Source organism: Danio aesculapii, chromosome 16 (assembly GCF_903798145.1).
Source record: "Danio aesculapii chromosome 16, fDanAes4.1, whole genome shotgun sequence".
In the NCBI taxonomy this organism is placed as follows: domain Eukaryota; kingdom Metazoa; phylum Chordata; class Actinopteri; order Cypriniformes; family Danionidae; genus Danio; species Danio aesculapii.
In genome coordinates, this window is record NC_079450.1 from 21,894,446 (window position 1) to 21,966,475 (window position 72,030).

The window sequence follows — 72,030 nt, forward strand, 5'->3', positions numbered from 1 at the left end:
CGGGACAGCTTAACCTATGCTGCTTGTCGACAAGAGCATTTGTCAACATTTAATAGCATCGTTCGCTGACACGCCTGCAATCTGTTTAGCCAAAAGCGGGGGAACGGCACTAGACGATGAGCCTAAACAAATATCACGTACATCTTAATATCTGTAGGATAGCTTCATCAGTCATAGTCAGCGATTTATATATGAACAAACAACCAAGATAACCTCAGTGTAAAAAAACGGTAACTGCTAGAAAGCTAAAGGATTTTGGAAGAACTCTCTTAAAAAATGGAAGCTTGGTTTCATCTCAGTAATAAAAATAAACGTTTAGTTTGTTTGTTAGTTTGTTTGTTAGTAACTTCATATCTTACAGTTGTGTGTTTTTTTATTAAAATTCATTCTTTCATTTTCTTTTTGGCTTAGTCCCTTTATTTATCAGGGGTCACCACAGTGGAATGAATCCCCAACTTATCCAGCACATGTTTTACGCAGCGGATGCCCTTCCAGCCACAACCCTACACTGGGAAACACCAATATACCCTTGCTTTCACACACTTACATTATGGCCAATTTAGTTTATTCATTTCACCTATAGCGCATGTCTTTGAATTGTGGGGGAAACCAAAGCACCCGGAGGAAACCTACACAAACATGGGGAGAACATGCAAATTTAAACCTTAAACTAAACTAAGCAACAACACAAATTTGATTTCATGAACACTGCTACTTTAAAAAAAGAATGAATTTACTTTGTGTAATTGCAAGTATTTTATAACAGAGACTAAAGAGTTTTTATATAACTTTGTTTTCAAGTCTCACTGTTGTGGTTATGTACCTCACTAAGTGTCTGTATATGCAATTTTTCAAAATTGCAACTATAAATGCAAACTTATATGTAGGCCCACATGGAATCTGCGCGTGCAGAATTCCGCATATTTTTAGCCCATCATTGATTCTGTTTATTTACTTGAGTAAATGTGTGTAATTTAATATTTATTCAGTTTTTAAATTAATTTCAGTAATATTATTGACTAATATGCAAAGAACATGCAGACTCCACACAGAAATGTCAACTGACCCAGCCGAGGCTCGAACCAGCGACCTTCTTACTGTGAGGCAACAGCACTACCACCGTGTTGCCCATATATTATATTATATTATATTATATTATATTTTATTTTATTTTATTTTATTTTATTTTATTTTATTATATTATATTATGTTATATTATATTATATTATATTATATTTTATTTTATTTTATTTTATTTTATTTTATTTTATTTTATTTTATTTTATTATTCATTCATTTTCTTTTCAGCTTAGGCCCTTCAGTAATCCAGGGTCGCCACAGCGGAATGAACCGCCAACTTATCCAGCACGTTTTTATGCAGCGGATGTCCTTCCAGCCACAACCCATCTCTGGGAAACATCCACACACACTCATTCACGCACATACACTACTGACAATTTAGCCTGCCCAATTCACCTGTACTGCATGTCTTTGAAAACCCACGCGAACGCAGGAAGAACATGCAAACTCCACACAGAAACGCCAACTGACCCAGCCGAGGCTCGAACCAGCAACCTTCTTACTGTGAGGCAACAGCACTACCTACTGCGTCACTGTGTCACCCTATTGTATTATATTATATTATATTATATTATATTATATTACATTATATTATATTATATTATATTATATTATATTATTTTATATTATATTATATTATATTATATTATATTATATTATATTATATTATATTATATTATAAGTTCATTCATCAGAATATTAAATCAACGATTCTACCTTTCTACAAAATTCAACTTTATTTTTTACAGTTGTGACTTTATAGCTCATAATTGCGTAACGCAAAAGCTGCAGATCAACCTATTTTTAAAATAGTTTTATATTATTTTTAATCCTCTTGTTTTAATGGCAAATCTCAATCTAATCTCTAAATCTCATGAAGTGTCTCTATTTTATTTCACAGTTTACCATGTAAACAGCGATTTTTGATTACCTTAATCCTTATTTACCTTAATTTTAGTTGCATTACTGACGTGCAGTACAGACATGTAAACACCTTAATCAAACGATTAGCTTCATGTAGGATCATTCAGTATCACGACTCACACTTGCTAATTAAAACTAAAAATTATCCAGCATTAAACTTTTACCCATTTTTATTGTTTACCAACGAGGTGGAAACAGACTTGTATTATTAACCACAGTCTGGTAAGGTGTGCTTTGAATAAATGAGCTCTCTTATAGCCGTGACCCTGTTGGATTCAAGCAACTTAGTAAATGTTTGCCCCAGTTGTTGCTTACCCCGCATTTTTCACTGTCCTATATCTCGTGGGCAATTAGGCAGATAAAAATCTCATAGTCTTACTTGGACAGAAACTTGAGAAGTGAATGAATGTCCTTGCAGGCTAGGATTGAAAAGGGGTCAGCCAGGCCAACCATGCCTATAGCATTCACAACACAGACAACTAGGCTAATCTGACTGCGCAAGCTTCAGGCAAGTGTTAATATTTATGACATTTTTACTGATATTTTTTTGCAGAGAGAGAGAAGTTACACTGAAGATAGTTTGTGTCCCCTTAAATCCCCTTCAAAGCAGACTTGGTTAAAGGCTATTATCTAGCACTGTCATTAAGACTAATTACCTGCCACGAGGGCAAGTAAGCACAGGATAAGTGAGATTAGACCTTGTTTGCACATCTGATGAGTCCTGACCATCCTCTTATTTCAAGACAACTGGACATAAAGACAATGTTGATGTGATGGAATTGTGCATGTGGTCAAAACAGCATGATTGCTTGATCACAACTTTGATCACAAAGGGTTGTCCTGTGCATATGTCCTCAGTGGAGAGGAAAATCTGTAAAATGACGATCAATAAAAGCCATTACGTGGAGGCCCATGTGACAAATCCATGGCGTGAGGCGGCATTAAATTGATTTCTCCACAACCAAGATGAACGACAGAGATACAGGATTGAAATGTTTTACAATCCGTGTCAACATTTTAAACATTTGTATGTATGAAATCACAAGTGAGAAAGCTAAACAAAGATCGTGTCCATCAGAGGGACTTTAAAACAAAATAAAACAGACGCCAGCTGAATCGTGACCGCGCACACGATTTCTCTCCCTTTGTTTATGTGAGCTTTGCTGTTGCTTGCATTTATCCATATTTGCGATTGTATTTTGTATCCGTAGAATGTCTTCATATAAAATTAGTTGTGCAAATTTGGACTGTTTACAGAGAAATTGCGACAGTCGCTGGAATAATTTGCATTTTTGAATGCCACAGCCTTTTCATTTGCCGGTGTTTTTCTCTTCATTCAGAATAAGCAAGAATGCATTACTGTGATTCATTCTTGAAGGCATTCGTGTTAATGGAGGAGAGTGTTGATGAGGCAGAACCTGCTCTATCAGTCTGCACTATACTCTCATTTTCATAATCCATCATCAGAAAAAGGAAAATTAAAGAAAGCAACCTTGCTGTTTTGGAGATATTCAGGCATCCAGTGGTGCGGATGATGCATTACACAAAGCGGTAACACTTTATAACAATTACACACTATGAATCATTTATTAAGCATTAGCAAAGAGTTAATTCATTATCTGTTAAGCATTAACTCTACATTAACAGATGTTTGTAAGCAGTTTATAACTGCAGATACAAATGCTTTATTCTTGACTTATAAGCACATATATAATGTGCTTAATAATTGAATTTTCATATGTTATTTATTATTATTTCATTACTAAATTAAGTATTGCGTCATTTACAAACCAGTTATTAGAGAGAAGTTGCTGGTTTTTAAAGATCAGTCAGCACATGATTAATGAACTATTCAAATGAATGTTTATTTATCTTATTATTCAGGTATATACTAATAGATAATTTGTATGTTTATAAATGCTTCATTAACTTATCTTCAGCCAGTTTTGTGACCTAATCTAAAGTGAGGACTATTTATGCTTTTTAAATCAAAAAGGCTCAGTTAAATTCTAAACAGTAAAAGACAAATGACTTTATTAGTTTCTATTCATTTTAAGATACATAAATGAAATTGTATCAATTGAAAAATAAATCTTTGTAATCTTAACTAAAATAAAATTACTGTGCAGTTTAAACATTGCTAAATAACAATGAAATGTTGTATCAAAATATTATTATAGTGTTGTTGTTTTGTCTAATTTTATGTTGTATTTTGACACTCCTGTTATTCTGCAATGTTTAAACTTTACAATCATTTTACTTTTTAGGTAAGATTTCAAAGATCTATTGTTCTACAGATCTATTTGATACTGAGCCTTTAATTCTCGTTTATAAGGCATTAATAAAGCATAAATAGTCCTCAGACTTTAGATTAGGTCACAAAACTGGAGGAAGTTGAGTTAATAAAGCATTTAATAACATACAAATTAACTATTAGTATATATTATCATATAATAATTGTATATAAATGTTAATAAATTATTAATCATTTACTTACTCATTCTGTATGATCTTTAAAAAAACAACTACCCTTAAACACAAATGATTTGTAAAAATGCAATACTTAATTGTCATAAATAATAATCTGTAACAAAGTATATGAAAGTACAATTATTAAGCTCATTTTAAATGTACTTATAAGTCAAGAATAGAGCATTTGGATCTGCAGTTATAAACTGCTTACTAACATTTGTTAATGCTTAACAAATAAAGAACTCACCATTTGCTAATGCTTAATAGATGATTCATAGTGTGTAATTATGAAGTGTTACCCACAAAACTGTATATTTGATTCGATTTAGGCTGTTACTGCTTTATATGGACTGAAAAATCAGTGTTCTCTTGATGTTTTGGCAGATAAGAGATCATTGTATTAAACATTCATCATGTTAGTTTCAGAACTAAAATTGTTTTAGTAAGTCCAAAAAAACCCTTTCATATTAAAGTTAATCAGACAAAAGGGCAGGTTGTGGAATGTGCTTGAATATTACACTGTTAATACTTTCCTGTAGAATCTACAGTAACTTCCTGGAAGCAGTTCGCTAGTAACTTACTGCAAATCAGTCATAGCAAAAATACTATATTTACATTTACAGCACCTTTTATCTTGCTGTTTATGTATTTACAATATTTTTTGTAAATCCGTACTGTAAATGTACAGTCATTTTCACAATGCCACTTTAAAATACAGTAACATGCTGCATAAATGTCCTACAGTAAAATACAGTTCAAATTACAGTTAAATACTGTCTAATTTACAAAAATCATTAACAGTGTATGTATAGAGTGCACTATTTGGTCAATTTGGTCTTTCTCTTTATATTTCTCTTTAAGGATTTATTTGCAAACAAGGCACAATTCAACACTGATTTTTCAAAATGATTAAAATATTGTAACAACTATATTGCATCCAACAGCAGTGGTGTAAAGTAACAAATTATAAATACTCAAATTACTGTAATTGAGTAGTTTTTCTCAGAAATTGTAGTTTACTAAGTAGTTTTAAAAAAGTGTACTTTTACTTTCCATTGAGTATTTTTTTAGTGCTGGTTCAGTACTTTTACTCCACTACTTTCCTTCAACTTGCAGTCACTACTTTATTTTTTCTTGTCTAAGGGGATTAGAAAAACCAGTCCTGTGATTCCTGTCCAATTAAATCGCACATAGAAGGTAAATCACATCATATTGAGCTACCTCAAGACAAGGGCAATTTGTAATTGTAGCAAACTGTTTGGAAACATTAAAAGTGTCCAAGAAGATGTCCAAAAACTTTACACCCCTTGACCCCAAAACTGTTTAAATGCATGTCAATGATAAGAAGATGACGGATGTTTACTCTATGATGATCGAAATGGCCTTAAACACCCAGGAGGCACAAGATGTCAGATTGACGTTGTACCCCAATCTAGTGGGACATTGCACTTTGTTTGGAAATGAAAATCGTGTTGACATCAGAACCCAACGTCAGGCTGACATCAATGTCCAACCTAAAATCAGCTAAATATATTGATTTGATTTTGTGTGGACGTTACCACTATGGCCTCTATCAGATGTTGGATTTTAATTGCCATTTTGTAGCGAATATACAGGTATGTCAGTATTTGACGTCAATATGCTTTGGTTTAAGATATTGGCTCGATGTTAGATTTTGGACACTTTCTAACACAACCTAAAATCAACCAAATATCAACCTCATCAAAATAACGTCATCCTTAGACACTGGCTAGACATTGAAATTTGGTCACCTGACTTCACAACCTAAATCTAACCTAATATTTGCGTCTTATGACATTGTGTGCCTGCTGGGCAATAACTAAATGCACTACAGAATGTTGCGTTTACACACACATCCACATATTACATCTAAATGCATCAGCTTTTTACAGCATACTACTCACTACTCTTGAGTACTTTTGAAAGGTCTACTTTTTACTCATACTTTGAATAATATTTACAACAGATGCTTTTAATCTACTTGCACCACATTTTTAGGCAAGCAATGGTACTTTTACTAAGTATGCTTTTTCAGTAGTTCTTTCACCACTGTCCAACAGTAATCTGAAGTGTTACTTGTTTTATTGTGGCTTCTATTGCTTTGTCTTTTATTACAGATCAGCTGATGCTTTATGTACTGTGTATTTATCCAGTTTTAACCTTAATCACAGCAGCGTCCATCTATGAAGGATTTGGGCTGTACATAAAGTACTGAGCAAAAGTCTAAGGCCGCTTGTATTTACCAAAAAAGGTTTAAAGTTAGTTATTTCTATATTTTTCTGCAGCATGTTGGTTTGAAATACGTTTACATTTCCAATCATTATTTTTGTCAATTTATTTTGTAATTATACAGTGAGATTATTGTATGCACAAGGAGTCTGAGAAGAGCCAGTGCTCCACACAGAGATCTGATCTGATCATCATCCAGTGTTGTCTGGAATGGCATGAAGACTTGAACAAAATGAGACAAAATTAATCCAAAAGAACTTTGGCAATGTGTCTTAAGATGCTTAAAAAAATCAACCTGCAAAATGACAGTGTACTGTTCAAAGTTTTAGGTACTTAATGCACAATAGCTGGTGCCATTGTCCTGTGCCTGCCACCGTATCATCCAAGCGGATGCTGCACACTGGTGGTGGTGTGGAGAGACCCCCTCTCATGATTGTGAAGCGCTTTGGTGTAAAATAAAGACGCTTTTAAAAAGAATGCTTAAGTACATTTTATTTATCAATCACTTTAGTAACCAGTTAAATTCTAGTGCTATTTTGGGATTTCCGCCTGGATTTTGCCTACCCAAATTTAAAAGCTTCCCAAATCCACATGCAGAGGTGTAAATGCTAAAATTTGGTATCATTTAAAGAAAACCCTTAGAATTTTCATAAAACACTATTGAAAGTGTTTAAAATACATGTATATATTGTCTGTGTTATAATAAACACCTAAAAAAGAGGCACTTTTTGTATTTTTTTTCTTATTAACTTAAATTTGAAAGTGTACCTTTTAGGTTCTGTGTGGTCTAGCTTGCTGTAATTAATTTTGGTGGTTCCTGCACATGTCTGTAATCATAGGAAAAAAAGAAAAATGTCTGTACCATAATCTATGCAAAAGTTATTGTATTCCAACTGATGAGAGGTCAGGGACCGGTCATTGTTTTCATATTTCACTATATTTTTGTTTGATCAAACATAATTCACTGTGTTTGGACCACGTCAGGCATATAAAAGGATTACTTATGCACATCACCTCAAAAACAGAGGAGAAATGGCCCTGAAGCGCACAGCATAAGGTAAGAGATGACAGCTGTCTGTGCTATCTGGGGCTGCTTATTGATCATAAATATTGTTTTCACTTCTGCGCCATGGAAACACTGCGATTCATTCAACAACTGTTTGATATGAGAATATAATTCAGTAAAAAGAATGCTAGAACCGTATGAGCACCGGCAAGAGCTTTCATTTGAGCTATAACTTGTACATGTGTCATATATGAACCATATAAAAAATATGAAAATGAACCAATGTTCAATACCCAGCTCGGGTATCCAAAAAACTGTGTATTTAAGTGTAAATAACTTGTACAGTAGAATAAAAACCAAAGTGATGCATATGTGCATAAAATATAGATTCTACACTTTCAAACAAAACCACTTAAGGGCGTCTGGTGCAATGCTGGCCCTTTAAATCTTAAAGTGAAAGTCGATGATGCAGAGGTTAACTAAATCTAATCAACATTTGACCACACTTTGCATTTAAAACACTCGGTACCCTTGTCCATAGTTGTTCAGGTAGCTTTGCAGGTAGATTTTTTTGAAGCATCTTATAGAGGTTGCCAAAGTTGTAAAGATTGTAAAGATCCAAAATGTTAGTCAATCATACTAATTTGCCATTTATTTTTGTGTCTACAATCAGATATACCAATTCAAATAGTGTGTTCTGTTAACATGGCTCAAAATAGGACAGAACAAACTTCTAAATCATGATGTTTTAGAAGTAAAAATACTTATATCAAAACCTCAGAGAACAGTACAAGTGTAAAAAATAAAATAAAATCATCAACCCCTTAAGCAAAATAAAACCGCTTTTATTAGGCTACAGATGTGACTAAAGCCTTCACCTCATGCGAGTCTCTTAAAAAATGTTTAAAGCACAGTTTATTTATTGATGTCTAAAACTTACTCACGGCTAACATTTAATATTTGATCTTAGTTTGTTTAATCTCTACCTGTGGCGCTTTAGATCAGGAGTTTGCAAAGAGGCTCGTCTCAAACACCTGCTTTGGTTGGATCTGTCTTTTCACTTTTTACCTCCATCTCTCTCTCTCTCTTCCTTCAGCCATCTGCCAGAGAGGAAAAGAGGGCCCCATTTCCCTGGCAATGCCTGTCAGGAGCCTCAAGGCCCTGCACCAGTCTCTGCTAGCGCATCTTTCTTGGCAAGCCTTCCCCCTTTCCATATGTCTGATTTGCAGGGCTGAGAAACTGCCACGGGAGGAAAGGTAAGAAAGAGCACATCGGGGGGTGAGGAGAGACAAGCTGTTCCTCCGGTTTGCTTCAGATCACGAATAGATAGGGAGAAGTTAGGTCACGGTGCAAAAGTCTTTACTGGTGGGAATATGCTCAGATGTTCTCAGCAAGGACACTGTGGGAAGACATCACTTAATTACTGAGATAAATATGAATAATTAAATGATAATTAGTGTTTATAGACAAGGATGTGGGATGTTTCTGTATGGGAAATATGCTACTGAAATCAAAAGGTCAAGCTTTGGATCTTTATTAAGATTTTCAGCTATTTAAATATTGGCCAAAGTTGAAATTGCATTTTAAAGCATTAAGATAGCAAAAGTGATGATACTACAGCTATAAGTATTAAAAACATCACCGTTTTTCTCAGAAAACATATTTCTAAATGTGCTGTTGACTTGAAATGTTCACCAGATGTTGGTAACAACCAAAGGAATCCATATATGCAAAGAAAACAATATTAATTAGTTTACAAATTGTTATGTGTCATAAAATGAAATGACATAGGAAAAAGTATTGAACACATGAAGAAAAGCAGGGAAAGCCCAGCCAGATCAATAGAAAATACAAAGTAAAGCTCAGATTTGATAGACGAGACCCACAGAACCATCAAGATATTTACTCTGTTGAAGTCTGTGAAAAATATCACACCTGAGCAATTCATGTGACCCTATATCAGAGGCGTCTTTAAGCTGCCATCATCAAAAAAGACTTTTATATAAAATATTAAATACATTTCTGTAATTCAGTACTTTCTCCTTGAGTCATTTCATTATTATTACACATAACATGTTTTTGTTTTGTTCTGTTGTATTTTTATGTTTGTGTTGTTTGGTTTTTTACCAAAATCTGGTTCAATTCCAGCTCCTTTTGAATGTTCCCCGAAAAAATGTGTTGAATACTTTTTCCCCCACTGTATATATATATATATATATATATATATATATATATATATATACTCCGCAGCCTACTGAGAAATCTAATTCTGTCCGAATGTGAATGTCTGAGATTGTCGAAATTTTATTTTATTTCTTTAAATACTCTTTCTTGTTTGTTTTGGTTAACATGAAGTGCCATACAATCACTTGCTAGTGTGTCAGTATTCAAGTTTCTGTGTACCCATAATGTAATGCACACTGCAAAACAATTTCGTTATTTTACTTTTTTCCTGCAGTTAAATAACAGCCATTAAATTACAGAAACTTACTGTAAAATAATGGCCGTTAAATTACAGACATTTCCTTAAATTTAAATTTCTGGTAAATTTCTGTAATTTAACGTTTGTTATTTAACAGTAAATTTCTGTATTTCATGTTTGTTATTTAACAGTAAATTTCTGTAATTTAAAGTTTGTTTTTTACAGAACATTTCTGTATTTCATGTTTGTTATTTAACAGTAAATTTCTGTAATTTAACGTCTGTTATTTTATTATTTATTTTTTTCCCAGCTACCAAAAAAAAAAACATTAAAAATATTTTTTTTTATGGTGTAGATCTGTTTGGTACAAAGAAATGAAAAAAAATAAATTAATTAACAATAAGATCCAAATCATTTAAACTGTAAAGTCTATAGAAAAATCAGCGTCACCTAAGATACCCTCATTTCTGCACTCAATTAAGTGTAAATTATACAATTTAAAACATTTTTATTTCAGTTGGTTTGCTATGAGAACCCAGTTATAAAAAAATCATGTTAAATTGAAAAACACTGAATAAGTTAGGATGTTTTCAATGTACTTAATATAGTTTACATCATAAAAAAACGTGTTTTTTGCAACACCAACATGTAAAACACAGACACTCCTACTTCAGTAAAATACACAGGGATCTTAGTCCTTTTAGAATCCATACATGAAATTGTAACTGCCGACACGAATTGTTAGCCAGCAGCTAGCTCTCTGCAACTCTTACATGGTCGCCCACTGAAGCTAAGCAGGGCTGCACCTGATCGGTACCTGGATAGGAGACCACAAAGTTAGGTTGCTGCCGAATGTGGTGTTTGTGAGATGAGCAGAGGGCGCTCAACCTGCGGTCTGTGTGGGTCCTAACGCCCTAGTATATTGAAAGGGACTCTATACTGCTTAGTGAGTGTTGTCTTACGAATGAGACATTAAACTGAGGTCCTGTCTCTGTGGTTGTTAAAAATCACAGGATGTCCTTCGAAAAAAGAGTAGGGGTTTTACCCCGGAGTCCTGGCCAAATTTGCCCACTGGCCTCTGTCAATCATGGCCTCCTAACCATCCCAATGTCATAATTATCATAATCACTCTGTCTCTGGATGAGGAGATTCCCCCAAAAAATGTGTAAAGCGACTTGAGTGTCCAGAAAAGCGCTATATAAATGTAAGGAATTCTTATTATTATAACTCAATTGTCAATTTGTAATTAGACATATTGCTATTTGTAAGAGTAGAACTGTACCAATAGGACTAAAGAAAAAGCGTTATAATCTACTCAATACAGTTTGCAGTACAGGAAACTGAGTCATCTTTCAAGTTTACATGCTATCTTTCTATTTTCTTTCTAATCTGCAGTGAAATACTCAAAAAAATGTTGCAGGATCAATCAAGTGTTTATGCAAATATGTGCCACTATGATGTCACAAGCCACTTTGTATCTAAATAAACCACATTTTCAGCTTAATCAACAAATGTTTTATTTTTTTTTTTCATTTGTATTGTTTTATAATGAGGAAATTTTAAGCTTCGAAGCTTAGGATATTTAAATAGTACAAAGACTTTTACATCTCAAAAGATCAAGCCAAATTTAATTTCTCATGTCATGACCCCTTTAATTTAATGTTTATATCAGGGAAATTATCTGACAGGTACTGGTACCAATTTTGGGGCTTGTAACCTTACGTTGTAAAACATAACAAGTGTTTTTCTTTACATTCTGTAACTTTCATGGTGCCAGATACATACACGACACATTGAAAACTCTCTTGAATTCCTCAGTGTTATCATCAGTAAGTCTGAACTCCTTATCACCCTCTGCCAGTCTTCAGTAAATATTTACAGTCAGGCTCACCGAACTCGAGGAATACCAACACAAATCCGAGTCCCTTTAAACAGCATGGGAGGAGTGTGAAGCAAGCCGTCAGGTCTACTTTAACACGACGCTGATTAATACTACAAATATTCCCTCTAGCAGATTCTGCAGCCCCTTGTAATGAGTTTATTTAGGCTTGAGTGAACTGAAAGCCAATCACAGCAGCATGCGGAGCTTTCAGATTGGTTGTCTGCGTTCAGCGCTTTCATCTAGAACAAATGAATAGAATTGGCTTTTAGTGTGGAAAAGCGTAGTGGAAAATGCACCCTGCTAATTGCAATTTAGAGAGCTCTTGAGAGATATAAATCGTAAAAGTTAAAGATAGAGTGTCTTTTTTTTTACTCTAATGCCACATAAGCATTCAGGACACAAACAACATGAGCCAAATCTTCAGCTTACAACAATATCAAATTTTTTTATTTATAATAGCAGCAACACTTGCATTAAAAATACAGTACTGTAGGTAAAATCAATAGAAAGCTTAATGTTTTCTAATAGCACGAATAGCAGGGAAGCCTATTAACCTGACAAAAAAATAACCATTCCTGGTTAACTACGGTTTTAAAAGGTTTAAAAATGGTTTAATTAGCTAAGGAATTAAAATAAATAGTTTTGCTGGAACAAGTATATATTGGACAAACTAACTGAATACATGTCATTTTAAACATGTTTAAAATGAAAGTGAAGCACTCAGTCAAGTTTACTTTATTTTGTACATTGGTTTCCACTTGAAATATAATGAAAATATATTAAACTGTAACCATTAAGAAGAAAACATGTTTTACTATAGCTTTTAGTGCAAGGGCGCTGCCATCTTGGAATGTTGTTGTGTCTGAGATCACGAAGTTGGTTCCGATCCCTGACCTGAACAGATACAGTGGAAGTAAAGTACTGAACACGGAGACTGGACAGCTTAATTTAGCCCAATGCATAAAATTGTGGGCATGGAGCTGGTGTAAATACAAGCATCAAAGTTGTGTCTAATATATATTCAGTGATTCATGTATAGGAAAAGTATTCATAGCGTTTCACTTTTTCCACATGTTTTTATGTTACAGCCTTATTCCAAAATGCATTAAATTAATTTATTTCCTCAAAAATCTACACACAATACCCCATAATGACAATGTGAAAAAAGATTTTTGAAATTGTTGCAAATTTATTAAAAATAAAAAACCTGAAAAATCACATGTCCATAATTATTCACAGCCTTTTCTCAATACTTTGTTGATGCACCTTTGGCAGCAATTACAGCCTCAAGTCTTTTTGAATATGATGCCACAAGCTTGGCACATCTGTCTTTGGGAATTTTTGCGATGATGTATAGCCATTTTCAGATCTCTCCAGAGATGTTCAATAGGATTTAGGTCTGGGCTCTGGCTCGGCCACTTAAGGACATTCACAGAGTTGTTGTCCACTCCATTGATATTTTGGCGGTGTGCTTTGGGTCATTGTCCTGCTGGAAGATGAACCGTCGCCCTAGTCTGAGGTCAAGAGCACTTTGAAGCAGGTTTTCATTTAGGATGTCTCTGTACATTGCTGCATTCATCTTTCCCTTTATCCTGACTAGTCTTTCAGTACCTGCTGCTGAAAAACATCCCACAGCATGATGCTGCCACCACCGTGCTTCACTGTAGGAATGGTATTAGCCTGGTGATGAGCGGTGCCTGGTTTTCTATTTTAGTCTCATTAGACCAGAGAATTTTGTTTCTTATGGTCTGAGAGTCCTTCAGATGCCTTTTGGCAAATTCCAATACTAAGGAATGGCTTCCGTCTGGCCACTCTACCATAGAGGCCTGATTGGTGGATTGCTGCACAGATGGTTGTCCTTCTGTAAGGTTCTCCTCTCTCCACAGAAGAACGCTGAAGCTCAGACAGAGTGACCGTCGGATTATTGATCACCTCTCTGACTAAGGATCTTCTCCCCCGATCACTCAGCTTAGATGGCCGGCCAGCTCTAGGAAGAGTCCTGGTGGTTCCAAACATCTTCCACTTACAAATGATGGAGGCCACTGTGCTCATTGAAACTTTCAGAGCAGTCTTTGACCTTTCCCAGAACGTAAAAACCTGCCATGTGAAGAAACGCAACGGTCTTAGGTTTGTTTGAACCCGAACATAGGTGAGGGCTGTAGTAGTGAAAAGTGAAAGTACTGACCCCCATTAAGTCACCTTGTTGAAACCCAGACAGGCAGTCAGGCAGAGAGTGGACCAAAGCGCATCAAATGATTGTTCATTTAAAGGAAAAAAAGAATATATTAGACACACATCTGATGCTTGTATTTGCACCAGCTCAATGCCCACAACTTCAACTTAAATTAGGCTTTGCAGTCTCCGTGTTCAGTCCTTTACTTCCACTGTATCTGTTTAATGCAACCAACCCGTGACATAAGACACAGCGATATTCCAGCGCCTTAGGTCTAAAACCTAAAGTAAAACATGTCCTTTTCTTCAAAATTAATCGAGTCTGTTACATATATTTTCATTAAAGTGGAAATCAATTTACAAAATAATATAAACTTGACTGAGTGCTTTACTTCCACTTTAAAGGTCCTGTGAAGTGTTTTGAAATGTGCAATTTTGTTCGATGGTATAATTTGAACTGAAACATGAAGAAATGGCGGGATAGAGTGGCTCCACCCACATTTTAAAAACAGCCAATAGCATTTTGTGTTTATCTGCCAGTGAGAAAGATTGAGGTCAAGTGCATGTAGCAACAGTGTCTTAAAGGAGACAGGACATGTCAGATAGGGAGCATTTGATTGGTTAGAAGACTTGATGAGAAAAGTATGAGGAGACATCAAGAAAAATGTTTAGGCGGAACTGATAAACTGCAAAAAGGGCAACACTGTGGCTCAGTGGTCAGCACTGTCGCCTCACAGCAAGAAGGTCGCTGGTACGAGTCCCAGCTGGGTCAGTTGGGGTTTCTGTCTGGAGTTTGCATGTTCTCCCCGTGTTGACATGGGTTTCCTCCGGGTGCCGTGGTTTCCCCCACAGTCCAAAGACATGCGCTACAGGTAAATTGAGTGTGTGTGGATGTTTCCCAGTACTGGGTTGCAGCTGGAAGGGCATCCGCTGTGTAAAACATATGCTGGAAAAGTTGGCGGTTCATTCCGCTGTGGCAACCCCTAATGAATGAGACTGAGCTGAAGGAAAATGAATGAATGAATTAATTAATTAATGGCAAACTGAGAGCTTTGAAGTTTTGTCACTGTTTTGGAGCAAAGTTTATAGATATCATTAAGACTAACATCTACAAAACTTTATTTTGATTTCACAGGGATTTTAAATATCAGTCAAGCTCAAATGGTGACACTAGAAGAGATTTAATCATCATTTGGGAATTAGCTGATTCATTATTTGGCATATTTAACCATGAAACCAAGGATTTTTGAGTCCTCTTCTTGATTTATTCTCCACAGTGAAGATGTTCAGCTCTTGCACAGCCCATCTCTCCTGTCAATCCACAGTTGCTTTTAAACTTCACGAGGCTGAACCCTCACTCTTCTTGTTTTCTCAGACAGTTTCATTTAGATTTTGTCAAGATACATTCAGCACATAATGTGCTTTGTTTTCCAGAGACTCCCCTCACCTCCCTTTTCTGATAATATCAGGTAATGGGAGAATTTAGTGTTCTCGAGAGGGTCGTTGATGAGAGCACATTTTACTCTGTATGAAACCACTATTGTTACTGTTTTTCACAGTCATTAACCTGATTTACAGTACTTTCTGACTATCATAACAGTCCACTTCACATGCTACAAAATTGAATCACTTGAAAGGCTGGAACGCTGTGAATTCACAGGAAACAAGCTCGCATCCATTAAATTAACTTGCCCTCATTTAGTTTTGGAGCCCACTGAGTGAGGACTGCAGGAAAGCACATTTGTGATTTCCTCATTCCTGTTTGTTATCATTTAAAATGTCTCATACCCACTGCAGCAGAGTACATCATAATGAAGATTTGAGAGTTTAGGGATACTCTGTCCTGATGTTGAGAGTGCACATTCCCTAGGGACTGAGTTCAGATAAGGTGTAATGTGTATTAAAATTGTTCAATCATGGCTCCATTTGTTCTAGGTATTTAAAGGGGCCATGATATTAAAAAAAATCTTGTCTTGATATTTTGATATACAGTATATAATATAAGTTTGGACCATAGCCTAGGTTTATTTATATAGCTCATTTCATACACAATGGTAATTTAAAGTGCTTTACATAACCAGGAATAAAAGAGACAAGAATAAGTAAAATAAAAACTAATATTAAAAACAGATTCAAATGTGTTAAAACAGGTTATAAAAGAAGAGAAAGACATAATAGTGTGATCTGTTGGACGTACCACGGTGCTCATTCAGTAAAGGCACAGCTAAACAGATGTGTTTTCAGTCTCGATTTGAATGTGCCTAATGTTGGAGCTGATTCCAGCTGTAGGGAGCGTAGTAGCTGAAGGCAGATTTACCCGGCTTTGACTGAACTCTTGGAATTTCTAATTTATTTGATCCTAAAGATCTGAGTGATCTGTTTAGTGAGCATATCTGTAATGTATTGAGGTCCTAGACCATTTAGTGATTTTTACACAAGTAGTAATACTTTAAAATCTATTCTGAATGTAACTGGGAGCCAGTGTAAAGACCTGAGGACAGGTGTGATGTGCTCTGATTTTCTGATTCTGGTCAGAATTCTGGCCGCAGCTTTCTGGATGAGCTGCAACTGTCTGACTGTCTTTTTGGGAAGACCAGTGAGAAGGCAGTTACAGTAATCCACCCTGCTGCTGATAAAACCATGAACAAGCTTCTCTTTAAATTTTTACTGGAAACAAAGGATCTAATTCTTGCAAGGTTTTTGAGATGATAGTATGCTGATTTAGTTACTGCTTTGACATGACTGCTGAAAGTCATATCTGACTCCAGAATAACATAATATTTTTTTATTGTTCATAAACATAAATAAAACATTTAATCAAGCTGCAAAAACAGTTTATTTACACACAAAGTGGCATGTGACATCACAAAGGCACATCTATTTGCATATAAACCTCCGACATATAAACATATATAGGGCCTCATTTTCTGAATGGGCCTATGTTGCTAAAAAATATATAGTTATTGTTATTGTTGTAGTCATCATACATGATTTATCAGGATTTTGCATGTTTTCTTGATGGCACAGTACTTATTGTTTTTTGGTGCTACTGTTGTTAGCTGAATTGTAATTATTTTGTTTTGTCAGTTAGAGAAGTTGCTGTTTTATGAATATTTAATGAAGGTTTTATGAATTGTGTTTGTTGAGGGTCTGACACTCAATTTGCTGTGGTTTACAGTCTCTATGGTGCATTTGTCTACAAGCATGGGCTCTTGCATTGATTATGTCACTGTCAGAATCATAGACATTTGTGCTTACATATGTATACATGTTTTGACAGATAGTGAGATAATAATAGGCCATGCAATTATTCATGTCAGCGCAATGCAGTGTTGCAGAATCTGTATGGCCAGCAATTGTTTTTCTCAACCAAGAGCTAAACCTGTAGTCTAGCATATGTGACAGTCATATCAGTACATTATGAATTCACTAAAATGTCCCACATTCCTTGTTATAACACGCATTGCCATTTATAAAATTATAAATGTATTATATTTATTTATTAATAAATATTCATCATTGCAAATATTGTACTTCAGAATTCTGAAATGTTTAGCTGGTTCACGCATTTGTCTTGTTCTGGATAGTTTAAATATACTTAAATAAATAATAAATAGTTACTTTCTATCATGAGCTAATATTTGTCTTCTGTTATGTAAAAATCACTTTTATAAGGGGTTTAACTCAGCTGTGTGGAAACGGTGTGTGGATATTACCAGCTTATAATGGTAAACATTTATTACTTTTATATTTTATAATCACACTTCATAAAAACATTTTGCAGAAAAAACCTTGATTGACATTTTTCCTTTATATATCAGATGGGGAAAAGCAACTTTAGTAATGATCTCTCCCTTATTAGCTTAGGACATCAGACTTGTTCTTAAATCTGCAACTATGCTTGTAGCTCCGCCCTCTTTCGAAATAAGCACAATCTCATTTAAATTTAAAGTTATGGTCACCAAATTGGATTAAATTAGGATTAAAGTTTTAATGTGGCAGTTTCTAAGAGTTTAAAACATTAGTTATAAACTACATCTTATAAAAAGGGGCATAATAGGTCCCCTTTAAACTCGAACGAAATTAGTTATGACATTTATAGTGTTTTAATTAGCATTATTGAATTATTGATTAGCATTATTGAATAAAATATTTTTACTGTGATCATTTTTGGCCATATCCCACAGTATAACTGCCAAACTTGTCTTTACCATTCATCACAATTCATTTTAGAAACAATAAAGTATTGAACAGGTCACCATTTTTCTCAGAAAACATATTTCTAAAGGTGCAGTTGACTTGAAAATTTAACCGGATGTTGGTAACAACCAAAGAAATCTATATATGTAAAGAAAACAAATCAAATTAGTGTATGTGTAATAAAAATGAAATGATGCAGGGAAAAAGTATTGATCACATGAAGAAAGGAGGGTGTAAAAAGGAAGTGAAAGCCCAAACAGCAGCTGAAATTTCTCAGTAGTTATTCAACAACCCTCTGCCCTTCGTCACTGTAAATTAATATAAGCTGCTTCAGTCCAACATCTACATTTCAGCAAGACAATGGTCCAAAACACAGCCAAGGAAACTCTCAAATGCTTTCAGAGAAAGAAAATCAAGCTGTAGAATGGCGCAGCCAATCACCTGACTTTAATCCAATATAAAATACAAATTAAAGATCAGATTTGTTAGATGAGACCCACAGAACCATCAAGGTATTTACACTCTGTTGAATTCTGTGAAAAAAAAAACTCACACCTGAGCAATGCATGTGACATCATTCTTTATAAAGAGGCATCTTTAAGCTGCAATCACCAAAAAATGTTTCAGTTGTTCAATAATTTGTCCTTGTGTCATTTTATTTTTCAGATATTTTAATGCTTGTATTGTTTGAGTTTTTACCAAAATCTGGTTCAATTCCATGTCAACAGCTCTTTTAGAAATAATGTTCAATACTTATTTTCCCCGCTGTAAAGGAAATCACTTTCTGGTTTTTGTAAATCATTTTCATGTAAGCAAGCCCTAATTCACAAAGAAACTACCCATGTTTTATGAAGTGCTTTGTTTCCTGACTGTTACTGAAAGCCTCCTAGATGAATGAACAGAAATCTATAAATCTTCTGTACACAGAAATGAACTCTGCCTCACGTTTTAATGTGTTTTTGATGACTAGCTGAAACAAAACCCCATTAAAAAAACATCTCAACAAAATTGGACCTTCAAGAATCATAAGGACAAGCCTTTGAGGTCACTTAAACAATATTACACGAGCATGTCTGCTGTGATTTCAGATATTAAATACCAGAACTCTAGGAATGGCACTCTGCCAATCAAATTAGAGCAACCAGCAACAGCAATAAAATAAAAAAAAATCACAAAAAGCAATTTGAAGTGGGAAAACAGAAAAAAAGGTCACTTTTAAATATTCATTTGATTATTAACACAAGAAAAGGTGACAGCAAGACATAATTCATTTTCCTATTTTGTCTGGCTGTTTAATGGTTTGAGATGTTTGAGATTTGACTCTCTTATTTCCCATGATAAATTAGCCTGATCTGATGGTAGGGTTGTTTATGTGGGATAGCCAAAAAAAGGCACTGAAGAGCTCAAACCAAAAAATGATATAAGTGCAGTCTGTGTTGTGAAAAGGTACTTTGGTGGGTCTGTTTATTCCAATTTCTCCGCATTTGGTTTTTTACGAGAGCACAATTTTGAGCAGTTTCGAGTGTCTTTTTTGCAATCTGTGCCATCTCATCAAAATGAATGGGATCTAGTGTATGTGTGTGCCATGTAAACACAGATGAAACAGCCTGCAACGTGCCGTGAGCCTTAAAATCAGATATCAGTTCCTGTCAGTTTACCTCAGAGCACTTCTTCCATGAACTTACCTCAGAAATGGGTGATTACATGAGGCCATGCATAAATAAAAGTGACCCGAGAGCAAAAGATGCCTGAGGTTCTGTTTAGTATGGTAATTCTCTAAATCCTCCTGCAATCCCCTTTCCAAATCTATTGGTTTCATTTAAGTTCACCCTAAAAATGTAATGCAATGTATTTTAATGTCGCTCTCAAAATTGGCAAATATATCTTCGGTGGGCCGGTGTCCTACTTTCTAAGTGCTTTAATTAATCTTGAGTTAAAGGCGAGACAGTTTCCGCATTTGGTGCTTTGGGGTGGGCAGAGACGGGGTTCGAATTTAGTTTCTTTGAATCTGATGATGATAGTATACCTCTCCACGGGGCTCTCTGGAGGTTTGGAATATTTGATTACAAAATGGATATGTTCTTTCTGTCATCCCATTAATCTAATTGTCTCTATTTTTTGGCTGAGAGATATTGGACTCGCTTTCTGGTTTGTCCTCAGTAATCTGAAATGCCTTTGTAATAATCAATGACTAAACGCTGAGTAATGACTAAATGGAGAATTCTGGCTTAGATCATGACTGATGATTTTACATATTAGGGAGATGACCATTCGAAATGGTAAAAGTTGGCAACAGTATGTTTTTAAGGTTTTAGTCGGCTATTATATATGCTAAATAACAAAATGGGCACATTTATTCAACACTATTTTCAACTAAAAAGTTTTTATGCATTTCTGAAATATTATCGAATATCTAATGATCATTTTAAAGTTCAACTTCCAGCAAATCATAATTATTCAGATTTAAACTAGTGTAAACTAAACCACTAAATTCACAAATATATGGTATTTTTGAGGGCGATTTTGGATGATGTCATCTGTACAGGACATCAAATGTAATTTTTTATTTATGTTTTTTTAATAAAGTGGTTGCAGCTTAAAAACGCAACTTATTTGTGCCGCTTGTGGACTATTGAACTTGTCTTCTTTCAATTTAAATGGGCTATTTGTCTTCAGGGTGATAAATTATGCATTATACACACTACACACTAGTTAGAATATGAAAGTTTGATCACTAAGCATTCATTGATTCACTAAGCATTCAGGTATTATTGTGAAATATTATTCCATATTGTCAGTGATTGGAATAACGGTGCTATAAATAAACGGCGTAACTAATGACGATACTTTTTTCAGTAACGAGTAATCAAATTAACTACGGTTTCCAGTTACAACTCCATCAACTCCATTACAGTTACTGACAATAAAATGCATGTTCTCTGGTGTGTGTGTGTGTGCGTATGTTTGTGTGTCTGTGTGTGTGTGTGTGTGCGTGTGTGTGTGTGTGTGTGTGTGTGTGTGTGTGTGTGTGTGTGTGTGTGTGTGTGCGTGTGTGTGTGTGTGTGTGTGTGTGTGTGCGTGTGTGTGTGTGTGTGTGTGTGTGTTCAGGGCTGGGGCGGGACACATAACCAACCAGTGATGATTGGTGCATCTGTAAACATGTTCTAACTGAGAACATTATGATTTGCTTAGGTCAGGGGTGCCCAAACATTTTCCTATAAAGTGCCAAAAAGCAAACTTGATTGAGGGATGTGGGCCGAATATAGCAAACCATGTATATTAATTTGCCATGGATAATTTTAATTTATTTTGTAATAAATCAAATTAACTAGAAAACGTTGCTTTAAATCATATTGACTAACGCATGATCGTTTTTAAAATGTTATCTCATTTATAACACACATTCAATGCTGAATACACTAGTCAAGCTTACTTTGATAAGCAGATGTGTAGTTTGCTGACACAAACAGTATTTACATTTTAAAAGTTTGTTTCATTTACAGTATTTAACTGAATAATTTAATTTCAGTTGACTTTTTTGAAGCTCAGAAATAAAACAAAGAAACTGAAGGTTACGTTAAATTTAAAATGGCAATCTCTGTCAAAGACATTCACCCCAATCACCTCCCCATCATTCTCCCTCCCTTTTTAGATGGGATGGCGGGCCAAATCAAAGGTTACCATGGGCCAACTTTGGCCCGTGGGCCCTACTTTGGGCATCTCTGGCTTAGAGTACATTTCCATCGTTTGCCAAACAGAGGCAGAGTAGTGTGGGTGTTCGCACACAAGCACACACACAGTCAGTCGCAAACACCAATGACCAGGAGTCAGATCGATGGCTAATCTAACAATTACAAAGGTAGCTTTTGCAAACTGTAAATATAAGCACTACTTTTCCCTCATTGAGATGAAAGGCAAGAATGTTTATGTATCATGCAACTAATGCTCAGGAAAAAAAAGAGTCTCTCTGTGTCTGTGACATGTAATTCTAATCTACTGAAGCACCTCACGTCATCACATGCCTACCACAAAATTAGTAGCTACGGATGTGATAACATGAGCCAAAGGATGAGACGAAGTCACGACGTCAAGCACTTATTACTCAGACAGAATTAAACAAAATAATATCTAGATATATAGTTAAGAACATGCTGCTGTTGTCTCTCACATTGTCCCACAACAACATTAAAACAGTGTAGATTAGTATACAAAGTTTTATATTTATTTTATAGTCATTTGACAAATTAGATTTTTTTAAGTAAGCAATAGTTACTTTCCCTGGTGATTAGTTACTTTATTGTTACTCAGTTACTAACTCAGCTATTATTTGTGAGAAGTAACTAACTGTAACTAATTACTCTTTGAAAGGAACGCACCCAACACTGAATATTATTATTATTAGCAAATAAATCGGTATATTTCATGAGCATTTTAACCTTCAATGTGTTAAAATTTGTTTCGAAATAATAATCATCATACATTTTATCATAATTTACACAATACGCCTTTAAAATATCATTCAGTCTCTCCAAAATATAAATAATTTTCACTTTAAATGTTTAACAGCTGGGTAGGCTCAAAAGGCTGTTATCATCCATTCACATGGTAAATCAGCTACAGAACACATACGGCTGTGTCCAGAAGTTAACGATGATTATTTATATAATTTATTAAATTTCCTATTAATTGTATTTTATTAACACCTACCCCTAACCCAACCCTAAACCCAACTGTCACAGTAATGTAAAAACAGATTTGGATCTAGAGGCTTCTCTGTTATATAGCCGATTAACCATGTGGATGGATGATAACAGCCTTCTGAGCCTATCAGTAGGCGAAGAAGGCCCCTACTGGCACATATCTATCAGCTGATAACCACTGATAACACTCATTCAATCGAGTGATAACATTCGAAGCGGGTGATATTTTGCCAGTGTCCTTGCCGCTATTTACTCAGTCGTAAGCTAGAAGTTTTTCATAACTTAAATAACATAAAAATATTATCACTTATTTGTTTTATTAATTTGAATAAATACAGCTTATAATAAGAGTTGTTTAATTTTTTCATATATAAATCTCTCTATTATGCTGAAAGTCACAATATTTTGACTTTCTCGCAAAAGTCATGTTTGTAAATTGAATTTGATGCAGACACCAAAATGGGACGTCTCGTCTTTGACCCGATGCCACTTTAGATGTCATGTTTGATTCATTGACTGCATTAAATGGCTAGACAGTGCATTTATATATTTAACTCGTTTCAGGTCTGACCACCCCCTTCTTTGATCCACAAGAAGCTCTTGGATGAAACCTCTAAATGTCAACCTTGGAATAAAACGTAGTTAAATCTGATCGATAATAATTCGTACTGGTTTTGTGTCATCATTTACCTTTCATTTATCATTTATATAGCATGTCATTCATTAAATAGTATGCAAACTGTGTAACATGGACACTGTGTTGTAAAGTTTGCCAGAATAATCGTACAGCAGAGGATGGAGTAGGTGCTGAATGCATCATTAGTGCAATGGAGGAAAGTGACCTCATATTTTGGTATTGATCATATCCGCTAGCCGCTACACAAAGTCAGACTGCCTTTTGATTACTAGCAAAAATGAAATCAGTGAGGGAAATGCTGCATCTAACCTGTTCCTTTTTAAAAAAAAAACAAATGTCCATTCTATAATCTTCTACTACTGAAAGCAATAATTGGAAAGAATAACATCTCGGCACATGTCCTCTGTCATGAAGCCATTACTCCGTCTTAATGAGGCCATCCGTGTCATTTAAGTCAAGCAAGACGGAGCACCTCTCGGCGCAGAGCTAAAATACACCCCCTCGCGCAATCATTAGACAACTAAATGCCCGTAATGTTTACACTGATCTTCAGGCTGTGTGGACAACCAAAGCACTTTATCCTCTCCGCATTGATTCTGCCATGGATCTTAAATCTCCTCCAACTGTTAAATGGCTGAAACCGGCATTACACGAGTCCCCCAAGTCTTTAAGCGGTAACACATTTTCTTCACCTTTTGGGCTATCCATTGTATATGAGCAGATAATACTGCCACTTTCTTGTGATCTGCAGTCGTTAGGTCTCATTCGTAAATAATTGCTTACAAAAATATGAACAAGAGTCTAGATTGTTCTTAATGGGATATTTTCATATAAGATTAACTTTGAAATGTCATAAAAATGTTTGCATTATTGCTCTAGGATACATTTTAGTGTACATAAAAATGTATATTCATATAATTCATATATATATATATATATATATATATATATATATATATATATATATATATATATATACTGTATATCTGGATATCTGTATACAGTTATAAACCGTATGTACCTCTTTGATTTTTTTGTTTTTTAAATATTTCCCAAAGGATGTTTAACAGAGCAATGAAAATTTTACAGTATGTCTGATAATATTTTTTCTTCTGGAGAAAGTCTTATTTGATTTATTTGTTTTATTTCGGCTAGAATAAAAGCAGTTTTTATTTAAAAAAAAAAAACATTTTATGGTCAAAATAATTAGCCTCTTTAAGCTATTTTTTCAATAGTCTACAGAACAAACCATCATTATACAATAACTTGCATAATTACCCCAACCTGCCTAATTAACCTGATTAACCTAGTTAAGCTGTTAAATGTCACTTTAAGCTGTATAGAAGTGTCTTGAAAAATATGTAGTAAAATATTATTTACCGTCATCATGGCAAAGACAAAATATTAGAAATGTGCTATTAAAAACTATTATGTTTAGAAATGTGTTGAAAAAAATATTCTCTCTGTTAAACAGAAATTGGGGAAAAAAATAAACAGGCGGTCTAATAATTCAGGGGGGCTAATAATTCTGACTTCAACTGTATAAATGAGCAATAATACATGAGTAGCAGTGCAATATGGCTGTATATAGTGTCCCACCAGGGATGATATACAGCCATATCGCACTGCTACAAGTGCAATATTGCATTTATATAACAGTTCGGCGGCATAGCCATGTATATAAAAAAGAAAATCAAACATGGAGAGTCTCATAACCCCTTTTGTATGAGGAACTATTTTCTTTCACTATTCACTTACATCTGACGTCAGAACAGCAGAAACCGTTGCTCACCAACATCCCTTTAGAACTAGTATTAGACTGTTTCTAAGATTATAAGGCTGAACGACATGAATTGCCATCAGTCTAGAGACATTTCCCAGTATTTCTCTGTTATAATATAATAATAATTAACCCCGAAAAAGGCAAAGCAAAGCAAACACTACAAGAAATACTACCATAAACACTGCAAGACTATGGTATAAATACAGCACAACAATATACAAAAGAGAGAGATCGACTTAGAATGTCATTCACCAGTTTTCTAATGATTTAATCAGCTGTAGTTTAAAATTACAATGATTTTTTCTCCTCTAAGGGCTTATCATGCGGTCTCTGTCACCATCTTGTGGCAGAACGTCAACCATCTTTGCTTTGCTCAGTATGACAGGCTGATGGATGCCGACATGCTGTATCTCCAAAATTATATATATCTTTAAAATAGGCACCATCCTCATAAAAGAACTACATATTTGCAATCTAAACAACTACATTCTCGTCTAAAAAAACACTCTAAAGTACATTATGTCGTCCAACAGCTGCATTATTTTTCAAAGTGTTGTGAGTTTATTCATCTGTCACTCTATGTGGGCGGAGTAATACACATATATATATATATATATATATATATAGTGCATCCGGGAAGTATTCATAGCGCTTCACTTTTTGCACATTTTTTAATGTTACAGCCTTATTCTAAAATTGATTAAATGCATGTATTTCCTCAAAACTCTACACACAATACCCTATAATGACAATATGAAAAAAGATTTTTTTTAAATTGTTGCAAATTTATTAAAAATAAAAAACTTAAAAAATCACATGTACATAAGTATTCACAGCCTTGGCTCAATACTGTGTTGATGCACCTTTGGCAGCAATTACAGCCTCAAATCTTTTTGAATATGATGCCACTGGTAACTTTACTACACTGTAAAAACTGATTTGTTTGCTTTACTTAAAAAAGTGAGTAAACCCACTGCTTTTAAAGTGATTACAATATAAACTGTGTTGGGACAACTATGAATTAAGTTAACATTACTTCTACAATTTTAAGTGGATTGAACATAGAGCAAATAGGTTGTCCCAAAAAAACTCAAAAATTTTGTTTTTTCAGCTCATTTTTAAAAAGTAGTTTGAACAAACAACAACAACAGCTTTTAGTGTCGTTGACTTTACTTAAAAAGTGAGTAAAACTGTTGCCTTATCATTGTTAAGTAAATGAACTATGTGCATAGTTGTAAAAATTAGGTCAGCTTAACCTTTCCAAGTTTTACTCACTTTTAAAGTAAATTCAACTTGTTGCTTTTAAGGCAATGGGTTTACTCTATTGTGTATTAATTGCTTATTCTATAAACTTGTACTGATGACATTTCACTGTTACATTTTTACATTGTTGTAATGTAAACATGTATTTACAATGTAAATAAAGGATAAACGTCTGTTAAAAACTTTAGATTTTTTCACAATGCTTTGATAGCAGTATTAGTATCTTGATTTAGCGAATTTTATTTGTAATTGTTTTGATTTTGATATTTGATTGTAAATTAAGTGATTGAGTTTAGGGGTTGGAATAGGCAAAGCAAGTTTATTTATATAGCACAGTTTATACACAATGGTAATTCAAGTGCTTTACATAAACAGGAATAAACACCTAAATAAAAAACAACAAAGAATAGAAATTAAAAATAAGAAAATAAAAACAAAAACAAATAAATAAAAATGCTTAAATAAATAAAAATGCTTAAATAAATAAAAATGCTTTATATGCTTATCAGAGTCTTTGCTGTAAATTTTGATGAGCTGAATGCAACCTCACTTAATAGAAGCTCTTAAAAGCTTTTTTAATTGTCTAGATCCCAAAAAAATCTCATTATACAGTATTAAGTCTTACTAGGCCTTAGCCATTTACTGTCCGTTACTCAATTCAGGTGATCCATTAACCATCCAGTTAACCATTAATTTTTCTATTAATTAAACACTACCCTCCAGCACATTGAAGTGTTTAGAAAGCATCATTTTTGTATCATGCCGAGCCTCTTAAGCCGCATGTGAGCTGCGTTCCTCAACATACGTCAAGTCTCTTCAGCTTTCTTATTTCCACTGTGTTGGAGGGGATTAGTTCAGAAGAATATATTGATTTCTGCTTTTGTGCTTTTCCCAGCGAGATAATGAAAAGGTGGGACACGATGGAAATGCAGCAACAACAAAGGCCTAATCTAAGGTGAGAGCCGGAGGAGAAGAGGCTGTCGTCGCGAAGGGCTGTGCGATTTAATAACTTTGAACAAAGAGCTGGCGATCTTTAATTACGCCACATGATAGGACATGCAAGCCTCTTGATATTACCTCGCCAACCTTGATCCAAATCATTGTCTGACTGAGCCGAATGGAACATTTAGAAAGAGCTGTGGATGTGGAGATAGCCCAGATTTCTTGGACAGAGGCAAAAAACGGGAAGGTAGTGAACTAAGAGGACATTTGGAGAGGAAAATTGATGGAGACAAGAGAGGGAATTGATAGTTAGACGACAGGAAGCAGCCGGCAAGGTGATTATGCCCATCTCGCCTGTATGATTTAGAGCCCTCTAACCATATAATACAACAGAGAGAATTCATCAGAGCGCCAATATACGGCAGGAGCCAATTTACACTTTAAGTTTCAATGATTTCCTAGAATGAATCTGCAGGAAAATATGGCTCTCTTCTATGAATACACTCCTTATGGCTCTCACATGGCATTGCGTGCATCATTTTTGTTAGCAAAAAGGAATTGATGGCATATAGGCAGATGCACAATGCTGGAACCATGGAGACAGATGTAATGTTTGTCAGCAGCCCTGGTCAAATTGGCTAATTTGTGTAGAAGAACATGACAAAGGTGTAATTGCTCTTAACATTTGCCTTTGCATTACCTCTCTAGGGAGCCCATTTGTGCAGCCATTTATTGCTCTTTGATTGAAAAGCCTACATGCGTTTTTGAATGAAGCGCTGTCTACACATCGCTCTAAGAGTTTATAATTCATGAACTTGTTTTATGTTCCTCTTCGGAATAAGGGTTTTAACTGGTAAGCTTTTTTTACAGCAGTGATTATTTCATAATGTTGGGTTCTTTTGGGAAGTTCATTTCTGCATTGTCACATAAATTAATAGATTTTAAAGTGTATGAAAAATGTTAATGCTATTCTCCAGGATTAAAAAAACAAACATTGAGCACTAGTAGTACAGTACATGTCGATGTCGTCATTGTTAACAAATGTTAAAACCTCTAACTACAACAATTGGGGGATGTGAGGACAAAGGTGAATCTAACTCTGCTTAACTTTATTACAGGGAAAACCGTGATTGATTCACAATAGCAAAAATAATACACAACAGAGAAATTGTGTTTTTAAGACCTTAACAGGCCTTAAAATGCAATGTAATGATTTAAACAAGGAGCAGGTGGACATAATCAATGAAACAATGAGTAACTATGACATGAAATGAAAACATGCTTAAAAAGCAGAGAAATTGCTTATTCCCGTCTTTATCAGGGATCTCCACTGTAGAATAAACTACCATTTACTGTTTTATCAAAGTGGATGCCCTTTTTGCATGCAATACCCAGTGCTGGGAAACAAACAATAACCAAGTTTTTTTTTTTTTTTTTATGTCTAACCTTTAAGAAGTTGGATCCTAAAATAAAACTTGACGTATATAAATAAAACATACACTCACGGTACACTGTTCAACTGCTTGTTAACACAAATTTTTAATAAGCCAATCACATGGCAGCAATTCAATGCATTTAGGCATGTAGAAATGATCTGCTGCAGTTCAAACTGAGCATCAGAATGGGAAACAAAGGTGATTTAAGTGACTATGAACATGTCATGGTTGTTGGTGCTAGATAGGCTGGCCTGAGTATTTCAGAAACTGCTAATCTACTCAGATTTTCACGAACAACCATCTCTAGGGTTTACAGAGAATAGTCCATAAAAAAGAAAATACCCAGTGAGCTGCAGTTCTGAGAGCGCAAATGCCTTGTGGATGTCAGAGGAGAATAACCAGACTGGATCGAGTTGATATAAAGGCAGCAGTAACTCAAACAATCACTCGTTACAACTGAGGTATGCAGTAAAGCGTCTCTGAACACACAACACATCGAACCTTGAGGCTGATGGGCTATAGCAGCAGAAGACCACACCAGATGCCACTCCTGTCAGCTAAAAACAAGAAATGGAGGCTACAATTTGCACAGGCTCACCAAAATTGGAAAATAGAAGATTGGAAAAATGTCTAATGAGTCTCAAATACTGCTGCAAAATTCAGATGGTATGGTCAGAATTTGGCATCAACATCATGAAAGCATGGATCCATCCTGCTTTGCATCAACAATTCAGGCTGGTGGTGGTGGTGTAATGGTGTGGCGGATATTATCTTGGCACACTTTGGGCCCATTAGTACCAATTGAGCATCGTAGGAATAAACACCACAGCCTAACTGAGTATTGTTGCTGACCATGTCCATCTCTTTATGACCACAGTGTACCCATCTTTTGATGGCTACTTCCAGCAGGATAACTCACCATGTCATAAAGCATGAATCATCTCAGACTAGTTTCTTGAACATGACAATGAGTTCACTGTACTCAAATGGCCTCCACTATCACCAGATCCAATATCCAATAGAGCACCTTTGGGATGTATTGGAATGTGAGATTCGCAACTGCGTGGTGCTATTATGTCAAGGTGGACCAAAATCTCTGAGGAATCTTTCCAGTACCTTGTTGAATCTATGCCACAAAGGATTAAGGCAGTTTTGAAGGCAGAAGCGGGTCCAACCCAGTACTAGTAAGGTGTACCTAATAAAGTGGCTGTGAGTGTATATATTGTTATAGTTTTGTGGTATTTTTATATATATATATTTTGGATTCTCTACAGTGAACATCTATAAATGTCTCTTCAATGGTGAGTGTTGGAGTTAGGGGGGTCTGTACAATTTTATTTATGTATTGGACTCACTTTCTACACCACTGGTTTTGATCATGATCCTTATATGCAATTGTGAACATTTATTCAATCATTTAACATTCTGTTAGGTTTGTATTCATAATTGAGTGGTTTATTTAATATGTTTTTTTTCATTTAAATGTATGCAAATGTTACATTTGGCAGATGCTTTTATCCAGAGTAATGACAAGTTATGATTTTTTTTCTCTCTCTATCCACTTTAATTTCTCATCATCAGCAGTGAAATTCAGTGGGTTTAAAAACTGTACTAAACTCATTTGTGCAGGTTGCCAGTTTGACTCCACATTCAAATTAAACATGCATTTTCATTTTTAGTAAAAAAGCCAACGTCTTGTCAACATGAGTCAGTTCGCTCTGACTGACCTCTGAAAAAACTCCCACAATCTCTTTGTCCTCTGAGATTTCTGCTCAGATCGGGTTTTTAATGAGGAATGTATAACATGATTAAGACCTACAGACTCGGTCTATGTACTACGCTGGTCACGGTTGAGAAAGACATTTCTGAGCCTGGAAGATGAAAGCTTCTCCTGTCCACCACAATTCTGATGCAAGAATGGCATGTTAAAATGAAACGACACATTTCTGTTTCAGATAGATTTCCTGATTACAGCTTTAGAGAGAGATTTTTGATCAGTTGGAATTTTATTATCATTATTTTAGTATGTTTTCCAGCGCTAAAAGCGAAGTGACAGCTGAGATTCAGCATTTCAGAATATTAAGAACTTGCTAGACAAGCAGGCCTTTGTCTTCAGGATGGGCCAAAAGAAAAGAGGGGGCGAGAAAACAACAGAATCTGAGTGAAGAGGAACAAGGCAGTCTTTATAGAGCATGTTAAATCTGAGAAAGATATGAAGAATGAGACAGGCCTTGACTTGCTGTAGATTGGCATCCGGCGGTCCTTAAATGGACATTGGATTTAAGATTAATGTGATGAGAGAATGTTGTCAAGCCGTGTACTTTCATAAAAAAAAAATCTCATGGAAAAACGTGACTCAGTCAAACACAAAAAAAGAATAACAAACCACTTGAATAGGCATATGAGTGCATGTTAAAATAAGCAGGTGAAAACCTTGGTTTGTAGGTGAACTAATACCGTAGCTGCTTTCCATGAGTGCTGTGATGATAAATGGAGTGTGCGACATTATTCATCATGTAGAAACAGTGTCGATGTTCGGCTGTGTCTTTGACAGTACTGCCATCTTGTGGTGAGGGTCCATGCTCTTCTAGAGTTTTTTTCCCTGTTATTAACAGATTTGAAGGAGGTATAATGATTATGACAATCATAATGAACATGATAACGATGGTAAAAAGGGATGAATGATGAACCACTTAACAGATGAGTAGCCTAAGATCATTCAGATTTCTATTTTATTTTTAATAGAGCTATTTCTAATTGTGTTAAATAACACTTGTTTCAGTTTTTTAATAGTTCACCCTAAACTGGCAATTCCTCATTTACTGACTTCTTTCTTTCTTTCTTTCTTTCTTTCTTTCTTTCTTTTTTATCTGTTTCACACAAAATAAGATACTTTGAAGAAAGCTGGAAACCTGTAACCAATGACTTCCATAGTATTTGTTTTTCCTATGCTATGGAAGTGAATTGTTACAGGTTTTCAGCTTTTTTTCAAATCTGGTAAGTGTTTGATAGAAGAAAGAACGTAAACACACACACACACACACACACACACACACACATATATATATATATATATATATATATATATATATATATATATATATATATATATATATATATATATATATATATATATATACGCACACACACACTCACCGGTCACTTTTTTAGGTACATGGCAGCAATGCATTTAGGCATGTAGACATGGTCAAGACGATCTGCTGCAGTTCAAACAGAGCATCAGAATGGGGAAGAAATGTGACAGACAGCCTGGTCTGAGTATTTTAGAAACTGCTGATCTACTGGGATTTACACACAAACCCATCTCTAGGGTTTACAGAGAATGATCCGAAAAAGAGAAAATATCCAGTGAACAGCAGTTCTGTGGGCACAAATACCTCGTTGATGCCAGAGGTCAGAGGAGAATGGCCAAACTGGTTCAAGCTGATAGAAAGGCAACAGTAACTCAAACAACAACTCGGTACAACCGAGATATGCAGAAGAGCATCTCTGAACACACGCTTGAGGTGGATGGGCTACAGCAGCAAAAGACCACACCGGGTGCCACTCTAGTCAGCTAAGAAAAGGAAACTGAGGCTACAATTCGCACAGGCTCACCAAAATTGGACAATAGAAGCATGGATCCATCCTGCCTTGTATTAACAGTTAGCTGTTTGTGGTGGTGATGTAATGGTGTGGGGGATATTTTCTTGGCACATTAGTACCAATTAAGCATCATGTCAATGCCAAAGCCTACATAAGTATTGTTTATTACTATGTCCATCCCTTTATGACTACAGTGTACTCATCTTCTGATGGCTACTTCTAACAGGGATAACGCACCATGTCATATAGCGTGAATCATAACAGACTGGTTCCTTGAACATGACAATAAGTTCACTGTACTCAAATGGCCTCCACAGTCACCAGAACTCAATCTTCTGGCACCTTTGGGATGTTCGGGAGATTCGCATCATGGATGTGCATCCGACAAAGCTGCAGCAACTGTGTGATGCTATCATGTCAATATGGACTAATATCTCTTGAGGAATATTTCCAGTACCTTGTTAAATCTATGACACGAGGATTAAGGCAGTTCTAAAGGCAAAGGTACTAGTATATATATATACACTGTACAAATGCACTTTAATTGTACTCTACAGAATAACATTGTTAAAAAACTTAATCTGGTTATGGGGAATATAAATTAATGAATTAAATAATTAATTAACAATAATGAATGATTGTAAAAACTGTTGTACATTTCACATTCATAAATCGCCTGTGTTATTTGCATCACAAAAAAATTGTTTAGATTTTGGCCAAAAAAAAATAATATCTATTCTGAAAACCACTCTGTGGTGTGTTTGTGTGTGCTGCTGCATGCAAGCTTATAAAACAACACTGCAGAGTGTGTATTCATTGAAATACAAAATAATATAACATTGAGTTTTATTATTAATATTTAATTGTTTAAATGAATTTCCCAGTGTTGGATTGCAGCTGGTAGGGCATCCGCTGCTTAAAACATATGCTGGAAAAGTTGGCGGATCATTTCCGCTGTGGTGACCCCTGATTAATAAAGGGACTAAGCTGAAAAGAAAATTAATTAATGAATGTTCAAACTCAAGGCGGCACGGTGGCTCAGTGGGTAGCACTGACGCCTCACAGCAAGGTCACTGGCTCGAGTGGTTTCTTTGTAGAGTTTGCATGTTCCCCCTGTGTTGGCGTGGGTTTCCTCCAGGTGCTGCAATTTCCCCCACAGTCCAGGCATGCACTGTAAATAGGTTGAACTAAATTGGCCGTAGTGTATGAGTGTGTGTGAATATGAATGAATGGGTGTTTCCCAGTGGGTTGCGGCTGAAAAAACATCCACTGTGTAAAACATATTCCAGAATAGTTGGCGGTTCATTCCGCTGTGGTGGCCCTAGAAAAAAATAAGGCACTAGACTGAAGGGAAATGACTGAATGAATGTTCAAATTCAAGTCATTTTTTAAATCTTGCTGACAAATTAGTCAAATCCAGTGCTTTTGAAGGATAGTGGCAAAGTGTAGGTGTAAATTGACAATTAATATTGTGCAGCTGCACTGTAATGCTTAAATACGGACTTTTAATGTTACTAAATGAATCTTGTGCATGTTTGTTATATAAACTGTTGCATTGAATTATATTTTTCAACAAATGATGGTAATGTAAGAATGCTCATAATGTAGTGCTGAAGTCAGACAATTGGTTTCATAAGTAATCATTGGTATGCATGCCTTCATCAAAACATAGTAACATTGATCATTTAATAAAACTGGCTTCTATGCAAATTAGAACGTATGCCCAAAAATGCAGAAACTTCTGTTGTTGTTTATTTACATTCTCGTGTGCCACTCCACATGAATGATTGACAATGACTTTTTTCTTCTTCTTTTATTTCTTAAATCATTCTGACATTGTTGTTCAATCACTGGACGCTGTGACAGTAACTGCAGCTGTGGACTGAATGGATTACAATAGCTTTATTGTTCACAATAGTCGATGGTTACTTTGTGATGGTGTGTTCTGTGCTGTTTAGACTCTACCCAGACAAGAAACACAATGACATGAATTGGAAGGTGAGACTTACAGTTGTTTTATTCGTTTAAATACCATAGTACATCAACACAGTCATTTCCACACACAATGGTAAAGTTGAGGTTAACACCAGATTTTATTTTCACGTTCTGCACTGCAGCACAACATGAGTGTTAGTTCAGCTCCGTGCAAATACAGTCAAAAACTGAGTTCAAGTGCTGAACCAAATCAAGAGCTTTCTGTGCAGTCTTTCCTCTTTAAGTGCAATACAAAAGAAACACAACAGCTAAAACAAACTCGTGTTTAAAAAAGAAACATCGTTTTAGATTCTGTAAGTGCTTTTGAGGTGAGTAGATTAGTACATAGTTTAAGAAAAGAGACCCTTCACATTTCAGCAGAAATCATACAGAGTTCCTTAAAAATCTACTTTGCATTTAGGTCAAACCCTGGTCGTGCCAGGATATGACATCATCCAGTTGTCTTTTTCAGTGACATAAGCTCCCCACACTCACTCTACTATGTGCTCCGTGGTCCGTTTATTTCTTAAACACAGGCTGGTACAGGAGTAAAAACAACATTTTCTGTTAATACTAAATCATTAATATTATACAACAATATCTTAATTACATCATTATGGTCTTTCATTTAATAAAGCACCCACCGTGCGATCGTTTTCTGAGATATTTGCCTCGTTAATCATCATTATGATCCAACTGACAGCACGTCAGTCGCTTCACCAGTTTCAGTGTACGATGACATCATCAGTCTGTGACATCATTGTTGTCTGCTGGTGCTGCTGAAACTGGCTTAAAGGGGGCTGTTCACACAGAGTACGTTTTCGCATTCCACTGCCATACTATTCTGTTGTTATTCGATGCAAACCTCCACTAGACATTAGCCCCTTTCACACAGTGAAACCGGTAAATATCTGGAAAATTACCAGAATGACTTTACCGGCAAATTAAAAAAAGCGCTGTTCACACAGGTGAGAATTTGTTCGGAAAAGACCATTCACACATTCACACTATTTTCCTTCGACGTTCACACAGCGCAGCATTCCAGCAAATTACCGGTAATGTTACTCTTTTCGAAAAATTGCCAGAACAAATTTACCAGTATTTTCAAAAAGGGCCTGTTTACACATGATCCTTTTCCGGAATATTGCCGGTCATTTTCTGGAAAGGACTGTATGTGTGATAGGGGCTATTGTCTGCTGGTTGCACATGTGCACTTTTATACAATGTTACATTTCAGGAGTGACAACTGTATTTCAATATCGAAGTGAATCCCCCACATTTTAGTTTTGTTTGTGAATGGAACACGACTCGCTCATGAAGTTGCAACGATTGACTATAGTAAAGTTCTGGAAGCTTTCTGGAAGTTCTCACCAACTTCTCACCAAATACATAAAAGTTTGTGACTTTTTAACTGGGAGAAGAACAGAGTAAACACTCTATTTCTCTAAACAATGTGCATCTGATCTGAATAAAGCACATTGTCTGATTATGTTTAAAAATAATTATTATTGCCATCTCTATAGACATCAGTGTGTTATGTTATGGTTTGTAATATACACACTGATGTCTATGGAGATCAGTGTGTATATAACAAACCATAAATGTTATGTTTTGCTAGTATTTTTGTCTATGTAAATATCTGAAACCTAAAATAAACATTATTTGCTTGAAATCGCAGATAAATTGTGATTTTATTACACATTTCTCTGGCGCAGCGCGAGCAATCACGGGAAAGCAGATTTGAATTTAGCTGATCATGTGACTTACTGAACATTCTGATCACACCGGTGTGATCGTACGCATCAAATGGGTTAAACAATAATAATTGTTACAACAAATATTATGTTAACATAATAGTGATAAGCTGATATCCAGTCACTTTCACACAAACACACACACACACACTTGTGAAGTCATCTTCAGTAATGTTGCTCTATCTCTCCGTTTCTTTTGCGACTGTGTTCTAAATACCGGCTCTCAATCTCAGATTTTAGGAACTTGTCTCTAGCTATCCTGCGACTTGCATTTTACCATTCAACCACACAGCTTTTCCATTGTTTTCAATGTAATCATGACCTAAATCGATATCTTTCACCATTGACTTTGGCGCGTCATCAAACCAATTAATAAATGACTGCATAATTCCCTTTTTTTTCTTACCACTACTATAGGTTTTGCATTTTTGTGAAAACATCCACTGTGTGAAAGGCCCCTTATTCTGCCCCATGTGTTCTTGGTTGCAAAAAAACAAATGCTGGTCACCGTTTATTATGACATCGCTTATTTGCTACTTCTCAAACGGCTCATGCCACAGCAACAGTTTCTTTTTCTGGCACCACATCATAAACCAGCCTTTACGCTACATCGCACAAACCCTTTCCTGGTTAATGCAGCAACAGTCTAGTGACACAATATTCATCTCAAGGGAATATGGATCACTTCAATGAGAAAATAAATCATCCTTCCTCTCTCTATCTGATGGATTGGTGTCGGTTTATGGGCAAAGGCCGAGACAAGAGGAGCTACACAATTCATGATACGAGAGCTAGATGCATTTCGTGGTCATTAAAAGGCCAGACAGGTTCAGACTAATAAGACGAAGCCTTCATATCCTTTCTCATCAGTAGCCAACTCACATAGGTATACATAAACATTCAAAAATGCACACACACTCACGACAAGCACCTGTTCGCATACTCACACAGGGACGCATGCATGTAGTCAGGCACGTAAGAGTATACATTTAACACAGATTAGTTTTGTTGCTCAGACTGTTGTTGTAAATAAAGTGCTGAACTTCTAATAGAAAAAAATCCACATATGCACAGAACACACAAAGGCATTCGTATCAGGGTATGAGTAAAGGTAAAGGCCATAGTTATAGCCCTTGTATACAAAAGGAGCATCATCATGACAAAAGGACATCATAACTATGAAGAAGCAAGTCAATTCTTCTCAAAAGCCTCTTTGGCTGGAATAGTTCACCCAAAATTTACCCTTCTGCCATTGTTTACAGAAGAAGAAAAAGAATAATCCACACAATTAAAGTCACTGGAATACAATATTATGTTGGAACCCACTGACCTTCACTGTATGGAAAAGTGTTGAAGCATTCTTCAAAGTATCACAGAGGTTGAAAATAACATGAAGATGAATAAATAATTGACTTTCATTTTTGGGTGAACAGTCCCTTTAAAATTTCAATAATCTGCTAAATTTCCCCGAAAAATCAACACTGAGGAAATTTCTAACAATTGAGAATCATAAAAATGTTGTATTAAAGTAACAAATAGCCAAAGTTGCATCTTAGATCCTTCAATTATACTATATTGCAAACCAGTGACATCACATCCTGCTACTGTCCTCTTCACTAGATTAAAATGACCGGAGCCCAATCCCAAATGGCACACTTCATGCGCACTTAAAAGTCTACAGACACACAGAAGCCACTATGAGCAGGTGCCCATGAAATATCACAAAGTAGGGGTGTCCAAACATGCTACAGAGTCACTGTCTTGCAGACTTTAGCTCATAGCTAATCAATGTCTTTACTAGAAACCTCTAGGCAAGTGTGCAGGATGTTGGCTTTCCAGTAGCAAGACTAGACACCCCTGTCATAGAGATATCCATCATTTCAACTTTCAGAAGAGTGCTCATGAGTGCACCTTTTGCCTTTAGTGCTCTTTCAATGCACACTTCTGCAGAGACCGCTTTGAGGTGCAATTTGGGATTGGCCTTTGCAATTCTGTGAAATTACATCATGCTATCCATCTCACAGACTAGACATCAAAAGGCAGGGAAGTGTGCACTGAAAGTGCAAAACCAATCGATTGCATTCGCAGATAATCATACACTAACCTCAACATGGCACTGGACAGGTTGGACATGCTAAGGCAAGTCTGAAATCTTTTAGATAATGATTTGCATTTGGTCTGTTAAAGTATGTGAAGTAAAAATCAAAAATAGATTTAAACGTCAATAGAGAAGGGGACATTTCATTTGCTTAATTAAGAAAAAAAGATTATCTTTCAGTAAGCCATTCCTTAAAACAAAGTTTCTAATATTTAACTGACATCCAAATCATTTGATCTGAGCTCTGCTGCACTGGTCTGGTGGCATGGGATTTATTTACTAGCACGATAATGTTCTCTGCGCATTATTCATAGATTCAATTCCCATGAAACGCGATAAAAATATGTGTAGTTTTAATGCAATGTAAGTGAAAAAGACATGTGCGTAACAGAAACTTAAAAGCAGCACACTGCACCAAAATGAGTTTGAATCCAGTAATGGTCTACCTAAACTATCTTGTATATCAAGTTTAAAAGGTTGTCATGGCACTCATCAAACAGATCCACTAAGGATCTGAGCACCTTTCAGCAGGCAATCCATTGTTTTCAAACCATTCTCGAAGTGTAATGAGGTTTTAAAGCATGTCACCAGTTTGGTCAACAGAAAGCAGTTGGTTAAAAACATGTTGGCAGGCCACATAACCAAACCATTAACAACAAATATAAGTTACACAAAAAATGTTAGTTGCTTCAGTTCTTGTAGACCAGCGTGATCCTTTCTGGTCTCTTTCAAGGTCTCTACCTTGACATCTACTCCTGCTTCTCTTCTAGATACGTCTTCACCCGTTTGCGCACATAGAACGCGGTGAGTGCGCTGCAACACGCTGTGAAGATAAAAAGAGCCACTGCATCATGAGCCAAATCACCATGGAGATGTTCATAGAGACGTCTTCTCTCTGTGTAATCCAGTCGAACAGCTTCGATCTGCACTAGAGTGCAGAGCACAAGGAACACATGGAAGATCTGATGACCCTGCCCGATGAAGTCGCAACGTCCTGGGAACCAGCGCTCAGGATGGGGGTATGAGAAGAAGTAGGCGCTGATTAAAAAGAAGAGGACCTGGTAGCAGTGGTAGACCACTGCCTGGTCGGCACACCAATGTTCGGAGCTGTAGCATCTATAGATACGATGCAACACTGGACTGATGTCTAAACAGTAGGCCAGGCCTGAGGGCACAACTTGAAATAGCTTGTGAACAAACTTTGGCAACTTTGGGCTGGCGTATTTGCCATAGCAGCAGCCCGTACAGGACAGCCAAGCCAGGAAGGCTGAGGCTGGCAAGAAAAAACTTCGCACTTGAGCGTGCCATTCTTCTTCCACCACATAATAGAAGTGGGCGAGGGCACTACCATATTGGTATACGGCGACACCTACGTAGTCCAAAAAATAAAAGGTGTAGTGGGAGATCTCAGACTTGGCGGAGAGAAGATGGGCCAATGCACTGCAGCCCAAGTAGGTGAATGCGGCCAGGAGTAAGATGAACATCGGCTGGGCGTGCGGATCTCGCAGGAAGTCTACGGTTTCAGACAGCTCCTGAAACTTGACTAAAATAATGAGAGAGGCCAGAAGGTGTGTCCACACATTTACAGATTCGTTATGCCTCTGGAACAGAGTAAGGAAGTAGTAGCGCCAGTTTTGGTCAGGCGGCCTGTAGCCCGTGATTATGTGTGACTCGCGGAAAACCCATGGCACATCGCTCACCATCACAGTACAGGGCAGTTTAGGGAAGGCTGACTCCAGGAAACGAGGGATTTGGCGAAGCTGCTGTGCGTTGATGAACAGCCGCCCAATCTGCTCCATCACAACCGTCGCCATGGTGAGGATTAATTAAGCTGCAGTCTTTTGTGAGATCTGTATGGGAGAAGCATTCAACAGTTAAATATTACCCTTGCATTCACAAGTGCGTTCACATAAAAAAATGCAATGCAATACAAGGTAATATCGTTTAACCTCTCACCACTTTAAGTTGATTACCAAACTATGTGAATGCATGCATAAAAAGTAACTTATGATTTTTCTTTTGCCCCTGAATGTTGTAAACATTCACACTACATCTCAGATTATGTACTGTTAAACATTCGGTGGTGGAAACAATACAAAAATGAGTTTAAATAATCTTATAAATAAAGCAACAAAACAATTAACTATTAAGATTCTTACCTTCCTTTTCTATGGCTAATTTAAAAGTAATCATTTAATATTTATTTTATACACAAACCTTTGTATAATAATCTCCAACAGATTTTTTTTTTTGTAATGATAGTAAATCATCTCACAATATACAGCTTTTCATTTATAATAAATCAGAGCAGAATTTCTTATTGTAAGGAAAAAACCTATGCCTCCAAAGATTTTTTTTCTTTCAATTAGTTAAAATATTCGGTTAAATATTGTTAATTAACACTAAAACTAAAACCATTTTTTCTGTTTTCATTTTTTTAATTATTGTAAATAGTCACAGTTAAGTTTAACTGATAAAAAAATTGGTAAATTTAATTAATATTAAGACGGATATGGAATATATATATATATATATATATATATATATATATATATATATATATATATAATTATAAAAATGTTAAATATTTTGGAACAGTAATTATATATATATATATATATATATATATATATATATATATATATATATATATATATATATATATATATATATATATATATATACATGTGGGTGTGTGCGTGTGCGTGTGTGTGTGCGCGTGCGTGCGTGTGTGTGTGTTCGAAGGGAGCGAAAGTTGTTGTTTTTTAGCCCAACATTTAAAAATAGAACATATTTTAGAGCATTAATAATAATACCGTGAAACTGTGATTTTTACCCAAGGTTATCATACCGTCAGAATCTTACACCAGCCCATGCCTAATAATATTCATTCATTTATTTTATTTTCGGCTTAGTCCCTTAATTAATCAGGGGTCGCCACAGCGGAATGAACCACCAACTCATAGAGCATATGTTTTACGCAGCGGATGTCCTTCCAGCTGCAACCCAACACTAGGAAACACCCATTCACACTTATACACACACATAAACTACAAATTTAGCTTATTTAAATCACCTATACTCCATGTATTTAGACTGTGGGGAAAACCGGACCACCTGGAGGAAACCCACACAAACACAGGGAGATCATGCAAACTCCACAGTAACGTCAACTGACCCAGCTGGGGCTGCACCAGCGACCTTCTTGCTGTGAGGCGATCGTGCTACCACTGCGCTACCGTGACGCCCGCCAAATATATATATATATATATATATATATATATATATATATATATATATATATATATATATATATATATATATATATATATATATAATGTTTCCTCATTAATACTAAAAACACTGTTTTGATTGATTATTAAACTATTCAAACTATTAATAAAAACTACAATAGTACATCACTGATACAAAAAAACTGCTTAAAAATTATTATTAAATTCTGTTCTGTTTACACCTTCACATTTTGTCTTAAAACCATAAGCAAAAAGCTACCAACACATTTTAGTGAAAACAGAGAAAAGTTGAAACCTGTTAGTCTTCATTTTAAACGTCAATTCCTGGCAATGATCTCCTGGTGTTGAATGTTTGGATTTACAATATCAGGGTTTCATTTGCTTATCTCAATTCTAAATGGATGCAAACGAAGCTTAACCACGACCTAGGTGCCCATGCAAATTAATGTGTTAAAATGAAATATCAGAATCGTGAAGCCATTCTTTTATGAAAAGCATGTTACTTATTGCAAATGTGTTGTGAATTAAAAACCAGTTTGTCCTGAATATTAAGACATCGTGATCCAAATGGGGCGTATCTTCTCGACGCTCTTATGAATAGACATCACCGCTTACGTAACATCTGCTCTCTCTGCGTAAAGCTCCTCGTGCACGTGAATTATTGTTAAAACGAAATAATCACTCAATAACGTCTGGAAAAGCAAAGGCCTAGAAAAAACAACGCATTTTCGAATCTATTAAAACGACGAGAGAAAGTGTATGGAATGGGCAGAGGACATTTTTAGTGATGGCATGCCAAAAAGCACTGAAGCCTTCCCACACCCTCGAGCGCTTTCTCTCGTAAAATCTCGAAAAAGAAACGTGAGACGCCGGAAGCGCAACAATGAAATGTCTTGACGATATTCAACGTCTACAGGTGTATAAGCAACAACACAACACGTTTTTTTCCTCACCTCCTATACTGTATCGTATTAAGCAAATGTCGAAAATGTATTGTGCTCTAATGATAATTCATTTTCCTCGTTTTCATATCGTACACGCGTATTTTAACGCATTAAACAACAGATGTGTCTGTTTTTGAAAAGTTTAACATCTCAAAGCCATATATAGTGCAAATGGGGATTTAAATTTTTACCTTTATTCTTGCCTTAAACATCGGTAAATGAACTGGTTTACCTTAAAAGAGGATAATCTCCTCGGTCAGTCAACTGTATTCAATCGCGCCGTCATATACGTCTTGAATAAAATAAATAAAACAAATAAAATTCCATGATGATTTTTAGGTGAATATTTGTTGAGCGGGAGAGGCTCCTGTCAGCTTCCCTGCAGTACCGCTGTCAGATGGCCGTAATCTACAGATTTCTGATTGGCAGTTGGAACTGTCCAATCGGAACGGCCGGGGAGCACTGTCCCGCCTTCGTCCAGACTAACAGGCCAATAGAAAACATCCCTTAAGGTGGCGACACCCTGTAAAATGTATGGACGGTGCAACGTGAAACTACCGTCTTCATATTAAAACCGCCTACATGTCCTCTTTAATAAAACACAACGCGAGACGATGTGGTAAGGCACCTACAAAATATATATTTCAACTATTACGCAAGTGTGCCTAGCTATGAGTGTGCATAATAGGATGTAGCTGTGTAACGGACAGTTCACTGATAAAAATACAATTCTGTCATCATTTTGTCACCCTTCACTTGTTCCAAACTCTATTCATTCCTTTTACTGAACACAATTGGTAGCCTTTGACCTAAACATGAAATGCATCTTATTTTGTCTTTAAATGAAAAAAAAAACAATAAATAAATTTTAAAAACTTGGCATCATTTTAGGGCTTGTAAATGATGAGTTAATGTTGATTCTGGGTTGTTCTGTCCCTTTAACAACGCACAGATTCGTGCAAAATACCTCATGTATACGTTTTATTGACCTGTATTTTCCTTTAATTACATTTTAATATATATTTAAAGTACACTTTGTCTAATATGTATGCATTGTGAGTGTATTGTTGTCTATTTGTAATGCTAAGCTATGTGAAAGCTTATCTCTTCACCCACAGTCACTCTGTCTGACAATGTGCCCTTGTTAAACTAGTGTTAAGACTGCACAAAACAAAAACAAAGCTCCATATTGTGAATTTGGACATAGGGAGGCAAAAAAATTGCTTGTCAGTCAAGTAATAATCTACTATGCAGCCCTGTACTGTCATAAAGTTGTCAAAGAGAGAAGGGAGTCTGTTGTTTCTTTCTCATATACTGTAAGTTTGCTTGTATGATAATCTGATCGATGACTCAGATCTGGTCATGATAATGTGCGAGAGATTGATGGTGATTTAGACATTTCACTTCATACTTCCAATTTACTGAATCATTCATACTGAGTCCTGGTATTGTGTGAGCGACTGTTGGTGATTTACACATTGCACTTCATGCCTATTCTTACAACTCAGACAAACATGTGATTTCATTTTTATTTTATTCGATTAAAAAAACATTTATTCACACAACATAGTACTGGACATGATCTTTTTTGGATGCATGTAATTGCTTCTAAGGGAGTTCAGAATTATAAAATAAGGTTGGATTCACTTTTTAGAAAAGATTGATGCACTATTTCTCAACACATAATAATGTGATGGCATGTGGACAAGCCATTCATCACTGCAAAGCTGTTAACTACTTCCATAAATTTTCATGCATCTAACTGTTCCTGCAACAAAGGATGAATCAATAATAGCTGTCAATGTCTCAATGTTATTTTTTTTCTAAAATCATTTTGAGACACGTTTTTTTCTAAAAACGGCTTGACAAACTCACAACCACTAGATGCCAGTATTGTTCAAATACAGTCTCAAGCGACACTTTTATTAGTTTTTTAATGTTCACACATTGCAAGTAGTTTCTTTTTTTCATTAGTGCATATTGAATATGAATAACTATAAAAGTATGGTCCAGTAAAGGAAATGCTTGCGGATAATGAAATGTGTTGTTAACACTAAGAATACCATGCAGATTATAAAGAGTACATCAAAAAGTGTCCAAAAGATCTGATTATTCTGGCAAAACCTATTTTCCAGTAACTGCCATTCAACTCCATAATGTACAAACTGTGAAAGGTTTTTTTTACTCCACATTACACTCTGGCTGACTGACAGATCAACAAAGAGGCAGTGGCAAAACTGGCACAATAACAAACATCTGTGCAACTTTATTAAGCTCAAAGGATGGCAGTACTGACATACAAGGGAACAGGTGGACTTGCACAATGCAGTATACCAAGTATATATTAGACCTATGCATAACACAGGCATGCTTCCCTACGCTGCTCGTTTTAAACGCTATAGAGTTGCAACTGGACAAATCTACAGGTTAGAGGGGATGATGAAAGACAGAACTGATTACACACAAAGTGATGAAATGTTGTGCACCAGCTTTTCCCCAAAACTCCTTAATAAAAAAGTGGCAAGTACATGGATCCAAACACGGAAAACTGGCCATTTAATGGAACAAAAAATAAATCTTTGGATACATTAAAAAACCCAATACTATACCCTAAATGAAAAGGAAAATGAGAGGGGAGACTTAGTTTTCATCCTCGCCTCCCTCTTTTGTTTCTTTGTTCTTTCGTACCTCTTCAAGCTTCTTGTCCTGAAGTGAAGGAACAAAAATTGTACATTTGTAATCAATTTACTAAAGCTAAAGCATTTATGGATGACATAATATACATGTATTCAACTTTTCCATACACACACCTTCTCTTTGAATTTCTCATTCATAGCTGCCATGCGTGCTGTGCGGTTTTCTTTGTTGGCTTCCATTTTCTGGTTAAGTTTCTCCTCTGCCATCTTGCTGAAGTTGTTGTTCTCTTCCATAGCTTTCTGAAGGACCTCCTTCTCATGCTCCCGTTTCTCAGCTAAGTGCTTCAGGACCTCTGCCTCATGGTTCTAATGTGAGGAGGCAAATGAATAAGGACAGAAAGCACATTTCGTAAACAATGCATTACTAAAGCAGCGCTTACCTTGCGTCTCTCCTCTGCTGCATCTAGTTTCTTCTGGATCTCATCCAGAGAAACCTCCTTCTTCTTGGGGGTGGAAAGTGGGAAATCTCCCTTGGCATCTGGAGCCGTGGGACTCAGGATGACCTCAAAAGCCTGTCCCGAGGCACGCTTGTCCAGTTCCTTGACCTGGATATCAGCTAAGCATGCAAAACATTGCATTTGATAATCCATTTTCCATCTTTTTTGCTGCATGACTTCATTTAGATTGCGGTTATTATAGAGAAGCATATTGATTTACAAAAATTGAGCTCAGCTCATATATTGTCACATCTTACCTCCAGAGGACGCCATTGCACTTTCAACCTCGACGGTTTCAGACACCTGCGAAATGATTGTAAAGAATAATGATTTCAGAAAAATGCAAACATTTTGCTATTAAAAATGTCTAGGCAATCTTTTCACTTAACCGTATTTAACCACAACGTATTGTAAACAAACATCTTTACACCAGCTTTCAATCAACGTAAGAGAACTGTTTAAGGTAGACATTTAGGAAAAAAATATTACGACTGGAGTCAGTCCCTACTGCCTACTGTAACATATACACAAGATATGAAACGATGTTTATATAATGTAATAATGTACACGTGCTTAAGGGAGTGGCGTCGCCACAATAGACATGCATAATTTACTAAGTTAATTATTTTATGATAAGGAAATAGGCAAGACTATTCAATACTTGATAAAATAAAAATAAAAAAATACAGCCTATTCTATGCCAATATATGCTCCTTTTGCTGGAAGCCAAGAAAAAGACGAGTCTCTGCCAGCAGAACCACCGAATCCTTCCATTCAGACGTGCTGTCATCATCGTCTAATTAAACGATAACAGTTCAATTAAAATATACAACATAGGCTGGCCGCTCTGGTGAAATGTAGAGCAAACAACCCAGCCTCTTTTTTTATAATGTAACGTGATTCAATTGGCCATTGAGAGATTAAAACAAAGGAGATATTGTGTAAGAAGCGAACAAAGACAACAGAGCATTGATCCTCGAGCTAATGCCCCCTGGAGAATCGTCAAATATTTATTATTAGACGAACTTGTCATCTCAAAATTTGACCTGAGAACAATTCATAGTTTGATGGCTGAAAATAAACATCCAGCTCTAGCGACTATCCGAAGGGATGAAAGATCTCATCTGCAGACAATAGACGGCCGAGATACACCCATTATAACAGCATGCAAAAATGCATAATATTACATACAACACTTTATTGCATAGTGACCAAGAGCTTAATAATGCTTAAGAAAATGCACATTTGAAATGCATTATTTACAAATAAAGCTATGGCTGTATCACCCGTTCCAGCACACCAGATCACACCCAAATTTCTACCGTTTCAAACCAGACACAACTGCACTGCCTTTTTTATAGAATAATCTGTGTTGGCATGCAAAATGCAGCGTGCTATGCCATTACTGACCGATTTTATTAAAGCACATGAATACAAATAATATAATTTGACTGCATAGTTGGCGAATGCACAAATAACGAAGACAAAAGACGTCGAGAGCCATTAGATCACCTGTCACATTGTGTTGTATGCTTGTTAAGATTTTAGTGAAACAGAAGATAAGTCTGTAGATGACAATGGAAACACGTTTTTGCAATAACAAACAGTAAAAATAAACCTGCAAAACTCGATGAAACGACCGCCAGCTGGCTAATCTCGACCAATTCCCTCCAGATACAACGACGATAAACATTAATGGTCCCGCTACGAGCTGTTACTCGACTGCGCGTGCTATTTTTAAATTCGCAGACTTAGTTACTGAAACTCTTCCACCGAACTGAATATTCTCGAAGCCCTTGTCTGTTATCTAACGTTATACATCCCCTCTCTGAAAAGAGAGGTAAATAACGGTGTGGCAGAACATTATAATTGTGAGAATTTGAATGTTTACTCTTACATACATTCACTGTCTGTCATGTAAGGAAGGGATGGATGGGATATACGCTGCAAAAATAGTGATATTTGACAACAACAACAAAAAACACCCACCTTTAGAAGAAGTGGAAATCAGGGAAGGAGTTGCCCGCGCGCAGATTCCTCTCTGCCTCAGCATCAACGGTTCGCTTCGCGCAAAAGAGGACCAAAATGTATTACGTCACTTTTGGATGTGACCAATGGTTGTCGACCACAGAATTCTGGGAAATGTAGTACAGTATCGTTTGAACGGTAAAATCAAATAAGTTCATTGTCCTAACTTAAACTGCTTTAAAATTGGCTATATGCAAAGGTGTTTTTCAGCCAATGATGAACTTCAGATGAAAGCTTTATGTGACTGTTTTCAATTTCATTTCCTTTTACAGCATCAATGTTGTAATGTAATTCAAATACATTATAATTAGTTCTAGACTTATGCATTCATTTAGTTGTTAATGCGTAAAAAGAGACGAAAGACAGTGTAAAGTAATGGTGTAAACGCTAGCGCAGTCATTAGCAGCAGGCCAGTGCAGAAATTCCATTGAAAATCCTGAGGTAAAATTAATTTCCATATTTTAAAGACATGGCGTGGAAAAATATTATTTAATAAAGTGCTTCTTCTTTGATACCCACTTTAGATCGTATCTCAGCCAGGCAGTGAAGATCGCTGTTTTTTGTATGGGATGACAATAAACCAGAAACCCTGGGACTGGCTGACTGAAATTAAAAGTGTGTGTGCATATACCCCATATGTCCGTCTTCACATTTTGGAAGTATGCTGCTACCATAAAATTCTCAATAGAAATAGAAACCTATATATAACTAAAAACATCAAATGACACGATTGCTGACAGAAATGCCCTTTGCAGGCCTGTAGCCAGGGGGGTTCAAGTGGTTCGAAAGACCCCCCCCCCCCCCCCCCCCTTCTGACAAAGTCCAGAATTTGGCCCCTATAAAAGCTCATTTGTCTAATTTTTGACAGTATGCCATCATAAATTGTGAAAATAACCAATCGAAGAAGGCTTTAAGAAGAATAACCAATAAAATAACCAATAAAAGAAGGCTTTTATTATTTAAATGAACAACTTCAGACCAAGCAAATGAGCTGGTTTGTTATTTTCCTATAGGCTACAGTTTTTTAATTTAAAACAAGTTTTAACAGATTGACAATTTTTTGTTGTTTGCTTGTTTGTTTTTTATGATGGAAGATAATGGATGATAATTTTAAACTTTTTAAATTTTAAAACTTAAAAATAAGTATTTATTCATATTTCTAAAATTCTAATCTCATTAAATTATATATAAACGGTAATAACTTGCAGTTTAAATGCACATTTGTTAATAAACATTCATTTTTAAACAAAAAAGTATGATAAGCACTTTGACAAAAATGTAGGAAGTCGTGTGGTAATGATAACCATCCAAACCATCCAGCTAATCCAGCACATATTAGTGCTTAAAATGTCACTAAAATGCGGTATTTGAACCTCAAATAACTGCAAATAGGTCCACTTTTTGAGAAAAAAAAAATACTGCTTTTGATAGGCTGGCTACGGGCCTGCTTTGTATGAAAATAAGTGTTAAAGCCATTCTGCTCTGTTTCAACAGTTAAAATGTCATTATTTATGTAGTAAAATGTTTATTAATATTGCTGTTTGTCATAATTTTATCCAGTGACATTGTACTGTTTCAACTAATATGCGTAAGGTAATTGTAGGGTATGTTTAAAAAGACATTGCTCATTTAAATTTAAAGTGTATTAGCATAATTTTTAAGCCATTTTTTGTTTACATATTGTTTTTTTTTGGGGGCAGAATAACAAAAACTGCACAGTATCCAATAACCAAAGTTAAACAATTCCATAAACCACTGTAAAAAATGATATAAAAAGTCATGTCAAGAATTTTTTATGTTACTTCAACGTACTTTCAGCTTTCAGCATAGGTTTCAGCTATACATAGCTAGTTATTTAAAGTTTACCTTAATATTTCTAGTCATTATGACTCATTTTAAGTTGAGTTGACTAAAAATATTAATTTGATGTAACTAAACAATGAAAGGCAAAACGATTTTTTACAGTGTACAAATATTGTGATTATCATGGTTAAAAGTGAAAACTCACCTCAGTACCACTTGTATATAAGAGATAGGCTATAAAACATTTTTGTAACATTTAAGAATTGGGATTTGACTAGCACAATGACACTGGCTCAACCAATGGCGTGGGTTTAGGGTGGGGCTTTCAGTTAAACTGTTCATGGAAACCTATTCAACACAATGAGCATTTTGCTTTAGTCACATAAATCACACTTAAAGTAGCTCCAGTATAGTTCAAATGATTTTGTCAGATTCACCCAACAGTATTAGTAGGCTGTGTACGTACAGTAGGTGAAACATATCAACTTCAGTTTGAATTCGACGCTGCCATGCTGTATAGTTGGGTCAGTTCTGATTATGTTAGAGCTATCTAAGGCTATAATGTAAAGTGATTTACCTACATCACAACTTGTCATAAACACATTTATTTTTCTCAAAAACCAGCTTAAACTATAATCACGTGAGGCTTTATTAAGAAAAAGTGAGTCCTGACCTCACCCTTGGTATTAGTCAACTCGCGGCAAGTCATACAGAGATGACTATACAGTCAATAAATTCTTAGAACAAAACAGCGACACTCCAGTGACCTGCTTTACAAATTGTTTTTGGTGCAAAGCAATATGGTAATTAACAGTTCACTTGGCATTAGTGAGTGTTTTGCTTCTGTTCTTCTCTGTGCCTCAGTATCTTTGTATGAACTTTAGCTAAATGGCAGAGCTGATGGTTTCAAGCTGACTGGATTTTACAGTCTTGTGGCTGCTGTTTATTCCTGTGTCACTGAATGCTGTTGGAGTCGTTTGTTTTGACTATTTAAATGCATTAATATAGCAGTGTAATCATTAATTCGGTAGCTCTAAAGTGAAGAAAATCCAATAGTTAAAGGGATAGTTTAGCCAAAAATTTAAATTCTGTCATCATTTTACTTGTTTCAAACCTTTAAGTTTCTTTTAAAGTTAAACACAAAATAAGATATTTTAGAAAATGTTGAACACCTGTAACCACTGATCTCCATAATATTTGTTTACTGTGGAAGTCAATGGTTACAGGTTTTCAGCTTTCTTCAAAGTATTGTATTTTTTGAAGTATGAAACTCATAAAGGTTTAAAACCACTTGTGGATCAGTAGATAGTGAGTAAATGTCATTTATCATTTCATATATCACATCATCTATCTTTTTGATGGTGTTGATTGTATTCCTTGATTATTTTGCTGTAAAGATCACTAATATTTTTTATCTGTATCATGCTCTGCCAGCCTCCTCCTGCCCCACCCCGGATCCCATTCATCTTGTTTGAGGGGGGACATTTTAGCTGCCCAGGGGAAGGGGGAGCAGATGGTGCTTCCATGCCTCGCCCTGTCTCGAGTCTCTGGTGTCTTACACAAAGACACAAAGAGAGCTGAGAAACCCCCTGTTGGGACATTTTTTGGCTGCTATCACTGAGGGCAAAGGGTATCATGCAAGCTATTTTAACATATTTTTAATGACCATGTTCATTAGAAGGCCTTTAAGATTAGAGACTTGCTGCACATTTGTTGCTTACAACACATGTTGCTGACTATGCAGCTCTAGATAAAAATAAGAGAACACTTTTTATTATAGGTACATGTACATAATTAAATGATCAATTGTGCTTTATTTTATAAATTTCTGTTAATATTATTTTTTAAGAATTAATTAATACATAATAATTTAGAGCAATTACTCTATTTGCAAAAAAGTTTTTAGGTTTTAAACTTTAAATGTTGGGCAAAATGTTTATATAAATCTTTCACATAATTTGTCATTTTCAACAATTGCTCTATATGATAATCTTATATGACATTTTGATTATGTTATCCATCACATGGCAGCAACTCAATGCATTAAGGCATGTAGACATTGTCAAGACGATCTGTGCAGTTCAAACCGAGCATCAGAATGGGAAAGAAAGGTGATTTAAGTGACTTTAAACGTGGCTTGGTTGTTGGTGCTAGACGTGCTTGTCTGAGTGTTTCAGAAACTGCTGATCTACTGAGACTTTCATGCACAATCATCTCTAGGATTTACAGAGAATTGTCCGAAAAAGAGAAAATATCCAGTGAGCGGCAGTTCTGTGGCTTGTTGATGCCAGAGGACAGAAGAGAATGGTCAGTAACGCAAATAACCACTCATTACAACCAAGGTATGCAGAAGAGCATCTCTGAACGCACAACACGTTTAACCTTGAGGCGGATGGGCTACAGCAGCAGAAGACCACACCGGGTGCCACTCCTGACAGCTAAGAACAGGAAACTGAGGCTACAATTTGCACAGGCAAGATTGGAAAAACGTTTCCTGGTCTAATGAGTCTTGATTTCTGCTGCAACATTCGGATGGTAGGCTCAGAATTTGGTGTCAACAACATGAAAGCATAAATCCATCCTGCCTTGTATCAACGATTCAGGCTGGTGGTAGTGGTGTAATGGTGTGGGGGATGTTTTCTTGGCACACTTTGGGCCCATTAATACCAATTGAGCATCGTGTCAACGCCACAGTTCAATTCAATTCAATTCAATTCACCTTTATTTGTATAGCGCTTATACAATGTAGATTGTGTCAAAGCAGCTTCACACAGCCTACCTGAGTATTGTTGCTGACTATGTCCATCCCTCTATAACCACAGTGTACCCGTCTTTTGATGGCTACTTCCAGCAGGATAACACGCCATGTCATAAAGCGCGAATCATCTCAGACTGGTTTCTTGAACATGACAATGAGTTCACTGCACTCAAATGGCCTCCACAGTCACTAGACCTCTATCAAAACGAGCACCTTTGGGATGTGGTGGAACTGGAGATCATGGATGTCCAGCCAACAAAACTGCAGCAACTGTGTGATGCTATCATGCCAATATGGACCAAATTCTCTAAGGAGTATTTGCAGTACCTTGATGAATCTATGCCACGAAGAATTAAAACAGTTCTGAAGGCAAAAGTGTGTCCAACCCGGTACTAATAAGGTGTACCTAATAAAGTGGCCGGTGAGTGTATACACACCCAGCAATTATTAGTCTTTTATTTTTTCAGAGCTATATTTATTCTGAACTTCTAAATAAAACATTTTTTAAAAACATTTACTGTAATGGTCACCTGTTATTGTAAAACATAAAATAGTAAGTCGAATGAGCTTCACAAACGTAATTGTTTAGGCAAGATTTGAAATTATTAGTATAACTTGAAACTTTAAATAGAGGAAACATAATTTGAGGATTTTTTTTTAGATATATAATCTTAGATATATCTTCATATAGAGTTCAAAAGCATGACTTTATTTACATAAGAAGCTTTTAAAATGCAAGTAAAATCTCTTCTTTAATGGTTCACATAACATTTGTGAAAGTTATTTATCAAAATAATGGTTATGTCTGATGAAACTTATTGCTAAAGTATAAATTAAATGAAAAAAACCCTATTGGAGAATTCCAAAGTATAACAATTAACAATTCATTATAACAATTAAAAGAAGGTCGCTGATTCGAGCCTCGGCTGGGTCAGTTGGCGTTTCTGTGTGGAGTTTGCATGTTCTCCCTGCGTTCACGTGGGTTTCCCCTGGGAGCTCCGGTTTCCCCCACAGTCCAAAGACTTGTGGTACAGGTTAATTGGGTAGGCTAAATTGTCCGTAGTGTATGTGTGTGCATGAGTGTGTATATGTTTCCCAGTGTTGGGTTGCAGCTGGAAGGGCATCCGCTGCATAAAACAAATGCTGGATGAGTTGGCAGTTCATTCCACTGTGGCGACCCCAGAATAATAAAAGGACAAAGCCGACAAGAAAATGAATGAATGAATGTATAACAATTAATAACCATTTATTATGAGGCTGCATACAGTATGATCCTTCACTGGAGTTTTTTGTAATAAATCAACATGAATCATGTTCTAAATAGGCCGAAAATACACACAGACACCACAACAACAAAGGGTTTATGGTTGACATATAATCTTTTAGTACAGTGATAAAAATGCCAATACAAAATTGATCATGAAGGAAACACGCCACACCCTTTGCATTGATTTTCTTAGGTTATGGGCCTCCATTATTATAAGCAGGCTATAGACCTAATAACAGGCCTGACACTTGATCTGCTCAAATATTTAAAATCCAATTTATCCACAAGCCAGATGTGCACTTTGACTGACCTTATAGAGCAGCAGATGTGCATAGATAAATGGAAGCTGGTAGACTTAATGCCAAAATATTTTGCGATAAATGCACTGGAACATTTATTGGCTGGATTGAGGACTGCACCGCCTGCAGGCAGACAGACTGATATTGTGCATTTCATTTCTCTCCACTGACAGTGACCCACTTTACAGAACCACTGTGTGACAGAAAGACTCTCTCTCTCTCTAATGGACCACTGAATCGCTACAGCTCCAAAAATTAAATAAATAAAAAAACTACTGCATGATTTTTGGTGTGCTATATATGCAGTGTTTGCTTTTTTTTGGAGACAGAATTGTTCTCCATTGCTTTGGCTGAAGTCATCAATTTTTCAGTTGGATCCTTGGGTGATGTCATGAAACGTAATTCTATGGTGTTATGTAATTCTCTTTGGACAGAGTGGGGGCTGGTTTTATTCCCATAAGAGCAATGCTCCTCCTTTACTCTATAACCACAGTAGCATACTGGTTGCACATGCTTTCACACACACACACAAACACATCCCCTCCTAGTGCTTTTCTTCTTTGTCTCTGTATGGTAGAAACTATTATGGTATGACAAAGGAAAGTATTAACTCATTCTAAAATGGAATCAATATAAAACAGATTTAAGAGATGCCTGTTTTTGCCCACCATATACAGTAAATGCTAGTTGAATATATAGAGTTGAAGGCAAAATTATTAGCCCTTCTGTAAATTTTGAATTATTTTTCAGATATTTCCCAAGTGCTGTTTAACGGAGGGACCTTTTTTTTACCACATTTCTAAACAATAATATTATTAACAACTATTTTTTTCTGTCTTTGCCATCATAACAGCACATGCAGTAATATTTACAGTATTGAAGAATATTTATTTCAGAAAACATATTTCTAAAGGTGTCGTTGACTTGAAATTCTCCTGGGATGTTAGTAACAACCAAAGAAATTCATATATGCAAAGAAAACAAATCTGATTACACAAAAAAATGTTTGTTTGTTTTTTTGCTTGTTCAAACTACTTAATTAAAATGAGCTGAAACAACACAATTCTTGAGATTTCATTGGGTCAACTTAATTTTTTTATGTTCAATCCACATAAATTTGTTAAAAGTGTTAAGTTAACTTAATCAATTGGGACGACATGAATGAGTTGTGTGGAACCCTCAATTTTTTTACAGTGTAGCTTACAAATGAAGTGTTGTGTAATAAACTGAAATGACGCAGGGAAAAAGTATTGAACATATGAAGAAAGGGAGGTGTAGAAAGGCAGTGAAAGCCCAGACAGCAGCTGAAATCTCTCAGTAGTTCTTTAGTAACCCTCTGCTCTTCGTCAGTGTAAATTAATATTAGCTGCTTCAGTCCAACATCTACATTATTAGGATGATGAAGATAAAACCATGGGTGGACATTTCAGCAAGACAAAGATCCAAAACACAGCCAAGGAATCTTTCAAATGCTTTCAGAAAAAAAAATGTAGAATGGCCCAACCAATCACCTGACTTCAATCCAATATAAAATACACATTTGACACAGATTTGATATATGAGACCCACATTACCATTAAGATTTTTACACTCTGTTGAAGTCTGTGACTTCATTCTCCATATGAGAGCTGCCATTAAGCTACCATAAAAAAAAACATTTAGATAAAGTATTAAATTAATTTCAGTAGTTTAGTGCATTATTCGTGTCATTTCATTGTTATTACACATAATTAATATTTCAGATTTTTTATTGTTTTTTTAATGTTTGTAATGTTTGAGTTTTTACCAAAATCTGGTTCAACTCCATGTCAACAGCTCCTTTAGAAATAATATTCTGAGGAAAAAACATGACAGGTTCAATACTTATTTTCCCCACTGTACTGTATTTCATTTTTTTACAAGATGCTCTTCAGCTTAAAGTACATTTTAATATGTTAATTAGGTTCACAAAGAAAATGCTGTATAATTGGAATGTAGGCCTGTAAAAGCGTAAAGGAATAATTACTAACAATTTACAGCACAATTGTAATTATTAATAATTTACAGTACCTTTACAACTAATGTGTGAATAACTACTATTGTGTTGTGTTTTAACAGTACATTTGTAACTGTTCATTTACAGCACGCTTGTAATTTTACAGTCTTACCATAAAATTTACAGTATTTTTTTACAACAGTGGTTTAATAAAACAATTCTCTGAATTCTGAGTTTATAATTGTAAGCTTATAACTTATAACTTATCTGCCTTTATTTTCAGAATTCTTTCACAGAAAACAATTCTGCCATATTTCTCAGAATTATCATTTATTACTTAGAATTTTTAGGTTACTGTTCGTTCTACAATTCAGATTAAAATTTCTTAAAATTCACATTTCATGTCTTGCAATTCTGACTTTTTTTCTTAGAATTCTAAATTTGCATCTTACAAGTGATTTTTTTTTAAATAGTTTTTTTACATTTTTAATTTTCTTCTTAGAATAACAAACTTATTTCTGCCAACTTGAGTAATAAACTCAAAACTTTAAAAGTGAAAGGTTTTAAATTAAAGGTTCAACTTAATATACATATTAAACTGACTTAATTAAAAATTGTATGACCTAAAAGAGCACCAGATATGCTCCTTTTTAACTTTCTAAAGCAACATAAAAACATGTTGTGATGACTTTTTATTCATTCATATTTTGTTTTCACACTTTTGATCATTTATGTTTAAAAATCTGTATTTTACGTTAAATAAACAATGACAAACGCATAATATTTATCAAGGCAAATCATCTGATTTGATCATCATTAAAAAGTAGTATGCAAGGGTCTCTCATTGATGTCCATCAGTAAGATATTAAGCAGTTAATGCAGTGTAACACATTAGTTTGCCATTGCATTGCCAGCATACAAGTTTAACATGTGCTCTGTGCCACCTCCATTAGAGGCGGAATAAGATGATGATGATGAATTATAGATGAATGACTCCATCATCTTTGAGCTGGGATGTCCAGTCTCAGTCCTTCTGCTTTTGCCCCTATGTGACCTGACTGGACCAGAGTTCACATGGCAAATCTCCAACAGAACATACAGAAGATGTTGCTGTTAAATGTTTAACTAAGGTGCAGACAGACAAACTCATTGTATATTCTGATGCTTATGTAATAGGTAATCGCATATGCATGACAACCCAGTGCTATTTTCTCTCTTTCTCTCTCTCTCTCTCTCTCTCTCTCTCTCTCTCTTAAATTACATGGGATCTGAGTAGATTAATTTTAACAGTGCATTATTTTTAACATTCGAAGCAGTGATTATTTTTGAACACATATACACATTTTTTTACAGTCACACTTTACAATAAGGATTCATTAGTTAATGTATTTATTAACATGAACTAAAAATGAACATACTTGTACAGAATTTATTAATAGTCCTCGTTCCACATTTACTAATTCATTATTAAAACCAAATTTTGTGATTGTTCACGTTAGTTAATACATTGTAGTAATGAAATATCAATTAACAAATTTATTTCAACAAGATGAATAAATACTGTAATAAATGTATAGTTCACTGTTTGTTCATGTTAGTAAATACATTAGCTAAATTAATGCAACCTTATTGTAAAGTGTTACTACATTTGTACCTATTGAATTATATATTTTGGTACAAAATCAGCTACAAAAGTCAGTTTGCTTCTGATAAAATAAACTTTTCCTTTTCATCTACAAAACTGAAAATCTCTTAAAGATGTATTGTAAGAAAATATTGTCAGAATTCAAAGGGAAAGACTGAACTGTGACATATAAACTCAAAATTTAAAGAAAACAATGTTAGAATTGTACGTAAATTTCACAAGAGTCTACCTCAAGAGTCTTTCTTACAGCGCCATTACTATTTTAGATTCTGAATAATAATATAGAATAGTAAAATAAAAAAAGAAATGAAACGAAACGAAATAAAAAAATAAATAAACACCATGTCAGTACTCCAAGTAGAGTCAAAAATTCCCATTTCAAACCATACGTGCCAACACTCACATTTTTCCCGTGAGTCTCCGGTGTTTCAGACCCATCTCCCTCCACCTTCCCATTTTGTTATTTCTCCCGAAACCCCCACCCACCGCTTTTTGGCACAGTCTCTAACACCCCCACATTGCCAACTTTGGTTCGCTTGAAACCCGGTCCATAGTACAGTTGCTAAAACCACAGTACAGTTACTAACCTCAACTGTGTTATTTAGACAAACAAACAGTGCCACCCCCAACTTCCCCCAAAACCACCTCCACACCCCCACCCAGTCTCCTGGAATATCAGAGACAAATGTTGGCAGGTATGATTCAAACATCCTTCCCAGATTCCACTTGTGAATTTCAGCACCATTTAAAATAAGCTCAAAATTTGGAGGAAATCGTCAGATGTAACATTAGAATTCAAATAAAAAAGTCCAAATTGATACATATACTGAAAAACATTTGAATTGTAACATTTAAACTCAGAATCCGGAGGCAAAAAAAAGTCTGTGATAATTGTAAGATGTTGAGTCTAATTTGCAAAACAATTCTGAGGAAAGAGGTTTGAAATGTGATGTACTGAATCAAACCTCAAAGCAAAAAAGTTAATAAATTCATAATGGAAAACAAATAAGTCAATGACAACTGTTGAAATAATATTTTATATATACTAATTTCAACATAACAATAACATATTTAACTAAAAAGTAATATATTTGGGTTTTAATAAATCTATTTTCATTCAAAAACTGTAGCAGGCCAGGTGCTGATGACGTTTGACTATTATACCTGTACATGTGAATGGGCACTATTATGTCAATGAGATCAGGGCTGGGGAAATGCCGTTTACCTTGCTGCTCTCAGTACTTCATTTGCATGCTTTGTTTAGCCAACTCTACCTTTAGCCACTGCCCTCCACCTAAAATAATATTATAGACAGAACAATTAGACTCATTGTGTTACTGTAAGAGACTCCTGTAGGCTCTTGTAGACTTGTAGATTTCTTGAAGACACTGTTTCACTGCAGAACAACCAGCATGCCTCAATAATGATTTTTTTCTTGTCCAGTCCCTTGGTTTGGGCTCTCATGTTTTTAACAGAAACTCGGGAAAAGAGAAGAACAAAATAATTTCCAGATTAAATAATATTATATTAATCTATAAACACTATAGTTCTGAACCATACTGAAGTATATTATTCTGTAAGAGCTAAGAGCTAAGCTAAAGCGAACACCACACCGGCTCTCTTTACCCAGCATCTTTCTCGCCAATGTACGGTCACTGGTGAACAAAATGGATGAGATTCGACTGCGCATCAACCACAGCAAAGGATTATGGAACTGTAATGTCATGATTTTCACAGAAACATGGCTAAACAGCGGGATACCAGACAACGCTATATCGCTAACGGAGCATCAAACATTCCGAGCAGACAGAACGGCGGATGACTCCGGTAAGACCAGAGGCGGAGGATTATGCATTTATATTAACAAAGCTTGGTGCACAAACTCTGTCGTCGTTGGGAGACATTGCTCTGTTAACCTGGAATTTCTAATGGTTAAATGTAGACCGTTTTATCTGCCACGGGAGTTCACCTCCACCATAATAACTGCTGCTTATATCCCTCCCCACGCTGATGCCAAGCTCGCTATGAATGAACTTCATGCAGCCATCAGCAAACAACAGACTGCTCACCCGGAGGCTGCTTTTATTGTTGCGGGGGATTTTAATCACTCAAACTTAAAGACAGTGCTCCCCAAATTCCATCAGAACATTTTCTGCCACACAAGGGGAAACAAAACTTTAGACCAAGTTTACACAAACATGGCTGAAGCATATGCTGTGACCCCACTCCCCCACTTGGGTCAATCAGACCACCTTTGTCTGTTTCTCACCCCCAAGTACGCACCCATCGTCAACCGTGTGAAGCCATCAGTAAGGACCATCAAAGTGTGGCCAGAGGGGGTGGACTCCACACTCCAGGACAGGTTTGAACACACAGACTGGAGTATGTTTGCTTCCCAGGCCACATGTGGCTCTCACACAGACATTGACAGTTACACTTCCTCTGTTCTGGAATATATCAACACCACCATAGACAGTGTTACAACCCAGAAACAGATCACCACATACCCAAATCAAAAGCCATGGATGAACAAGGAGGTGCGCCTCCTGCTGAAGGCACGCAACACTGCCTTCAGATCAGGGGATGCACAGGCCTACAGCACTTCCAGGGCTAATCTGAAGAGGGGCATCAAAAAGGCCAAGCACTGCTACAAGCTAAAGCTAGAGGAACACTTTTCCAACTCTGATCCTCGGCGCATGTGGCAGGGCATCCAGGCCATCAGCAACTACAAACCCAGCCAGTCCACCCCCACAGCCACAAATGTCTCCTTCCTGAACGAGCTAAATGACTTTTATGCCCGCTTTGAAAGAGACAATACAGAACCCTACACCAGGAACACTACCTCAACCGACCACTCACCTATCACACTCACCTCCTCAGAAGTCTACACCGCACTGAGTCGGATCAATGTGCGTAAGGCTGCTGGACCAGACGGTATTCCTGGGCGCGTCCTCAAAGCATGTGCAGAACAGCTCACTGGGGTGTTCACAGACATTTTCAACCTGTCGCTTAACCTAGCAACTGTGCCAACAAGCTTTAAAACCACCTCTATTGTGCCGGTGCCCAAACACTCCAGCCCAACATGCCTGAATGACTACCGCCCTGTAGCACTCACACCCATCATCATGAAGTGCTTCGAGCGGTTGGTCCTGGCACATCTGAAAGACTCTCTGCCATCCACAATGGACCCACATCAGTTTGCCTACCGTGGCAACAGGAGCACAGAAGATGCCGTCTCCATAGCACTGCACTCTGTCCTCACACACCTGGACAATAAAAACACTTATGCACGAATGCTGTTTGTTGACTTCAGCTCAGCATTCAACACTGTCATACCCTCTAAGTTACTGATCAAACTCAGAGACCTGGATATCAACACGTCTCTCTGCAACTGGGTTATGGACTTTCTGACTAACAGACCTCAGAATGTTAGATCAGGCCACATCTGCTCCACCACCGTCACACTCAACACTGGTGTACCACAGGGCTGCGTGCTGAGCCCCTTCCTCTACTCCCTTTTTACCATAGACTGTAGGCCTGTGAACAGATCCAACACCATCATCAAATTTGCAGATGACACCACAGTTATTGGTCTAATCAGCAATAATGATGAGACTGCCTACAGAGAGGAGATACAGCATCTAGCCACTTGGTGCACTGACAATAATCTGCTCCTTAACACCAGCAAGACCAAGGAGCTCATTGTGGACTTCAGGAAGGGACGAACAGGCTCGCATGATCCCATCCACATTAACGGGATGGCCGTGGAGCCTGTCTCATCCTTCAAGTTCCTGGGTACCCACATCTCTAAGGACCTTTCCTGGACCACCAACACCTCCAGCCTGGTCAAGAAGGCTCACCAGCGCCTATTCTTCTTATGGCAACTTAAGAAGAACCAGCTTTCATCAGCCGTCTTGGTGAACTTCTACCGCTGCACAATAGAAAGCATCCTGACCAACTGCGTCACAGTCTGGTATGGAAGCTGCTCTGTTGCTGAGCGTAAGGCACTGCAGCGGGTGGTGAAAACTGCCCAACGCATCACAGGGACTACACTGCCAGCCATAGAGGACATCCAGAAGAAACACTGTCTGCGCCGAGCACGCAGTATTCTTAAGGACACTTCTCACCCTGCTCACAGACTGTTTTCTCTCCTGCCTTCCGGCAGGCGCTTCAGGCTCCCCCGGACAAAAACCAGCAGACTGAGGAACAGCTTTTTCCCCAGAGCTGTCTTCCTTTTGAACTCTGCCCCTCACTGACTCTTTTGCCCCTCCAATACACCCCCCACACTCCTCTAACTTATACTCCTCACAATCACTGCACTATTTAACATTTGCACATTTAAAGTTTGCACATATTCATTGCACTGATTCATTTATCTGAACTGGACATACCCACTGCACATGGACATTTGTAATTATGTTATCTATCTGCACACTTCTGCTATTAATAGTATCCTGTACATATATTCATTTATTGTAAATCTGTTCATAGCTAATACAACCTGTATATAATGTTGATAGTACATCCATCTGTAAATATTACCATAGTTTTTCTATAACTGCACTTTATAACTTATACCTATATCCTGCACTTGCTGCTATTGCACTGCTGGTTAGACCTAAACTGCATTTCGTTGCCTTGTACTTGTACATGTGTAATGACAATAAAGTTGAATCTAATCTAATCTAATCTAATCTAATCTAAAAAGTATAGTACTTACAACGTTTCGTTAATGAATGAATGAAATAATGTAGGATACTTTAGTTGTGTACACTTTAGTACAGTAAGCAGTGGTGTATTGTATAACGTACTGTTAGTTGTAGAAAACTACAGTAGTGTATTTTGTAAATTGTCTCTATTTCTAGTTGTTGTGTTACCATGGCAACTGTAGACTTACCCCAACCAGTTAATTCAAGTACTTTATTATAGTCAAAGACTATAGAATACACAACTCGTCACCTTGGAATTATAAGGTTCTATTTGTGTTCTGAATGATTTTGAGATATTGAGTTTTTGCGTTCCATATAGCAAACATTATGTGTAACATTTTTTTTTATAAAAATCTAAAAATGTAAACAACATAAAAAAAAACATCCCATAATGTAAATAAGTTATTTAATAAGAATATGTCAATAACTAAATTTTGACCAAAATGTCAGATAGAACCTTATAATTCTAAGGTTACATTATATGGGGCATATTTAATAAGTAATTTTTGCTTGTTTGCACCAGTATAAAATAATTTCCATTTCAAGAATAGCCTAATTATCATTTATTTGCTTATTTAATATGTAAGTCCTTGCATTTACTTAATCTTTTAATTGCAAGTTTGATTTGTGATCTGCAGAAGAAAACTACACAACCAGACTATAGTATATTTTAATCATTTTATTAGTTCATGCAAAAACAATTTACCAACACTACCAGCTGATAGAAAGAAAGAAAGAAAGAAAGAAAGAAAGAAAGAAGAACAACCCAAAACTTCCTTTGTTTGACTGGATGACGCCTGATCTGATCGCATCCTTCAGATGCAGTCGTAAAGTAGATTGGTGTCGTGAAATAGTTCCCTTCATGTGGCCATGCGCGTGTGCAGCTTCAGCAGCATGAGAAAAGAAATCATCTTTTTCTGTGTTTCGAACATTTTGAAACAAAATTTAAGAGACTGTTGATGTTTAATTTTATTGGTGATTCTAGATTTGAAATCTTTGGAGAATTTAATGTTTTCCATTCAGACAGAATGCCCGAGCATATTGTCTAAGAGGTGTTTCAAAGATGGCCGCCGAGTTAAATGACTTGCCATTAAAGGGACTTTGTTAAAGTATAGTTCAAAAACTCTGTAGTATTTAGTATAAACAAAGACTATAGAATGTCGTATAGTTATGAATGTGGAAAAGTGTAACGGTCAATATGGCGAATGAAGCCCCGCCTTCTAGTACAGGAGCCAATCAGCGATCGCTATAGTGATGATTGTCCGAGGAAGGGGGTGGGACGAGATGTGAGTTTCTGCAGATTTTGTGTCACTCAAACGTTTAGAAATTAATTGATTTAATATGATTTTCTAATATGAAATTTAATCATAAGCTTGGCAAACAATTTTGGAAAATTTGATGTTTCCCCATTCAAACAGAATGCCCAAGCATACTGCCCTTGAGGCGTTTTAAAGTTGGCCGCTGAGTGAAATGATTTGCTTTAAAGGGACTGTGGTAGTTCTCTGATTTGTGAAAAGTCAGAATTGTGTCCAAAACTGGCAACCATAAGTGCATGCACTCCTTATAATATTTGAAATAATGTTTGACTAAAACTTTCAGACATTATCCCTTGCTCTGGTGACCATTATAAAGTATTGTTTACCATAAAGCATGTTGTTCCAGGATCAGATTAAAGTGACGTTACACCCAACAATGAGACTGTAGTCTTTCCACAGTCTAAACTCTACTGTTGGCCTTGGTACTTTTCCTTTTGTGTGTCTCCCAGTGGTGCCCAAGTGGAAAAATACCAGCGTCTCCAAGGAGGGAGAACAGAAAGGCTGACGGTTGCTCCAGTATGAAGTTGTAATGCTGCTAGCCGCCTCGTTCAAATAGCACAATGGAGAGGCAGATATCAGCTGCCTAGTTTTCACAGGCCCAGAACGGTCCGCCAACATTTTAACAAAAGATCCGATTATAACGGTCAGAAAGCGGGTGAGCTGAATACCCGCCTAGTCGGTCACAAGGGAGGGGGTAAATTCGGTTAAATCTGTCTCATGGTCTTTTATCCCTATGCTGTGAATGACACCAAATGTGTTGTAAAATAATCAGGGAACAATTACTTACAGTGCAATAGTTAAGGCAATACGATGGCAGCAAGTGATCTTGGTCCTACCTTTTCTGAAATATACCAAAAGCCCAATCGCTGTCTAGTTTTGATCAAACATGAAGTTGAAGTCAGAATTGTTAGCCCTCCTGTTGTTTTTTTCTTTTTTAAATATTTCCCAAATGATGTTTAACAAAGCAGGGAATTTTTCACAGTATTTCCAATAATATTTATTTAGGCTAGAATAAAAGCAGTTTTTAATAGAGATATCCAGATCCGATCACGTGATCGGAAATCTGGCCCGATCATGCGGTTTCAGATTCGATCGTAATCGGACGTTACCACCCAATCAGGGCTCGAATGTATATTTTTATATATATAGAAATATATTCCAATATATATTCTATATATATATATATGTATGTGTATATATATATGTATGTGTATATATATATATATATATATATATATATATATATATATATATATATATATATATATATATATATATATATATATATATATATATATATATATATATATATATACAGTTGAAGTCAGAATTATTAGCCCCCTGAATTATTAATCCCACTGTTTATTTTTCCCCAAAATTTCTGTTTAACAGAGAGAAGATTATTTAAACACATTTCTAAACATAATAGTTTTAATAACTGATTTATTTTGTCTTTGTCATGATGACAGTAAAAATTATTTGACTAGATATTTTTCAAGATACTTCTATACAGCTTAAAGTGACATTTAAAGGATTAACTAGGTTAATCAGGTTAACTAGGCAGGATAGGGTAATTAGGCAAGTAATTGTATAACAATAGTTTGTTCTGTAGACAGCCGAAAAAAAGAAAATAAATTAAAGGGGCTAATAATTTTGACCTTAAAATGGTTCTTAAAAAATTTAAAACTGCTTTTATTCTAGCCAAAACAAAACAAACAAGACTTTCTCCAGAAGACAAAATATTATCAGACATACTGTGAAAATGTCCTTGCTCTGTTAGACATCATTTGGAAATATTTAAAAAAGAAAAAAAATTCACAGGGGGGCTAATAAATCTGACTTCAACTGTATATATACTATCTTTAAGTGGAAAGTGTGAGTATGTCTGCGGTCTGGAGGTAATATAAAGTTGATGACGACAACATTGCCATAGCAAACTGTGAGATGTGTAAACTTGGGATTGCCAGCCGGGTATTTTAGTTTATATAAGTTAGTTTATATTAGTTTTTTTATTTTTACTGTTGCACTAAAGTCCAAAAATGAAGAATTTATATTATTTATTACTTGATTATTACTTGATACTCAAAATCAAATGACTCGGACCCGGACTCGAGGGACAAAAAACCTGATCGGGTACATCCATAGTTTTTAATTAAAAAAAAGGTGAATATTATTAGCGCCCTTAAGCAATATTTTTTTAAGTGTCTGCAGAACAAATCATCATTATACAATGATTTTCTTAATTACACTAACTTGCCTAATTAACCTAGTTAAGTCTCTAAATTTGGGCGGTGTGATGGCACAGTGGTTCGCTGGTTTGAGCCTTGGCTAGGTCAGTTGGCGTTTCTGTTTGGAGTTTGCATGTTCTTCCCGGGTTCGTGTGGGTTTCCTCTGGGTGCTCTGGTTTCCCCCAACAGTCCAAAGACATGCGCTATAGGTGAATTGGGTACTGAGAACACTCGTACACACTCATGCACACTCATACACTACAGCCAATTTAGTTCACCTATACCACATGTCTTTGGACTGTGGGAGAAACCGAAGCACCCAGAGGAAACCCACGCAAACACTGGGAGAACATACAAACTCCACAGAGAAATGCCAGCTGGTCCAACTGGGACTCAAACCAGCGACCCTCTTGCCGTGAGGCGACAGTGCTACCCACTGAGCCACCATGCCCCTATGCGACTTGAGGATAAGAGAAGCAAATGGGGATTTTAAAAAAAGCACCTCAAATCACCTGAGAGCATATAGAGGCCAAGACAAGTCTAACTTAGTTTAGCTGTTTGTTTGATTTATATACACATACATACCCACATATTTTACAGTACACACACAAACACATACAAATACATACACACGCACATAGAGGAAAGTGTTGGTGTCTCTCAAGTGGTTTATCAAGCACACTCAGAATTGCACAATATTTTCCCAAGCATGTGCAGTGCTTGCTGCATATGGAGAGGAAAAGAGTGCGTCTTGTACTGTAATGTAAAAACATGTGTTATAGATGAATTGGGGAGCTAAATTGTCAGTAATGTATGTATGTGAATGAGTGTGTATGGATGTTTCCCAGTGATGGGTTGCAGTTGGAAGGGCATCCGCTGCGTAAAACATAATCTGGGTAAGTTGGTGGTTCATTCCGCTGTGGCGACCCCAGATTAATAAAGGGAATACACCAAAAAGAAAATGAACGAATGTTGACATACAATTGTCGTTTTCCTAAGCTGGGCCACCTGAAGCTGACTTTGTGAGTCAAAGCATCAAATGCCCGACACTTGTTGTGTTGAGTGATCATTTTCCAATTATCCACTCACTTGCTTTGATGTTTGATAGTATTTAAATGACTGCTTCTCAGCTGGTGAGTTACAGGTGTACACTTAAAAAGAAATGATTCTGTGGTGTACTGTAGTAAACATTACAGAAAAAATTATTTCTATGTTAGTCTTCAAGTCAAGCTCGTAGAAATTGAGCCCTTTTTACAGTAGTTTACTGTAATCATAAAATTCTGAACATATTACTGTGAAATTCAGCATTTTTTTAACAGTTTCACATTAAAAGTGTGGCTTAATTAATTGTGAACTAATGTAGACATGGGTGAAAATGTAATCACATGTTGTGTGTCCAAAATCACTCAATACTCTACTATATATTATGTGAAAACCAGTAAGTGAAACGAGTAGTGTGTCAGAATTCATAGTATTCAAAAAAACTGTGTGCCAGAAGTACCCAGGTGACCTACCACTCCTGTAGAGATTCTGAAGTGTGCATCCAGTGCACACTTTACTTTCCCATAAGGCCATGGGAGAGAATTAAAGGTCCCATAAAGGTTGTTATATATGCATTTTCATTCAATGTTTGATGTAATCTCAACCAAAACATGATGAGAGGGTGAGACATAGAGTAGCTCCTCCCCTTTTAAAAAACAGCCAATAGTGTTTTGTTTTATCACAGCTCTGCCAGTGAGAGTGGTTGAGCTCAAATGCATCAAATGAAAAGCAAATGAGAAGCGTCTTAAAGAGGGTGGGGCATGTTGGATACTAGAGAACATTTGATTGGTAATAATGTGATGAGAAACTGTAGTGTGAGGTGACGTGAATAAAACCGTTAATCTAGTTGGGCGGAAGTGACAAACTACAAGCTTTACATGTTTATATCAGTTCAATGTCATCTAAATGCTAATTTTGTTACTGTTTTGGAGCACACCAACTTATATTCATTCATTCATTTTCTTTTCAGCTTAGTCCCTTTATTAATCAGGGGTCGCCACAGCGGAATGAACCGCCAACTTATCCAGCATATGTTTTTTTACGCAGCGAATGCCCTTCCAGCTGCAATCCATAAATCATAAACATCCATACACACTCATTTACACACATACACTACAGACAATTTTAGCTTACCCAAGTCACCTATAGCGCATGTCTTTGGACTTGTGGGGGAAACCGGAGCACACGGAGGAAACCCACGTCAACACAGGGAAAAGTTGTTTGTAGGTTGCTAGGCGACCATCAATCGTTTTTTTAGAGGATGACAAGCTGACAAAACATTGCAGTGTTTGGATGTTCTGTGTTTGTCTAAGATAATTAGTCTACCGAAATGTGTATATTCCATTAAAACTGAAGCTGATCGGTCAGTTCTTGTCACGTGACTCGCTGTGCGCTCTAGGCATTCATTTAACTGTGTGTGTCTGGAAGGTGCCATGCACCTCCATTGGAAATAACAAACTTGTGCAAACTCTAGAAAAGACGTGATATGCGAACGGCTCCTTACAGGCCACCGTCATTTGCAATCTCCAGCAGTTTATCTTCTTGCACAGACATGCTGAATTCACCTGATTTGTAGACAAATGGGCTGCAGATCCATTCCTTGGCAGTTCGTGGGTCCTTCACTGGGCCTTTTCCCCTTAGCAAAGAAACTTTCCACAGACGTCTGTTTCTTGCTCATTTTGCTGCTTGTGGGTTTAATTTGGGTGCTCAAGGGACTGAGATGTAAGCAAGAGAATACGGTCATTTGTCAAAATAAAAGATCGTTCAGGCTCAGGTAATAAAGAAAACGGAAATATTTAATAATTTCTTGTGTGGCCCTATAACAATTGATTGATTGGTTGAGGACCACTAATATAAAGAACAGTTACATTCTAACAGTCATGAAGGTAAAAGTAATCCAAATGTAGTACCTACTAGTATTGATTTTGGTCGCGGCTATAGGTTTCAAAGGAATGTTCCAAATTCACATGTGTCCCAAATGTGTTTCAAGCAAAAAATAGAAGTGTGCACACATCAGAAAATCTCAAAGACAGGTGCTCGATCAAAAACAAACATTTGTAAAAAACGATCCAAAGAAAATCGGCACACTGCCACTTTAGCTCTCAAAAAGTCTTTAAAGTCACAATGTTTCGACCAACATGGTCTTCATCAGGTAAGGCATTACAAATGGGAGTACTCAAGAAATAGTGAAACAGCTCCTTAAATGCTCCTGTTTGTTGGCTTGTTGCCTGATTGTGATGATTGACTGCAGGTGCTGTGTAGAGCTGTTTCACTATTTCTTGAGTGCTCCCATTTGTAATGCATTACCTGATGAAGACTATGTTGGTCGAAACGTTGTGACATTAAATACTTTTTGAGAGCTAAAGCGGCAGTGTGTCGATTTTCTTTGGATCTTTTCCCAAATGTGTTTCACATCTTTTTCTGTAAGGGGTGTACAATAAATTATGCTGAATTCAGTAAATCAAATAATAATACAAAATAAAAGATTTGGAAATTATTATTATTATAAATTATTGCTGTTATTATTATTATTATTATTATTATTATTATTATTATTATTATTATTATTATTATTATTATTATTATTATTATTATTATTTTGAAAGGTTTTAATTTGGTCAATGAACACAAACAGAAATTTGTAACTGAGGTTAGTTTAAAAACCATAAAAAACCTGTAACAGTAATACTGTTCATTCATTCATTAGATGAGTGGATCAGAGCAAGCACATTCACAGTTTTCAGTCACGTTACCAGAGCAGAGGACCTGTCAACTTTCTACTTGTCAAGCACCAACCATTTTTCAGTCGTATTTCCATTGACAAAATGAACACAGATTTTTGTAAGCATTTCTGCTCTTAAATCCAAATCCAAAACCAGCCGCCTTTAATTCAACACAATTTTTCAACCTTCCATCCTAAATCACAGTGTCTCACGCAATAAATCACATGTAGGATATTCACCATAGTTTCCTCCAAGAGCTCTTACTTGAAGCTAGTCTGCATGTCCTTTTCCATCAGTGCACCTCTATCTCTCTATCCACTGCTCTCAATGTTACTTCCCCTCCTCCTATTTGCTCTCTCTCTCTCTTTCTCCACCTCGGGCAGTCTGACTGGCACGTTAAGCGGCATGTGCCACGCGTCTGAGTGGGAACCGCCGCCCCGCATCCCTGAGCCGCCCATTATTTTTCATTGGTGAGAATCAACACATCATCATTTCCAACAACACGACAAATTCCTCTGCCTCAGCCTGCGAAATACTATCAGGCTCAGAAGCCGAGAAAAGGTCAGGCCTCGGTTAAGCTTGAGACTGAAGATCTGAGGGTGCCATGGATGATGCAGACTGCCTGGGGTTTCACTAATAGCTGTGCTTTAATACGACATGTAGTAATTAAGTGATGAAGCTTGCTCCTTGTCGGCGCTCTATGAGGCCAGATGCTGAGGATGTTGCTAGTTATTGTCAATCCATGTTGTGTTTTTATTTTTTATACCATGATAAAAAAATCACGTGATGTGGGCAGGCGGCTTGTTTCGTTTGGCCCTGCAAGATTTCTTTTTTTTACGATTTGAACTTTTTATTGATTTTTCTTTTTCTTTTTCTTTTTTTATATAATTTTTTTTAAAAAGCTTTTTTTTTTTCCTTGTGAGTGTTCTGGTTTGGTTTACTTACGCAATTCATATGATTGCGTAGGTAAACCAAACCAGAACACACACAAGGAAAAAAATTAATAAAGAAAAAAGAGTTGCTAATATCATAACCTTAATTAATATTTTGTCTCGTTACATGTTTGCTATCTTTGTGGTTTGCAGAAATTTCTCAAAATATTTATCAAAGTAAATTTCAATTCTTCCATGTAAACTATAGGAGAGTTTTTCCTAAGCTGCAACTCATCCTAACTCTGAGATCCACTTGAAGATCGGAGGTCTACTGGAAGATTTCCAGTTTTTAACAATCACCCGTCTGCTTAGCATGATACAGCTCTGTATCCACTGTTATTCAGCTTTATTCATGTGGCTTAAGGGACATGGGTCACCAAGTATATATAAGCTTGGGCAAAAGTCATACTGGGTCTGCAATATCTTTACAAGTTATTCAAGCACCTCTCTCCAAAAATGTTGGAATTCTGGGCATTGCCAAAATACATGAAATAGGTCACCTGCTTCTTCTTGGTATCGCCAGCATTCTGGATTGTTTTTGAAACCTGTTCTGGGGTGCGTTTCCCAAAACCATCATTAGCCAACTAAGGTCGCAAGTTGTGTCGTTACAGACATAGTTTGTTGATTTGCCGTTTCCCAAATACATTGTTCCAATGAACATTCACAAACTGCATCACAAACTTGTGCACTTGCAACTACACCTCTAGAGCTGTAGTTAGAAACAGTTCCTGACTGTGTTCTATTCCCACTTATCCCCCCTCTGCCCTATTCATTTAGAACATTCTGACATTTAAACTTGGAATGATTAAAAATAAATAAAGGCATTAAAGTCATCTCTCTTAGGTGTAATTTGCTTTCAAACTATTTTTACAATTCAATTTTAGCGAACTTCATGTTTACAATTGTGCTCCCTTCGCAGGGCACTTTGAAAACATTGATGTGACTTTGAACACAGCCTAATGACATCTCCAAAGCTTGGGAAAACAAAAAACATGGCATACGTTAATGCTTTTAATTTATAGTAGGTTATTTATTAAGTATCTGTACTGTATATGACATGGGCCTGTTGGTTAAAACATTTCTGCAGTGGTTTGCATGTGTCAAATTGTAAAATAAACCTTTCAAAAAAAAAAAAAAAAAAAAAAAAAACAATGTCCTACTTTATAATAATAATAATAATCATCATCATCGTCGTCATGATCATTAATATTATTAATGTTATTATTAAAGTAGGATTTCTTTTCATTTCCTAATAGATAATAAATATAAATTTCATTTCTTAATAAATAGCCTCTTTATTTATGTATTTGATTTATATATGAGATTAGAATATGTGTTAGCTTTTGTAAGTGATTTTATGTTTTATAATAGACT

At 36.1% G+C, this 72,030-nt stretch overlaps 2 protein-coding genes across 2 annotated transcripts; both read right to left on the reverse strand.

The window, feature by feature from the left end:
• Positions 1 to 34,766: 34,766 nt before the first annotated feature.
• paqr7b (progestin and adipoQ receptor family member VII, b) lies at positions 34,767 to 43,197 on the reverse strand. The gene is made up of 2 exons (XM_056475223.1): positions 43,032 to 43,197; positions 34,767 to 40,451 (listed from the first exon to the last, which is right to left on the reverse strand). The coding sequence occupies exon 2, from the start codon at positions 40,413 to 40,415 to the stop codon at positions 39,351 to 39,353; it is 1,065 nt and encodes a 354-aa protein (XP_056331198.1). The 5' UTR covers positions 40,416 to 40,451; positions 43,032 to 43,197; the 3' UTR covers positions 34,767 to 39,350.
• A 1,119-nt stretch (positions 43,198 to 44,316) lies between these two features.
• stmn1b (stathmin 1b) lies at positions 44,317 to 48,008 on the reverse strand. Its single transcript, XM_056476029.1, has 5 exons — positions 47,922 to 48,008; positions 46,190 to 46,235; positions 45,876 to 46,051; positions 45,610 to 45,801; positions 44,317 to 45,505 (listed from the first exon to the last, which is right to left on the reverse strand). Exons 2-5 carry the CDS (start codon positions 46,203 to 46,205, stop codon positions 45,440 to 45,442), a joined length of 450 nt encoding a protein of 149 aa, XP_056332004.1. The 5' UTR covers positions 46,206 to 46,235; positions 47,922 to 48,008; the 3' UTR covers positions 44,317 to 45,439.
• Between the last annotated feature and the right edge of the window lie 24,022 nt (positions 48,009 to 72,030).

Excerpts from the sequence above, each read along its gene's own strand:
- paqr7b (XM_056475223.1), bottom strand. The coding sequence starts at position 40,415 with ATGGCGACGGTTGTGATGGAGCAGATTGGGCGGCTGTTCATCAACGCA.
- stmn1b (XM_056476029.1), bottom strand. Across the intron at positions 45,802-45,875 it reads CAGCAGAGGAGAGACGCAAG|AACCATGAGGCAGAGGTCCT; the intron begins GTAAGCGCTGCT and ends TCCTCACATTAG. Across the intron at positions 45,506-45,609 it reads ATGAGAAATTCAAAGAGAAG|GACAAGAAGCTTGAAGAGGT; the intron begins GTGTGTGTATGG and ends CCTTCACTTCAG.